The sequence below is a fragment of the Xenopus laevis genome, chromosome 9_10S (assembly GCF_017654675.1).
Source record: "Xenopus laevis strain J_2021 chromosome 9_10S, Xenopus_laevis_v10.1, whole genome shotgun sequence".
Taxonomy (NCBI): domain Eukaryota; kingdom Metazoa; phylum Chordata; class Amphibia; order Anura; family Pipidae; genus Xenopus; species Xenopus laevis.
The window spans coordinates 115628646-115700456 of NC_054388.1; the positions used below are offsets into that span (position 1 = coordinate 115628646).

At 41.9% G+C, this 71811-nt stretch overlaps 5 protein-coding genes and 1 long non-coding RNA gene across 13 annotated transcripts in view; 2 read left to right on the plus strand and 4 right to left on the minus strand.

Annotated features, from left to right (window-relative positions):
• Positions 1-10918: 10918 nt before the first annotated feature.
• On the plus strand, positions 10919-21486 carry LOC108704206. 6 transcript variants are annotated; one of them, XM_041579152.1, is made up of 14 exons: positions 10919-11142; positions 11546-11582; positions 11885-11937; positions 12621-12681; positions 13784-13845; positions 14133-14174; positions 18004-18043; positions 18350-18438; positions 18541-18588; positions 18711-18761; positions 18946-18993; positions 19337-19396; positions 20351-20401; positions 20614-21486. In XM_041579152.1, the coding sequence occupies exons 1-14, from the start codon at positions 11040-11042 to the stop codon at positions 20616-20618; spliced, it is 750 nt and encodes a 249-aa protein (XP_041435086.1). In that variant the 5' UTR covers positions 10919-11039; the 3' UTR covers positions 20619-21486. The 6 variants fall into 6 exon arrangements, with proteins under 6 accessions (XP_041435086.1, XP_041435088.1, XP_041435090.1 ...); XM_041579154.1 differs by lacking the exon at positions 19337-19396; XM_041579156.1 differs by lacking the exon at positions 20614-21486 and having other exon boundaries at positions 19317-19396.
• Positions 21487-24960: 3474 nt separating this feature from the next.
• On the plus strand, positions 24961-33942 carry LOC121398969. Of its 3 annotated transcripts, XM_041578680.1 has the most exons (13): positions 24962-26487; positions 27398-27437; positions 28906-28943; positions 29511-29543; positions 29755-29788; positions 30025-30059; positions 30248-30280; positions 30822-30866; positions 31112-31142; positions 31532-31602; positions 31851-31880; positions 32462-32551; positions 33646-33942. In XM_041578680.1, exons 1-13 carry the CDS (start codon positions 26373-26375, stop codon positions 33678-33680), a joined length of 630 nt encoding a protein of 209 aa, XP_041434614.1. In that variant the 5' UTR covers positions 24962-26372; the 3' UTR covers positions 33681-33942. The 3 variants fall into 3 exon arrangements, with proteins under 3 accessions (XP_041434616.1, XP_041434614.1, XP_041434615.1); XM_041578682.1 differs by lacking the exon at positions 30822-30866 and having other exon boundaries at positions 24961-26487; XM_041578681.1 differs by lacking the exon at positions 31851-31880 and having other exon boundaries at positions 24970-26487.
• Positions 33943-37497: 3555 nt separating this feature from the next.
• On the minus strand, positions 37498-43366 carry LOC108704228 (E3 ubiquitin/ISG15 ligase TRIM25). The gene is made up of 2 exons (XM_018240690.2): positions 43070-43366; positions 37498-39493 (listed from the first exon to the last, which is right to left on the minus strand). The coding sequence occupies exon 2, from the start codon at positions 39489-39491 to the stop codon at positions 37914-37916; it is 1578 nt and encodes a 525-aa protein (XP_018096179.1). The 5' UTR covers positions 39492-39493; positions 43070-43366; the 3' UTR covers positions 37498-37913.
• Positions 43367-62790: 19424 nt separating this feature from the next.
• On the minus strand, positions 62791-64876 carry LOC108704189 (fibroblast growth factor receptor-like 1). Its single transcript, XM_041578595.1, has 3 exons — positions 64686-64876; positions 63726-64079; positions 62791-63358 (listed from the first exon to the last, which is right to left on the minus strand). The coding sequence occupies exons 1-3, from the start codon at positions 64732-64734 to the stop codon at positions 63222-63224; spliced, it is 540 nt and encodes a 179-aa protein (XP_041434529.1). The 5' UTR covers positions 64735-64876; the 3' UTR covers positions 62791-63221.
• An 892-nt stretch (positions 64877-65768) lies between these two features.
• LOC121398950 lies at positions 65769-67755 on the minus strand. Its single transcript, XR_005964637.1, has 3 exons — positions 67610-67755; positions 65955-66387; positions 65769-65860 (listed from the first exon to the last, which is right to left on the minus strand). It is a non-coding gene; the product is annotated as an uncharacterized LOC121398950 (long non-coding RNA).
• Positions 67756-71495: 3740 nt separating this feature from the next.
• Positions 71496-71811, minus strand: part of LOC108704227 — a 1868-nt gene continuing 1552 nt past the window's right edge. Inside the window, exon 3 of the mRNA XM_018240689.2 lies at positions 71496-71811. This exon is cut by the window's right edge and continues 237 nt beyond it. The gene's annotated coding sequence lies outside the window, so the exon portion shown is untranslated.

A 71811-nucleotide genomic window follows, 5' to 3' on the forward strand; every position in this document is an offset into this window, starting at 1 on the left:
ACCTGCCCACCTGCACTAACCCCAATAACTTCACAGGGGTCCCACAGTTTAGCAGACTGACTTGCCCACCTGCACTAAACCCCAATAACTGCACAGGGGTCCCACAGCTCAGTAGCCCCCTCAGCGCATTTTACAACAATTTTCTTGGAGCTGCAACAATATAACCTGCAGCCTCTTTGCACCCACAACCACTTCCTACTGTACGTTATAGATTTGTATCTGACTCAGCCCTCTCCCTGCACCCACACACCCCAGCTCTCTACACTCTTTTATCTCAAGGATAAACATCATATTAAACCCCCATATCCAGCCTCTCACAGGCACCCCCTGATCTATAGTTCAGCTAAGGATGCTGGGAATCCATTGAAAGCAGAGAAGACAGTAACCCTTCCAACACTTTCCTCTTGTCTCTATATATTAGGTACCTATCTAGTGTTACCAATCCCTATTTCTGTAGGGAAATGAGAGAGAGCAGACAGTAACCCTTCCAACACTTTCCTCTTGTCTCTATATATTAGGTACCTATCTAGTGTTACCAATCCCTATTTCTGTAGGGAAATGAGAGCAGACAGTAACCCTTCCAACACTTTCATCTTGTCTCTATATATTAGGTACCTATCTAGTGTTACCAATCCCTATTTCTGTAGGGAAATGAGAGAGAGCAGACAGTAACCCTTCCAACACTTTCCTCTTGTCTCTATATATTAGGTACCTATCTAGTGTTACCAATCCCTATTTCTGTAGGGAAATGAGAGAGAGCAGACAGTAACCCTTCCAACACTTTCCTCTTGTCTCTATATATTAGGTACCTATCTAGTGTTACCAATCCCTATTTCTGTAGGGAAATGAGAGAGAGCAGACAGTAACCCTTCCAACACTTTCCTCTTGTCTCTATATATTAGGTACCTATCTAGTGTTACCAATCCCTATTTCTGTAGGGAAATGAGAGAGAGCAGACAGTAACTCTTCCAACACTTTCCTCTTGTCTCTATATATTAGGTACCTATCTAGTGTTACCAATCCCTATTTCTGTAGGGAAATGAGAGAAAGCAGACAGTAACTCTTCCAACACTTTCCTCTTGTCTCTATATATTAGGTACCTATCTAGTGTTACCAATCCCTATTTCTGTAGGGAAATGAGAGCAGACAGTAACCCTTCCAACACTTTCCTCTTGTCTCTATATATTAGGTACCTATCTAGTGTTACCAATCCCTATTTCTGTAGGGAAATGAGAGAGAGCAGACAGTAACCCTTCCAACACTTTCCTCTTGTCTCTATATATTAGGTACCTATCTAGTGTTACCAATCCCTATTTCTGTAGGGAAATAAGAGAGAGCAGTCAGTAACCCTTCCAACACTTTCCTCTTGTCTGTATATATTAGGTACCTATCTAGTGCTACCAATCCCTATTTCTGTAGGGAAATAAGAGAGAGCAGACAGTAACCCTTCCAACACTTTCCTCTTGTCTCTATATATTAGGTACCTATCTAGTGTTACCAATCCCTATTTCTGTAGGGAAATGAGAGCAGACAGTAACCCTTCCAACACTTTCCTCTTGTCTCTATATATTAGGTACCTATCTAGTGTTACCAATCCCTATTTCTGTAGGGAAATGAGAGAGAGCAGACAGTAACCCTTCCAACACTTTCCTCTTGTCTCTATATATTAGGTACCTATCTAGTGTTACCAATCCCTATTTCTGTAGGGAAATGAGAGAAAGCAGACAGTAACTCTTCCAACACTTTCCTCTTGTCTCTATATATTAGGTACCTATCTAGTGTTACCAATCCCTATTTCTGTAGGGAAATGAGAGAGAGCAGACAGTAACCCTTCCAACACTTTCCTCTTGTCTCTATATATTAGGTACCTATCTAGTGTTACCAATCCCTATTTCTGTAGGGAAATGAGAGAGAGCAGACAGTAACCCTTCCAACACTTTCCTCTTGTCTCTATATATTAGGTACCTATCTAGTGTAACCAATCCCTATTTCTGTAGGGAAATGAGAGAGAGCAGACAGTAACCCTTCCAACACTTTCCTCTTGTCTCTGTATATTAGGTACCTATCTAGTGTTACCAATCTGCAGGCAGTTACTATTCCCTGCAATGTAGGGTCACACTATACAGGTGCATCACAGGCAGAGCACAGCAGCATGTGGGGGACATGGGTGCTAGAGAGACGTCTCATTACAGACAAGGTGGTTTTGCACAGTGACTGTGAAACCAGGAGAGAGGTTGGCGCTTGCATATGCCTGTGCTGTGACTTCCTGCACTCTCGCACTCTCTCGCACTCCTCTCACTCCTCTCACTCTCCTCTCTCACACTCACTCACAGTCACATTCCTGCACAGCACTGAATCCGCCACTGCACTGCTTAGGTAAGAAGCTTATTACATTATGCCGGTCACTTTCTGTCCTGGGCCATTTGTGCCAGCTTTATTCTCCTTGTGATGGGCATTATCCCACTAAAATCAGACACTACAGACTGAGAGGGTTTATCTGCTTGTTATTTGTGTGAACTGGTGTATAGAACAGACACATAGAGCTCACACACACCTGGGAGTTCTTAAGGCAGGGAAGTGGCACGGCCATGGGCTGCTGGATTATCTGTAGGAGTGTTGAAGCCCTACCTTGTCTAGATGGAGATATGTTGAGGGGTTACACTCTGTATATGCTCTGACATACCACCATCTATTTGAACGATAACTTTCAGTGCAGTCTGGGAGTTATAGTTCAAAACCAGCTGGGGGCTACAGGGTTCACAATCTTAATGCTCCCCCACATGTTTTAAGGTGTTCCAACATAGGGTGGTGTGGTAGCAAGTGGCACTATATTGTGTGCCACAATGTTGGCCTAGAAATGTTTGAGTGTAACAAGACAGTGTAGATATTTCCAGGCCAAGTGCCAAAGGCAGAGCTTGCAATATCCAAGCTTCAGGTGTCAGAGAGATGTTTAAGGTGTCACATGTTGTTCTAGAGATTTTCAAGCTCATGGTGCAACAGGTATTTTAGAGATGTCCAGGTGCCAAAGGAGGGTCTAGATATCCAGACTAAAGTTGAACAGGTTGTTCTAGAGATATCTATGTACCTCAGGTTGGTATAGTTAAGTTGTGAACGGTTGTTCTAGAGATTTCCAGGCATCTGTTGTTATATGAGAGTCTGCAGATGTCCAACCTAAAGGTGTCCAACCTAAAGGTGCCACAGGTGACCTTAGAGATATCTACACTTAATGTGTGACGACTTTATATAGAGATGTCCAGGCTTAATTTGTGATGGGTTCTTATAAAGATGTCCAGGCTTTATGTGTGTCGGGTTCTTATAGAGATGTCCAGGCTTAATGTGTGATGGGTTCTTATAGAGATGTCCAGGCGTATAGATGTGATGATTCTTATAGAGATACCCAGGCATAAGGTGTGTTGGTTCTTACAGAGCTATCCAGACTTAAGGTGTGATGGTTCTTTTAGAGATGTCCAGGCACAAGGTGTGATGGTTCTTTTAGAGATGTCCAGGGTTAAGGTGTAATGGTTCTTGTTCGTGTGACGGGTTCTTATAGAGATGTCCAGGTTTAAGGTGTGACGGGTTCTCATCGAGATGTCCAGGCTTAATGTGTGATGGGTTCTTATAGAGATGTCTAGGCTTAATGTGTGATGGGTTCTTATATATCCAGCGTATAGTGTGATGGTTCTGTTAGAGATGTCCAGGGTTAAGGTGTAACGGTTCTTGTAGAGATATCCAGGCATAAGATGTAATGGTGCTTATAGAGATGTCCAGGCTTAATGTGTGATGGTTCTTATAGAGATGTCCAGGCTTAATGTGTGACGGGTTCTTATAGAGATATCCAGGCATAAGATGTGATGGTTCTTATAGAGATGTCCAGGCGCAAAGTGTGATGGGTTCTTATAGAGATATCCAGCGTATAGTGTGATGGTTCTGTTAGAGATGTCCAGGGTTAAGGTGTAACGGTTCTTGTAGAGATATCCAGGTGTAAGTTGTGATGGTTGTTATAGAGATGTCCAGGCTTAATGTGTGATGGTTCTTATAGAGATGTCCAGGCTTAATATCCAGGTGTAAGATGTGATGGTTCTTATAGAGATACCCAGGCATAAGGTGTGATGGTTCTTATAGAGCTATCCAGACTTAAGGTGTGATGGTTCTTTTACAGATGTCCAGGTGCAAGGTGCGTTGGGTTCGTATAGAGTTATCCAGGCTTAATATGTGAAGGGTTCTTATAGAGATATCCAGGTGTAAGGTGTGATGGGTTCTTATAAAGATATCCAGGCATAAGATTTAATGGTTCGTATAGAGATACACAGACATAAAGTGTGATGGTTCTTATACAGCTATCCAGATTTAATGTGTGATGGTTCTTTTAGAGATGTCAAGGCGCAAGGTGTATTGGGTTCGTATAGAGATACCCAGCTTAAGGTGTGATTGGTTCTTATAGAGATGTCAAAGCTTAATGTGTGACGGGTTTTTATAGAGATATCCAGACATAAGATGTGATGGTTCTTATAGAGATTTCCAGACTTAAGGTGTGATGGGTTCTTATAGAGATAACTAGGCTTAATGTTTGATGGGTTCTTATAGAGATATCCAGGTGAAAGATGTGATGGTTCTTATAGAGATATCCAGGTATAAGGATGATGATTACTTTAGAGATGTCCAGGGTTAAGGTGTAATGGTTCTTATAGAGATATCCAGGTATAAGGTGTGATGTGTTCTTAAAGAAATAACCAGGTGTAAGGTGTGATGGGTTCTTATAGAGATACCCAGGCATAAGGTGTGATGGTTCCAGGCATAAGGGTTCCAGGCATAAGGTGCTATTGTTCTTACAGAGATGTCCAGGCTTATGTTGCCACAAAAGGGTGTACAGATATCCAAGAGGAAGGTGCCAACGGTGGGTCTAGATGCTCATCCTAACACATGACTGAAGTGCTTAGAAAGTGGTCCGTAGCTCTAAATATCTTGTCATCATCATTTATTAATATAGCACAGACAAGTTCCGCAGTGCTTTATATTAATATATAACAGGGTTTTATAATAACCCAGGGTTACAGAGTATAAACAGTATAAATCAGATGGCCCGACTCAAATGTGAACCTACAGGAACAATGAGTTATGATATTTCTGATCTAATTCAAAGTTTCCCTCCAGATATTTCTGTTTCTTAATCTGCTAAATATCAGTAGATGTTTCTCCTGTAATTTATTTATCAATGAACAATGTCTTTAGCATTTCATTCAGGGAAGATGCCAACAAATCATCATCCCCCTTCTTGCTTGGTCTGTATCGTACCCGTGCTGCCCATCTTCTGCCCCTCTGTAGATGGTTGGCCTAATGTGTGGTGTAACCTACCTCATATCCACTGTCAGTTTATCACTAGGTGCTTTTGCTGTCTAAAACTGATGGCGGGTATGAACATACAGAAGAGCAGCCTCCTATTTGCTATTGGTTATGAACAAACAATAAGACTGAGATTCAATAGAAGTCCAGGGTGAGGGGCAAGTCATAGTCTGACTAGTGAATCTGGAATTATTTTCCCAAGTCGGACTGGTAGATTGGACTGTATGAGACCTGACCAAACAGACTCACTGGTGCCAACAGCTCCATGGACTTCAATTTATTTTAAATGTATTTCTTTTTTCTCATCTTCAAAAATAAGAATTTCAGCATGATGGGCTCCTCCATCTAATATGGGGCATTGGCTGCGAGAGTGAGTGAGGCTAAATTCTATTTCCCCTCCCTCTCTGACTCTACATTTGGACTGTTTCATGTTATTTAAAATGCACTTTGATAACAAATAACTGCTGATTGGTCATTGGGGGGTACTTGTTGTCATTATTCTATATGCACTATGCCAGTAACAGCTGACTGCTGATTGGTTTCAACTGGTTTGTGCATTCAATGCATTAGGTCAATAATAACTGCTGATTGGTTCCTCTGGGATACTGGTTTGCACCAGACTTTGGGCCAGTCCTACAACGAGAGCTGATTTGGGGTGGGGTAAGATTATAAAGTGCTACAGGGTACATACATTGCACACACATACACACATATATATATATATAAATACTTACACAGTTGCCGCAGGGCAGGAAAGGGAGGTCGGATGTGTTAGTAGATGGGTTCCTGCCCGGAGATAACATCTCCCCATTTCTGTGACTTCCAACTACTTTGTACCACCATTTCTCTGCTCAGTTCATGAGTCGGAACCCAATAGCTCGCTTCTGTGTAGGACTTTTTAATATCAAAAACAAAACACACACAACAACACAAGGGGCTGGGATATAGTCCTATCTTTATTCTTCTAGGGACCTACCAATGAGAGATTGTGGCGGGGGGGCATTAATAAAGCTAAAAAATGGTTATATCCAACTTTATCTAATTCTATAACCACAAATTCTACAGAAATGGGCTCCTCTAATAGGATTCTGGCGCCAAGATGCCTTATCCTCAACTTATCTCCACCCAAATGTTTGTGATTCTTCTGCATTTAAGTTGAATTAGCTCCCCCCTTTCCCACCCCATTTCCTTCTCTTTGAGAGAGACAATCTCAATATTATGTCACTGCCCCCAATGACCTTGGCAAAGTCATGGAACTGCCATTGTGCCGACAGAATCCCACTTATATTCGGCAACATTTCCACATTCCCTTTCACTTCTGAAACTTCATTCAAACAGGCTCAAAATCAATTGTTCCTGCTAATGGCTAAAAATTCCTTTGTCCCACATATTAGCATCTACTGTAGTAAATTGTATTTCATTTAAAAAAAAAAACAAACATACTTTTAAAAAAACATATTATGCTAAATTGGTGAAATAATAACATAACCATCAGTAAAGATCATTTAATTCTCCCAACTACTATTATTTGAAAAAAGGCAGAATTTATTTTAAAATTGCACAGTTTTCCATAAAAATGATCATTGACTTTCTGCCGTGAGCTGGTACTTTAATTAAAGTGTCTAAAAGTGTCGGATGAGATGCAAGGCCGTAATGTCATGATGTGAGGGTTCAGTCCGCTCCCCAGAACTGGATATAAAATATATATATTGATTTCTAAATTCATTTTATATTCTAAATGAGCAGGAACATTTCTTAGTTTTTATCATAAAACACTTTTAAAATTTAAGAGAAATGTAATTTGTTAAAATGCAAAACATTCAATTTCTCCTTTTAAATTTTAACCTATTTTTTCTCTACAATTTATAAACTTTTTTTTACTGCCCCAATCAAAATCAAATAGATCTGAGCCTTCTGCCCCAACACCAAGATTATTTTCCCATTTTGGATTTTCTCCTCGTAGAACAAAATAACTGAACTGAAACGTTATAGTTGCTGAATTAAGAAAAATAATATGATGAAAGGATCTATTTTGTATTTTATATATATATATATATATATATATATATGAATATATAGTGAGACAAGGTTTTGGGTGGTTTCATGTACAATTTGGGTTTAAAAAACAGCTCCACCGTAAATCTACAGTCTGTATAGAAGTAAAGAAGTGAATGGGATTAACAGATTCCCACAATGCGCCAGTTGCTGAGCAGCAGATCAATCTCACCAGTAGAAATAGGGGTTTGGGTGCACAGACCCCCAGTTCTGCAGCTCAGGCAGGAACATTGTAGCAGATCCATTTCATGCACAAATATATGTAACCACGGGATTTATACGCTTCATAAATAAACTTAAACTGTGTCCCTCAACTCAAAATCAATATAAAAAATGTAAAAAAAAATATAAAAACCCCATGACTTTTTGCCTTACTCATTTTATACCTCATGGTAATTATTCATAAGCCTTCTGGTTCTGCACTCAGTCTTTCTGTAAGACAATTACCACCCACTGAAGAGTCTTTAAGTGCAATAAAATTCATGGGGTTCGTAGCTTATCATCACGAGGTGCATTTGTGCACAAAACGCGCAAGGCTGTCTGTATACCTTTTGTTTTTGTAATAAGAAATGACTATTTATGGATCTATGGGTTCCCACTACAATTAGTGTTACCCGCTAAATTCATCCCTCCATGAACGTATATCCTATATCATATGGCAGTTGCTTGGCACGGCAGCAATTTTAGCGTTAGAAACGAGTAAACACCTACATATAGTAGTCTTTGGAAAACACAAGGTGAATCCATGAGGCCAGGAATCATCTCCATTTGATTATGGGAGATGGAGACTTTGGCCATGCATGGCCAACATGTAGATCTTCTGATGACTCATGGGCTGGGTGGACACACAGAACTATAGATAAGTGTTCTCTGGTGTTCTCTGGTGAATAGGTGCAGAACAGTGTGCACCGTGGGTGTGCAACATACAGAGTTCAGGTTATTTGCAGAGGTGGCACTTTATACATGAACAAGATCACTCTGCTGAGTCTGCCCTCCCTCCTACACCTCAAGCTCTGCATCAATTCCCAGGGCATGAGAAATGCAGTTGGTCTGCTTTAGCGTTATGCCTCGTAATGGCAAGTGATACCATATTACCATGTGTCTCATTAGATACGTGATCTTTATCTACAGGTGCAGTTGTGTAGTAAATAAGGTTCTGCCTTCGGACGCAATTTGAGAAAGAAATCTGAGACTCGGCTGGTTTATAAATTGGTGAATTTATAAACTGAAAGTATGATAAATGTAGCTTTTTTAGGGATGGACCAGTACGTTCAGTATACAAAATGCAGCATGCCGTGTTTCCGTCTCCTTTAAGATCAGTTTTTCAACTGGTAGACTAGGATTTAAGGTTCTGATCTAAAAAAAATGCAACAGAGTTTGTTAGCCTTTAAAACAAAACTTTAATTAAATAAAAAAAATAATTTCATTCATTTATTTAATTCAATTAATTAAATTACAATTAAATTAAATTATTTAAATTAGAACAAAAACGTTGGGTTTTGGACAGATAACTATATGGCAGCATAATGAAGCAGATTCGAGGTGCAACAACGAAAAGCCTTGTAATGTTGCTCTGCACTGAAAATCAAGTTAGTGAGCAGAGAAGAGTCATTTGACTTATCTGTGGTCAGCAGCTGGTGCAGTTGCTTCAGATGAATTATATTAGAAACTGATGAAATCATATAAACTAGATACAAATATTAATATATTGCTCAGAAGAGCACAAGGAGTCATTTACATGAATTGGAAGGCAGGCTGGACACACACACATATCTATATGAGGAGAATAATCCATGTAGAATGCCCTTTAAAGTCTGTATGGGCTAAGAAAAATATTCTTTCCTCTCTTCTCTCTTCCTGAACATATTTTTGGTTATTTAAGATAAAGAGCAGGAAGTGATGTAAGAAGGGAAAATGGCTTCCTCCAGCATGATGAGAAATTGTGCCGATGATATCATTTATCTCAAATTCAGGTCAGGCCAGAGAAATTCCCTGCGGTGTTGGTATATGAATCATCTCTGCGTTCTTCACAGTCCTGGCAACCTGCACTGATGTTAAAGCATTTTAATTGGCTACCGTGGGACAAGTTTTTGTTTTATTAAGTATTTCTCCTTAAGTATGGACCTAGACACCTGAGTGACCTTTTTAAGGGAATCATTAATCCCGTGGCAAGTAATTTTTATAATTTGTGGTTCTTAGCAAGCAAAAAATACTCACTATGGGTTGTCCACCGTGTCTAGTCTACTACATGTGAGACGTGCTCCATTAAAAACATCGAATATAGAAAAACAATTCTAACCCTTTGAAGTTCTAATCATCTCATTGGTCTAGCCCTTTGGATGTTCAAATGCCCTGATAGTCTACAGGTTGATCTAGGTTCCTTCTCAAGCTCTGATTGGTTATTGGCTGCCCTAGGTCTGCCAACGTTTCAGTTTGCTGAAGGATTCACAGCAGGTACTCACTCCATGTAAAATATGTATCTGCCAATCATTATTGTAGTGGCAGTGAAAGGATTGTTTGATTGGGCAGATCATGTTGTCATTATAGTAAATACCAAGTATGGCTCTCTGGACAGGACTTTAGTGCCTGCTGGATGGTGCTATGGGGTGAGGCAGACAAAGAAGAGGAAGGAAAGATCTGATTGCAGTATCTTATTAGTGGGGCTCACACAGGGTGAAAGTAACATGTCCCCCAAATCTAGCACTCTGATGTTTCTGCTGAATCATTTCCAGATCTGAGGCTTTGAGTGTTTTGAGCTTAGTGAGCTCGTTGCAGACAGGAGAAGCTTGCAGGCCAGGAGAAACCATGAGCAGACTAAGCAAAAACCTGGAGGGGACAATGGTCCAATGACATGGTCTCAGGGTGATGGGAAAGAAAAAGAACCAAAGAAAAATGTGTTAGTTGCACAGAGGAAGAGTGTGGATGTGTGAGTGTGACACTTACAGGAGAAAAGATGGGGTGAGGCAGGAAGTGAGAGAGTTTAAGGGTAAGTAAGTAAGTAAGTAAGTAAGATTGAGGTGCGGAATATGAGAGGGAGGATCTTCATAACAAGGTCTCTCCAGAATTCTGTAGACTAAAACTCGCCCTTCAGATAGAAGTCTCAATAAATGAAAGGACAAGGAGTGGCAGAAGAACAAGAGACATGGTTGGGGCATTGTTGGGGAATGCTGTGGATGTGGCCAAGAACTTTCTGAATTTCAGTTCTGTAAAATGAGTAATTAATGGCAAGTATCCCCTGTCTCTCATTACACATGGCATTGCCCCAAACAGAATAATCTCACACAGCAGTGCTACCACTGAGGTCAGTTGGACCCTTTGTCACACATCGGGAAACCCTTTCTGCACCCCATTAGCTGTTTGTGGCTTCATGTAGCGTTGCCTTCTTCCTGGAAGAACCACAACCCAGTTCTGCATCTGTCTGAAATGTCACAGAAATTGGTGGCTAAGGCGGAGCACTGTGTTTGGCTGCTGCTAGAGCTTGTTGTGCTGGGGGAGGGTGACAATTCTTGTGCCGCGGGTGGGTGACACTGAAGCTTGAGATGAAAGAAGAAGGTTCACATCAAACTGTATCTCTGTGAGAATATAAAAGAACCTAAAGTAACGAATATCTGTTTCCTTCTCTTTCCCGTCATCACCAGACCCACATGGATTCTATGAGTATAACCACCGGGATGTGGGCTGTGGTGCTTTTCTTTCCTGTGGTCATCACCACCGCACTCTGTCTGGGCTGCAGGAAACGGACACTCAGTAAGTCTGACATATTATATGCATAATCACTTAGAAGTGGGTTACTCTGTCCCATGTGAGGAACCTCAAGGTTTTACTGTATCAGGGGAAACATAATACAGCCTAAAGGCTACATATTGATACCATTTAAAGATCCCGATGTTCCTAGACTTCCAAGAAGAACAAGCTTCTTATAAATGATACCATGACAAAAGGGTCAATCAGAAGAAGACAGGGTTCAGGTGACAACCACTCAGGGGGTTATGCAGAAGCAGAGAGGGGTCAGTCAGTAGTGGAGAGTAAATCACATGTCTATTCAAACCAGGGTCTCAGGACAGTTTCCAGGGCTGTAGGTGGGAGAGTGCCTCACCAATGCTCATTGTTACTCCAGTTCTCTTGCTAAATGTCCCTCTCTCTCCTGCAGCGCGTATTCCCCAGAACGTGGCTAACTATGAATCCAAGTGAGTCTGACTCTCTCTTTTTGGTTTTTACCCACTTTGCTTTGTTGAATGCCTCATTTATCCCATTTTGATCCATGTGTACCTACTCATCCCAATGCCCTTCATCACCCCTGTGCTAATGGGGACAACTGAACAACATAATAACAGAACATTAATGCCCATTCTCAAAGTCCGTTACCATTTCTGTTTACCTTTTTATTGAATCCTACATTCTCACTGCTGTCATTGGGTTAGTGCAAGAAAAATGGCATTCTCTGGGAAAATAATATGAAAACTGTTAACATATGTTTCCTCTATTACAGGAACTATTTCACCCATCCTTCTACGTCAAGCTTTATGGTGCTGGGACCTAACTGTAAGTAAATTCACTTTATGCTCACCCTTTTACTCTCTAATGTTGCTCTGGTTCCATTTATAAAGCCCACCAGGTGGTAGGGAACTCAAACATTAGTCTTGGTTTGAGGGGGTGTCAGGTGAAGTAAGAATTACTGAGGGCACTATCAACAGAAAGGGGCAACGGGGATATAAACAGAGGAGAATATGGGGAGACATTAAAAACATCTAGACTCATGAGGTTAACAACTTTGCACTTAAGGAAAACTAGATGGTACTCTAAATGGTATTATGATATCAAACTTGGCTGACCCTTCAAAAGCATTAACAGTGACTCCCCTGAATAATAAACCTGAGGAGGGACTTTCCCTAAATACAAGGCTGACCAGTTACATCATGGGATCAAAAATAATAATGTATGGTATCATTGAAGGAGGTGACAATATAATTACGGTCTACTAAGGGGTTTTTAGGTGGAAACAATGGGGTGACAGTAAGAGGTAATACTTTCATCAGTCAGTGAAGCTGGTATCTAGTGGCCCAGATAAGAAAGACCTTCTTGGATTATCATTATTCCCTTGGAATAAACACATATGCTAGGGAACTAGAAGGGCAAAAGGATGTGTTGTATAATTGTATGCCAGTCATAATTCATGAGGGTCATGTTCTCTTGATAATATTGTGTCCTCTTTGTTTACGGGACAGATATGCAGCGGACATTACCCTCCCCAACAGTGGTGTCCCCTCCATGCCATTCTCTGATGGTGTAAGTATGGAAATATCTGCTTTTCTTAGGAGGTCTTATCCTACAGACTCCCAGAAAGCCTCATCTCTGGGCTAAAAGTGGAAACTAGACTCCAGCACTGACAGGTTCATAATGGCAGCCAAGGGATAGACAACCCAAGTAATTCCCAAGCATCTTGCTTTGCTTAATCAGCTACGAATAGGATGTATTCTGTAGATCAGCCATTGGAGGACCCAAAATGACTTTCCCAAAATTATTCCTTTTATCTATGAACACTCTATGTGTCTCATCCAGATAAACATAAGGCAGCTGGGTCACAAGCAACCTAGTTCCAGATCTGGGTCATGGTTTAGTGAGGTTTTGGCACCTGTAACAAACTCTGCTTAGTTTGTCTTCATCCCTGGGAATGTTTATCGGATGAGCTTATGTTGTCCTTCAACAGAATAACTCTTCTAATTACCTAATGATATGTTATGTGTTGCATGGCCTCTCTTTACTGATGGTACTCCTTGAGGGAAGGGATAAGTAATCCCTAGCAAACATTTATACCCATGATATTCTGGTTTCATTAGTCCAACATAACAAGATCCTTAAGAGCATGTAAATCAGTGGATAGCTTGGTATAAATTGACCAGCAGGCCACATGGCTGGAGTTGTGAAGATCCTCTTCTTGCCTCATTGATATAATAAATCAAGTAATGGGGACAGTGATGGCACACAAACTCCCTATCCCTCTTTCCATATTGCCAGGAATGATGTTTATTATATATGTTTATAATATATATATATATATATATATCTGTCAATCTATGATTGACAGTGGTTGGGATACTCATAAGGACATGTACCCCTAGATCCTACCATGTTCATCTGCCATGAGTGAGTGGACTGAAGGGGACATATGGTATAATTATATCCATTATATCCAGCACCCCCCAGTCATTCCACTCCCCACTGGCTGCTGGGGGAGAGCCAGCACCCTTCCCTTATTGTAGTTCATTCTTAAATGAAAGATGAAATTGTTGAGGGAAAATGCTGGATGGGGGCACTTGGGTCAGTAGTTTCTTTACTTCTTTTCCCTTTAATCTGTGTACATGGTTTGACTCTTCTCTTTCCCCTGCAGGTCTCCTGTCCTTGCTGAAAGTCGTAGAAGCTCTGTGGGGAGGGTCACTCAGCAGGACAATGGTGAGCGTTGTACAGTAAATAGAACCATGCAGTAAAGTGGGACAGGTTCTCTAATGAAAAGGTGGAAGGCCTACCTGTAGCTTAAGAAGAATGTATAATAACCCTGGTCAGGCACAGGTTCCATAATGAGCATTATAGGACTAATGTATAGACTGACACAGAACGTATGGAAGGAAGCAAGAGATAACCTTGGTTTCCTTGCCTGTATATTTATTGTGGATTAATTTGATATTTCTTGTGGATAAATTTGATCAATCCATGGAATCTCACACAGTTTTGTTTTCCAGAGAGTGCGCCTGACTATGAAAACAACCCTTCATCATCATCATGTGAGTACAATGGGCACAGACAACTCTACCCACAACCTGTTCCATTGACCCCATACCCTCTCGCCTCCTCTATCCAATCTCTGATACACTCTCTCCTGCACTTACCCACCTATTTATCCTTTCACTCTCTACTGGTACTTTTCCATCTTTAGAGAAACAAGCACTAATCACTCCTATCCTCAAAAAACTTTCCCTTGATCCCAGCTCTCCCGCTAACTATCGTTCGGTTTGCCTTCTTCCATTCACATCCAAATCACTAGAAAGGCTTGTTTACAAATGCCTGATCCAGCATCTCACTCACAACTCCCTTCTCGACCCCCTGCAATCTGGTTTCTGCCCATCACACTCAACTGAAACTGCACTCACCAAAGTAACCAATGATCTTCTACTGTCAAAGTCTAAAGGTCACTCTCTGCAGCCTTTGACACAGTTGACCACACACTCCTCCTAGACATTCTACACTCATCTGGCATTCAGGACACTGCTCTTTCATGGTTTACATCTTATCTGTTCCTTCTCTAACTCTACTTCTACTACATTCTCTCTCTCTGTTGGAGTTCCTCAAGGCTCTGTTCTAGGCCCCCTGCTGTTCTCGGTTATTAAAGGATAAGATACTGGACTTTATAGCAAATCATAATACTATGAGTTTGTGCCAGCATGGTTTTATGTAATAGATTTTGCCAGACTAACTTATTTTCTTTTTATGAGAAGGTGAGCAGGGACCTTGACTCTGGGATGGGAGTGGATGTGATTTACTTAGACTTTGCTAAAGCATTTGATACAGTGCCACACAGGAGGTTACTGGTTAAATGAAGGAATGTTGGCCTGGAACATAGTATTTGTACCTGGATAGAGAACTGGCTAAAAGATAGACTACAAAGAGTGGTGGTAAATGGAACATTTTCTAATTGGACCAGTGTTGTTAGTGGAGTACCGCAGGGCTCTGTACTAGGTCCCTTGCTTTTCAACTTGTTTATTAATGACCTGGAGGTGGCCATTGAAAGTACTGTTTCTATTTTTGCAGATGAGACTAAATTGTGCAGAACTATAGGTTCCATGCAGGATGCTGCCACTTTGCACAGTGATTTGTCTAAACTGGAAAACTGGGCAGCAAACTGGAAAATGAGGTTCAATGTTGATAAATGCAAGTTATGCACTTTGGCAAAAATAATATAAATGCAAGTTATACACTAAATGGCAGTGTGTTGGGAGTTTCCTTAAATGAGAAGGATCTTGGGGTCTTTGTAGATATCAAGTTGTCTAATTCTGGGCAGTGTCATTCTGTGGCTACTAAAGCAAATAAAGTTCTTGTATAAAAAAGGGCATTAACTCAAGGGATGAAACATAATTGTGTCTCTTTATAGGTCCCTGGTGAGGCCTCATCTGGAGTATGGGGGCAGTTTTGGACTCCAGTCCTTAAGAGGGATATAAATGAGCTGGAGAGAGTGCAGAGACTAAGTGCAACTAAATTGGTTAGAGGGAGGGAAGAGTTAAATTATGAGGGGAGACTGACAAGGTTGGGGTTGTTTTCTCTGGAAAAAAGGCGCTTGTGAGGGGACATGATTAGACTTTACAAGTACATTAGAGGACATTATAGACAAATAGCAGGGGACCATTTTACCCATAAAGAGAATCACGTACCAGAGGCCTCCCCTTCAGACTAGAGGAAAAGAAGTTTCATTTAAAGGAACAGAGTAGGGGGTTCATCACAGTGAGGACAGTGAGGTTGGGGAATGCACTGCCGGGTGATGATTCAGTTAATGACTATAAGAGGGACTTGGATGATTTCTTGGACAGACATAATACAAAGGCTATTGTGATACTAAACTCTATAGTTAGTATAGATATGGGGATATATCATTTATGTGACAGTAGGGAGGGGTGTGTGTATGGGGCTGGGTTTCATTTGGAGGGGTTGGAATTGATGGACTTTGTCTTTTTTCAAGCCGATTTAACTATGTAACTATGTAACTTCACTAGGAAAACTCATCCAGTCATTTGGACTTCAGTATCACCTTTATGCTGATGACACCCAACTCTACTTGTCTACTCCCGATCTTTCTAATTCTGTCCTTTCCCAAGTCACAGACTGTCTCTCTGCTGTCTCCTCCTGGATGTCTCAGCGCCACCTGAAACTGAACCTCTCAAAAACAGAACTCATTATATTTCCTCCAAGATCTTCCCCTGTCCCTCAGATATCACTCACCGTAAACAACACCACCTTTCATTCCACCACACAGGCTGCCTAGGAGTTATCTTAGACTCACATCTGTCTTATTCACCACACATTCAAACACTTGCAAAATCTTGCCGTATTCAACTGCGCAACATTGCTCGAATACGACCCTATCTCAGTTCAGAATCAACTAAAACACTGATTCAGTCTCTCATCATCTCCCGCCTTGATTACTGCAACTTACTCCTCACAGGTATTCCAACAAGTCACCTTTCACAACTCCAATCTGTTCTAAACGCGGCCGCTAGACTCATTCATCTATCTCACCGCTCAACATCAGCTGCTCCCATATGTATGTCCCTTCACTGGCTCCCAATCTCTTCTAGAATCAAATTCAAATTACTTACACTCACTTTCAAGGCCCTTAATAATGAAGCCCCTCCCTATATTTCATCTCTGATCTTCAAATACTCTCCTTCACGAAACCTTCTCTCTGCTTCTGATCTTCTCCTCACTTCTCCTCTCAGCACTTCTGCCCATTCTCACCTACAAGACTTCTCTCAGGCTTCTGCTTTTCTCTGGAACTCTCTGCCACAAGCTGTCAGACTTTCTCCTTCTTTCCAAACTTTCATGCGCTCCTTAAAGACCCTTAAAGAGTAGCACTTATTGTGGAAAATGGGCACAGTTTTTACTGTCTGGTCATTTCTGAGTGCAAGGGAGCACGGTTTGGTTGGAATGAGGGCACATTTCTACTGTTTAATATTGTGATGATGGCCTCTCTCATTTTACTAGACTCAGAAACTAAACCCACCTCTCAGTCAGCAGATGGCAATGTATCTCAGATACTTTATGTATGAGGGGTATGATATGTTGGCACTATTTAAATAATAATATAGACAGATATGATTAGCAGCTGAGCATGGATTGAGGTGGGTGCCTGATCTTTCTTGGAATCATATCTTCTGGATAAGCTTCTGGATGCCGCTGATTTTTTCTTTCTTGTGCATTTTTCCCACATTGTTTTAATTGTGGTTCTATGAGTCTCTCGGAAGTAATTCAAACACACCAGCTACGTATATACAAAGGTTTATTACATACATAGTATGAAGAAGATATACATTACCGTGTGAGCACAGTATGCAAGCCCCCCTCTCTGCCTGTACGACTGGGAGATCCCTAAACAGTCCGCAGATCGAGGCTCAAACGGTTCACGGAAGGTCCTGCGCCGGCACGTGTAAACCCCACAAGCGAATCTCAACTGAACGAATGGACACCCCCAGTTTATATAGGCTTAGCAAACAATGAGCTCATATAGTAACTTAGTAAGAAGCTACAATGATTTGGTTAATAACAGATCTTGCTTCCCATGCGCTCATAGCTACAATAAAGGAAAGTCTGATAAAGGCTGCAGAAATCATAAACATAATACATATGAGAATAATGAACAAGTATTAGGTCATCGAGTTTACACTGTATTGGGCTCAACATACGACATTGGGTTCAACAGTAGAACAGTTCTTTATCAAAGTATTGCAATGAGCTATTGGGTTTAATCAGAGTATTACCATGAGCCATTATTGAAAAAACTCCTGAACTGAACATGAATTTTGTTGATTTATTACTAATTGTCCTAATTCTGTCCTTCTTCTCCAGGCAACGTTGATGATGAGGAAAACCACTCCCTTGGTTACATGTATGTATCACAGAATCACCAGATCCAAACTGATACCCAGTCCTTTATCTTATCCCACCGGATACTGATAATTTCCAGATGTTGCCACTGTCCCACATACCCATAACCCATCCTGACCGATTAGAGTCTCCCTCTACTCCAGACATCCCACCTGTTTAAAGAGACCTCTCTGCAACACCCTGCAAGTCTGCATCCCATAATAACCCCAACTCTTCTCCAGTAACTCTCTGCCCAGTGAGTGGGCATATATGTGTATTTATGGGTCTGGTGATACCAAGAGATTAATGTAATGTTGTATCTGTACAGCCAGGTGCTCCCAGATGATAATGTGCCAAGTGCTGAGCAGCCGGTGATTATGTCCTACTCCCGGGATGACGAGGATAGCATCTCCTCTGGTTCGTATACTGACCCGTGTTCCTAATTGGGTTCCGTGCCATTCGTGTCATGTGATTAGTTTTGGGAGGGGTATAAAATTATATTATTCTGTCTTTCTACAGCCACTTATGAACAGTATGTAAATGAGGGAAATCAACCAGTTTCACAAGGTACAGGACTGCTTTCTAGAGTGGTATAAGGGATATAGGGCTACCAATATAGTTGGGTGGAGTATTTTGAGAGCAATACCATGAGACACTTGTAAGTAACACTGGTCTCTTTGGGTCACCAGGGGACAGCATGGAATACGTCAACTTGGTCGAGGAGACTTGCAAACATTGTGGTGAGTTTGGTCTTTAATGCGGCACCTTAATTAAAGGCAAACTAAATTTATCATGCGTCCCCCATCCTTACTAAGTTATTATGTAAAACTGTTACTGACAGCTCAGTGATTGGAGGAGATCCTCACCTATCAGGGAGCTGCTAGTAACTATAACCAAGACCTAAACGTTCCTGTTAATCTGCAGGCACCAGTGGACAGAATGTCAAAGAAGGGAACGCACGAGACTCACAAGGTATGGGGAATATTCCTTTAATATTTCCTTTCTTATTGCCTTAGAGTCAGAGCACAGGTGATATGCCATTGGGTAGAGTCAAGATATTGGGGGGACTGTATCTAAAAATGATGTTAATAAAATGTGCAGTTGTGAGAGATGAAACAATAGAGTATTAGCCCTTTATTGTGGAGAGTTGGTCGGTGGTGGCATTGGACAATTTCCATTTGTTTTATTGTGGTGATCAAATGCCTAGGGGTGCTGGGAGTTGTAATTGAAGAAGAGATGGAGGCTGGCAGGGGGTTCAGGCGGTCTACAGTTAACTGGGTTAATAAATAATTCAGGTGCTGCTCCCCCCCCCCAGGTGAGAGTCTGGAATATGTGAATCTGATGGAGGAGGTGGTGGCTGTGGACAAACATTCCGGTGAGTAGGGATGTAGCGAACCGCCGCCGATGTGTTCGCGAACGCCGTTCGCGAACACCGGCAAAATTTGCGAACTGTTCGCGAACTGTTCGCGAACTTCGATCATCCGAAAATCGTTCGATTCGAACGATCGAAGGATTTTAATCGTTCGATCGAACGATTTTCGTTCGAATCGAACGAAAATCGTTCGATTTTAGCGATCGAATGGTCGAATGGGCGACCGATTTTGACGCGAACGCCTATTGGCGAACGTCGCGCGACGTTCGCGAACTTGCGGCGGACGCGAACAGTCGAAGTTCGCGCGAACTAGTTCGCCGGCGAACAGTTCGCTACATCCCTACCGGTGAGTTCCCTTTTATGCATATGTTCATATTTATATATATATTTATATAACACCTTTTATTGTAGCCCAACATAGCCAGGTGATCTGCAGTGTGAGTTTTGGGGTTCTGAACCCTCATTTCCTGCCTTTCTTGTTCTGTCCCCTAAGACTACATTGTCCAGAATGGAGACCTTTTCCTTTAATTGAACTGGAGAATATTATGCAAACGCATCCCAATCAGGAACCCAGGAGGATGGGCTTGCCTAATCAATCAGCTCCTCGGGGGTGTGGCACCATTTGCTTTCTTAGAATACTCTGTGCCAAACTGTTACCATTTTCATGTATACGCCACAGTGAAGCACCGAAATGTGCCAGATCCAGAGAGTCAATGATGAAACAATCCACAGGCATTTTGCACCTCCAAAGTGTGATTGGCAACAGGCACTCTATAGAGACCAGCAAGAGGGTCGACTTTCTTTTAACTGCCCCACCCACTTCTACACTTACCCCATGAATAACTGATAGACTAGAGCCGGTTACCTACAATAATAACAGACACTCTCCATATTGCTGCTCTGCCCAAATCATGCCCTGACACATTGCTCACCCCATGCTGTTTGCTCCTCATGCAGATAATGAAGAGGAGATGCCAGACTATGAGAACATAGAGAACAGCTGCAAAGGTGAGAGACATGTCCCCCTGTGACATTCCTGGGGTCCAGTTCTAACCAAGCTGGGAAGTCTATTATATATGTGGGCAGCCCTATTTGTTTTCCTCACTTCCAAATCAACAACATTTGTCTTCTTAAAACTGAATTTGCTTTCTGGTATTAAAACACAGTGTTGCCCTCTAATGGTCCTTCTCTGTCCACCTCTTTCCCACCAAATGCTGTAGGTTAGGATGTGAGTGTCAATCTGCCAGGGAGTGGATTGGGTTTTCCCACCAGATTTTCAGCCAACGACATATTTTCAGCCTGAGATAGATCACTGGGGATACCCCATGCTATGTCCCCAATACCTTCCTTCACTGGGTATGTCAGTGCCTTCAGCATCGATACACTGGCGTCAGACTTTCCCATTCAGTTTGTAGCTGAACCAACCCATTGGACTTGCTGAACACTTTGCAGTTCTCATCCGTCCAACCTATGGATCTCATTCATTGCTTCCAGCAAAGGTCACTGCCAGTCAAGGTAATGAACATGGGTTTCCTTTGACACAATATCCCTGATAACAATGTTAACAAGGGCCTAAGGCCTAAGACTGGTCCCCACAGACATTCCAAGGACAATGTGGAGTCCATCACTTGAAGCTGTAGTCAAGATACTGTCTTGGACAAAGTTGTCCTCCTCCATTTGAGCAGAACTAGTGGCCTTCAGAGAAGAACAATGATGGGATTTCCTTCTTATCTCCAATTTATTGGAACTTTTCAACATTCCTTAAAAATGTGTTTCTTTTTTATTTATTCCATTTGCATCTGTCCATGTCTTCTTCTGTTTGAGCATTGGCCTGACAAGCTCCTGAGATGTACCCAGCTTGAAGGACTTTAGAGACATTTTAGAGTTTAGATCTGTTAAGTGACCTTTTTTTAATTAAGGCATACTTTCTTTTATCTGAGATATTTTCTTGTTTTGTGTTTTTTGCCCATAGAGGGGCTGGATTTAGTTAATTTGCTTAGTAATAATTAAGGAAATGCACAATTTAGATGCCTGATAATGCAATGAAAATAAATGTTTTTGGTCACTTGTCTTTATAACGAGTGTTGCACATATATGAAATGGTCTACTTGTTTTTGTGATTTTATGGTAAGGGATTATTTAAACGAACACAATGCAATAGATTGTATCACTCTTTGTCTTAAATCCTACACAACACAAATGTTATTGGACTAGACTTGTTCCTACTCCATGGCTAATCCAGGACCCATATTGGATCTTCTCAGATGGTTACCATGTGAACCTACTGACTGCAGGAAATCACCCAAGGTGGAGAGTGAGAGAATGATGGGTAATGGACAGGGTCAACTAAGGAAGCCAAATACATGGGTTATATAATTATCTCTAGTTCCAACTCTCATCAGCCAATAAGATTTTAGTTTTCATTAATCCAACTGTTCTAGCTCAGTATTAGCTAACTGCTGATTGGTTGCTATGTGTTACAGGGTGGGACAATCACAGCATTTGAATTATGTATAACCCTATAATTCTCCCATTGTTACAGACAACCTTGCAATTAAAAGGCCACAGAGCTTGCAATCATGCTATTCACAGTAGAGATCCAGGAATTAGGAGCAAGGGCCGCTGCTCTATATCTTTGGAGACCCCATTGCTGGTGCTAAACCAAGGGATTTACTGTTTATTGGACATAGGAAAGTAGAGGGGCAGAAGGACAGTAGGTGTGACCTGGGTTGGACTTCAATAACTCTCTCTCCTTTTCATATATGACAGTGTGAAGGGCTTTACTACAGAATATACCTGGGGCATTGTGGGAATATAACCCTTCTCTTTAAAATAAGGTCTCTCGTTCTCCCCATCAAGGTAAATCACTTATAGGACCTCTTATAGGTGCTATACGTTCTTGCAGGCTGAGCTTGGCCAGAAGCCTCGTAGCAACCAGCAACTGTCAACCACATTGAGCTACAGACCTATTTCTTGGTTTTACTTTCTATCTGACTGTCCTCTTATATTAACTCATTGCTGGCTTCATTAGTCATCATGAATTTAACACTAAAGTTCTTACCAGATCCTCTACACTTTCAAATAACAGAGTTAAAATTGCAAAATATACACAATTTACCAGATTAAAGAGAAAGCAACCCCTCAGAATTTTTTTCCTCTTGACAATCTTTTCTGCAGTTCCTCCACTGGATCAACATATCAAGATAAAATTATAGATCAGACCCACAGGCTATGGAAGAAAAGGACAAATAACAGAACCCAGGGCAATATTGTTAACATTCAGTAAGTCTTACTCACCAAGTATAGGAAGAGATCCAGGTGCACCTCTCTGAAACTTCAGCTATGGGGGTGGATCAAAACTGCTCTTATAAGCTCTTTTGCTCAGGGCCTTCCTCACCTTTTGTACCGGTATTGGTTGTGATGTATGTAACTCCATATGTTCTCTGTATGTAATTCATGTTATTTAGTTGTATAATCACTTTTACTTTACAGCACTGCAAAACATGTTTGCTATATAAATAAATGTTAATAATTAATAATAATAATAATAATAAAACCATGATGTTATGGATCAGGCACTCAAAGATCAACCTTCCAGAAAGGCAAAAAACGATTTAACTCAGTACAATATCAGATATAGCAGGTTACATCAAATTTACATCATATTTATTAGTCGTGCCTAATGGAAATCTAATAGCTAATGTTAGTCCCTGAGGATCCTTATTATGGTTTTCTTTAAAATGCTTGGACACAGTATGGCTCACTACTCCTGCTTTAATATCCCCCTTAATTTATTCGCTCCCTCAACCTCCTGTTTGCTTTCCCTACGTTTTCCCTCTATTCAGCATTGTTATATTCCCCTATACCTTCAGGCCAAGACATCAAGCAAAAGAACTAGACTCACACAATAGGGTCTTTTGATGGAGCAGTAAAGCTGGACATAGTTGGACATAGTTGGACATAGTTGGACATAGTTGAACATAGTTGGACATATTTGAACATAATTGGACATAGTTGAATGTAGTTGGACATAGTTGGAAATAGTTGGACATAGTTGGACACAGTTGAATGTAGTTGGACATAGTTGGACATAGTTGGACATACAGTAGTTGGACATAGTTGAACATAGTTGGACATATTTGAACATAATTGGACATAATTGGACATAGTTGAATGTAGTTGAACATAGTTGGACATAGTTGAACATAGTTGGACATAGTTGAACATAATTGGACATAATTGAACAACTGCTCAAAGGAATACCACCATGTGTAGCTATGAGGAAACCCCATTGCATTATCCCTGTTACCCAACATGCACTTCTCCATTCCAAAGAAACACAGTTAAAACTTATTTATAGCAGCAGAATTAATTCCTCAGCCATTTGCACATGGATGACATTTCCGTTCTGTTGGAAAGTTGAGGTTTGATAAAGAGGCAGAATTATCTGACTTGACCCATTTATTGACGTTAGACAGCCAAGAATAAGATCATTATTTGTCATGAAGGGACAGAGGTTTCTTTGTTTCAGTTCTCATTGACATGTTGAAATAAATGATAAGAAACCAAGAGTAGAGTAACACATGGACACAATAATGGCAAATATAAAGTCACAGAATTCTCAGTCATTACATGAGATATTTTCAACTTGAAAGGGGTGGAGCTGTAATTTTTAGACGTGATTTGATCCATGTGTCATGTCATAATAACATTGGACATATTTTATATAAAGCAATCGACGGGGCAATACAAAGGTGGAAAGACCAGGACCATCAGGACCAGCATTTGAGATTGTGATCTTGTTGTGGAGGGATTGAGGTTACGGTTGGTAAATATATGTGGAGCTTATGGCTGTCAAGCTTTATATTCATAGTTAAAGTAATTCACTGTGGCTAATACAACACTACACAAGGCTGAGACAAGACCAAGTACAACACTACACAAAGCTGAAATGAGACAAAGTGAAACACTACACAAAGCTGAGACAAGACCAAGTGCAACACTACACAAAGCTGAGACAAGACTAAAGTGCAACACTACACAAAGCTGAGACAAGACCAACTACTTAACATCCAAAATGAATGTGGGCAGACTTTGCTCTGATCAGTTGAACCAGTTGTGTTTAATGGCCTATCCACTACATTGACAATACTTTGCACAGGTTCATTTTTTGATGTTCTTTTAAACTGTTTGTGATTCCTTTCATAACAAATAAAAAACAAACAAATACAAAAAGTACTGTAGAAGTGATACAAATATTGGCTAACAATAAAAATAGATTGCAAGCTTTTAGAAAACCAAGGCCCCTTCATCAGGCTCGTCTTACACGGTACCACAATTTTAGTTTTGTGATTCCTTTCAGCAACTGTGTGTGTGACAGTGTGTGTGTGGGTGTTGCACCGTGTATGAGTCTATATAGGTCACAGCCTCATCTTACTCATCATGGACTCCCATCAGGGAAATAAATCCTTTTTCCAATATTTAGTAATAGTGACAAAATGTTTGCACTAGAAAACACTGCACCCGCAGCTATTCTCCCTGACTATTCCAAAATGCCAACAAAGTAACAGACAGGTGGAGAAGTATGCAAGGCATTGTGGGAAGCGGAGTCTTACCTGAAGGAGGGTTGGTTTCTCTGTGCAGAAATAATACAATTGCAATTACCTGTAAAGGAATATTTTGATGTTATTTCATATTTTAAATGTGCTTGGGCATCCCCTTTAAATTCATTGTCCTCAGTTAGGGGGCAGCTACAGGTAAGGTGCCTAATCAGAGAACCCCAATGACCAGAAGGGGCAGGAAGTGAATTAGTGGCAGGAAGTGAATTAGGGGCAGGAAGCGAATTAGGGGCAGGAAGCGAATTAGGGGCAGGAAGTGAAATAGGTGCAGAGATACAGAACTTCCTGTGCTTGGTGGTTTAGCTGATCGGTAACCAGGGACTGAGAATGAGAACGTGGGAGGGAACGCTCACTTCTCTGGTCCAAATAGTCAGCTGACCCAGGAAACCACTGCTCATCTGGGAGGGACTGCGTGCCAGCAATGTTGCAGCAAAGCAAAAAGACTGTATCCTGCCTCTGAGAGACAGACAGACAGAGACACAGAGACAGAGAGAAGAGCACCAGCTAGAGATACACAGTTACAAGGGTGAAGGAGAAGGAACTGAATAAAGAAGGAGTCAAGATACTGAGCTGGAAGAGAAAAGGTTTCAGCAGAATTCTAGATAATGACCACATCACATTCTCAGGAAAGTGAGATAAAAAGTGGAGTGAGTGCAAAAAGGGGAAGGAAAAGAGCATAACGGGCAAGGGAAAGAAGAAGTGGAAGGGAGAGGCTCTCAACCAAGAGGGACAGATAGGCAAAGAGAGAAGAAGAAGAGGGAAGGAAGAGGGCAAAGAGAGAAAGATAAAGCTTAAGTAAGAAAGAGAAATAGGAGAGTAAAGCAAAAAGGACAAAAAGTAGCTAAACAATAGATACTAGAGATAGACAGCAGAAGTGCAAGAGGATGAGGAACAACCAAGGATAAAAGAAAGGTTAGAAATATGAGAGTAAACTTATAGAAACAGAGGTCCGGATATAAAAGTGAAGCAACAAGAAAAGGTCAAAGAGAACAAGAAGCCAGAGAAATATAATAGAGACAAAAGAGACAGAGAGAGAAGCTAAAGATAAGGACAAGAAGGTGAGAGTCACCATGAGAGTGTAGATAACAGAGGCTAGAGATCAAGAGAAGGGGAAAGTTAAAGAGGTGTAATCCGGAAGGAGATGCTTTACGTACCATAAGGAACAGAAGGGTAGGGGAGAAGGAGGCGCAAAAAGGACTAGAGATAAGAGGATAAAAAACGGTGAGGAGCATAGGGTTACGGTAGAAAGAAAGCTTAGGGTAAATAGAGGGGCAAGGACAAAGAGGAGCTGGCAAAAGTAGAGGTTACAAAAAGAACAAGACAGAGTTAGAGAAGAAAGCAAAGCTCTAGAGGGAACAGGGATGCACTTGGCTCCAGAAGAAGACCTGTCCCACTCTACAGACATTCAGTGGATTCTTGGAGGACTTGGCATTTCCATCATGGCATTTCTTTTGGGTTGTATCACCTGCTGGCAAAGTGAGTAGGAATTTCTTTTTAGATTTTTGGGGGATTTTGAACTTCCAGCATCTTCCCTACTGGGATCACAGACATAGTATGTGGGGGATGAGTAAATCTACTGCACTCCAAAAGCAAATAGTTTTGTAGTTTAGTGGAACAAAATCTACTAAAGGGTAGATTGCCTGCACATCTCTAGGTCAGTGAACTGTAACTGGTTGGTGCATCTACTGGAACCCAAGTTTTGAAAAAGTATTCAAGATCCATTTCCGAAACCCATAATGACTTAATAAATGACTGGTCGATTGGCCGAGAGACTGAAAGCCTAACATATTCATCCTTTATATGAATCCTCAGTCATTACAAAGGCCATCTACCAGTTATCAGCCTTTAGCAAAAAAGCCTAATAAAAGCAGCCCCACCTCATACATATGAAGCTTTATATTACTATGCCGTGTATAAGTATTCACCCCCTGGACTTTTCTACATTTTGTTACTGAACAACCTGGAATGTTAATGGATTTAACTGGGATTTTGTCAAAGGGCATATCTAAACACATGGCATCACAAAGGTAATCGAGCCCTGGAGAAGCTGCAGTCAGGGTTGAGTTTAAAAAAGTCTCCCAAACTTTGAACATCCCCAGATCAACATTAAAGCCATTCTGGAAAAATAGAAAGTCAAAATCCCAATGGAATCGATTTTAATTCTAGGCTGTAAGGCAACGAAACTGGAAAAGTTCAAGGGGTGAATACAGACCACTGTATGGTCAGGGCAAACCAAGTAGCGGTTAGTTCCATCTCATCCGACTGCTGCACAATGAGACTACTACTGACCATAAAACTGTCAAACTATTAAACATGGTCATGGACTTATTTAGGAGAACGTATTGGTGCTACATATGTATCTGAGCTAAATCTATTTCCTCCTTAGGGAAGGAGCGCTTTATTGCCCCGAGACGGCCGGCACCCCCGTAAGCAACACCGATTTGTCTCTTTTGCTTTTATTTGTAACCCTAGTGCATTGCCTTTCAGAGGGGTCTGCTTTCTGCTCACCTGTCCTTGGAGCCCCTGTCTGGTTGATGGGGTAAGCAGTATCTTAGCAACCAGGTAAAAAATTGTTGCAGATCATCCACACAAGACTGTTTCAGCCTTATCTTTCTCAGTTTTTAGGGGGTTATGTAATAGAAGGCACTAAATTTGCCCAGGAGCAGTAACCCATAGCAACCAATTAGCAGATATCATTTACTGGTCATCTATGTAAAAGCAAACACCTTATTGGTTGCTATGGGTTACTGCCCATGGGCAAACGTAGTGCTTTTTATGGCATATGGAGGTTAGTGTTTTGGGTGTTCAACAATGAGCTTAAACTACTGCCCTTTTCCTACAATTTAGCCATTAGGTCACACACACACATAAAGTTGATTTTTGACAGTGTAATATTCATTCTGAGAGTGAAAAAAACATTTTGTAGTAAGAAAACGTGTTTTGTCAATCACAAATAAATTCTGTGAGGAAACTGTTCAATAGTCACAAAAGTTTTGTTGTAGTAGAGCAAAGTGATTTTGGCCAGGACAAAAGAAATTTGTTCAACACTAGGATCATTTTGAAGTAACAAAATACTATGAACACAAATATTCTTTTTTGGTTTAGAAATACAATTTTCCTAACCAAATGTATCTGTTATAATGCGAAACTGTTGTGTCTCATTCTGTACTAAAAAAAAATATTTTTATTACTAGAACTGTATTTTTGTGCTAATGTTTGTGAGTCTAACTCAAGCTCAAGTTGTGTCTTGGGCAATTCATTTTGTGAAACCATTCATTTTGTATAGACAATTTAACTACATTATGTTTTGTGTTCACAGAATTTATGGGGGTTATGATGATAAAACATGATTTATTACTATTTCAAAAAAAGTCAAAAAATTTTCTAAGTCCCAAAAAACGCTGGCGTGTTTTCTACATTATGGGTGATAGGCTGAAAAAGATCGAAATTTTTTTTAGGGCTCCCCTCCTTCCCCCCCACATTTCCTGACTCATGGCAACTTACCTAGACAGTGGGCACATGTGTAGGGCAAAATAAAATTTTTATTTGATGTTTTGAAGGTTTTCTAGGCATTTGTAGTGCTGATACGTATTCCTCCATTGAAATTTGAATTTGGCGCCGTATGCAAATGAACCATCGCTAGCGAAACTTGCTAAATAAACATGCCTGACGCGTTTCGGGAGTAGCTCCCTTAGTCATAGGCTGAGTTACTAGACCCAGGAAACAATTGGATCACACGATTGGGCCTCTTCTCTGGGAGGGTATTATCTGTCAATGGTTGGAACTTATTTATCCAATGTGCAGATTCCCATCCCACAATCCTCAGCTGCCAAGGAGGTTTCTCTGTGTGGGGTCAGCCACAAAACCTTCTGTATCATGTTTTTGTCTTCACAGGACTCCAGAACCTGGATCCCTCTCACAATACCACATGGGTATGTTCCAGTTCAAATGATGGATATAAAATAGCTGGCACAAGGGTATATTGGTGCCATTATGATGTAGAGAGTCAACAAGGATTGATAATTTCAAGAAGATGATTTTAGACTTTTAGGGTCCAAGACCACCCCTTGGCCATGGACCTGTCTATCAATATATGGACCTTAGGGAATGGATGTTGGGGCAATGAAAAGGTTAAGGGGGAATTAGTTTTTGAAAGCAGGTCCACTGAGTCAGATGCTTCAACATTGGAACATACATATTAGTCCCGTATAATATATATCAATAGTGAGGTTTCACCTTACAACTTCTGTCATGCTAATGAAACTAATTATAATGATAATAACCCTTGGGTTTTTTACCAGGTCCTTCCTCTGCCAGCTTCATTGTCAATCAGATTGCAGAAAGTAAGAGCCTAGCATAAAGGAAATCTACCCCTACTTGCCCCCTGTACAACCTGTCTATTGGCTCATATAAAACCCCTCTAGCACCCTGTGTATGAGAAGCCAGGGAGTGAAAGCTCTCTAACACATGGCACTAACACGATATTCCAAATTCTCCAGCAGATGCAGATGACTATGAAGAAGATTTTGAAGGCAAGTTTGTTGGAGTACTTTTTCCATGTCTTGAATGACATTATATTACCCACTAAATGGGGTGTTACATGGGCTTAGAGAACTACTAAATCTACATAATCAGGTAGGAACAGTGTGTACGGTATTTATGTAGCCTGGGTACATTGAGAGACCCTCCTATCAAACATTCTGTTCGCCTGTGTAATGTGACGTATCTCTCTCTCCCCCCCAGTCCCCGCTCCAAGGAAAGAGCCTCCTAAAACCAAGTAAGTTGTGCTCTCCCCACCCCAGATTCATACTCAATAACATTGCTGCACTTTATTAGCCGCCATATCTGCAGGACAACCTGATCCCACCGCTGTCACCAACTGCAACTGTTCACCAGCTCATTAATCATTATTGAGATCATCTTGAAGCTTCCAGAAGGACATGCTGGTTGCAAATAAATACACAATAATCAAATGCACATTTCCCTGTCTCAATCTTGTGTTTCTCCCTTCAGACAATATTCTCCATCTCCAAGGAAATTCACAACCGGTCAGTGTTCTCATATTATGGTACAAAGTGATTGATGAAAGACACAATATATTGATCTTGTGTATCCCACTATGCCGCTCCCAACATTCTCAGCTAGCCCATGGGTGCCCCAGGGGATGATGGGAGATGGTGCAACCACAAGGGTTCCTGCTCTTTTATTCATGTCCCTCTCTTTTCTTGTTTCCCAGAAACCAACAGTCACAGCAGCTACGCAAACGTAGGTAAGTGTACAAGGGTCAGACTTTCCTCACTGTGTCAGGGTAAGTGAATGTGCCCTACTGTGTTCTGGTGAAAATAACAGACATATTATTGCCTTGGGGATAACAGTGCCTAACCCTAATCCTAACTCTTCTTATATAGAGTAGAAGATGTGTCCTTGGCATTGCCCCACCAGTAGTAAGTTCCCTTGGACATTTCTGCTAATGAACTTAACGTCTCCTTCCCTTGATTCTTATTTGACTTTTAGTCGATCCAAAGAGGCAAGAACCAAACAACTGGTTTGCCATAGACTGGGAACAAAATAATGATTGACCAACATGCAGAATATTATTGGCCAACGATCTAATGCACGACTTTGCCAGCCACTGCCTGATACTGAGCACAACCTGGAAGCCAGCTTGGGGTGGCATTTAGAGGGTATATGTTAGACAATCAGCAGGCAGCATGATATATATATATATATATATATATATATATATATATATATATATATATATATATATATATATATATATATATTATTATATTGTTCTGCATGTTTAGATCCTGAGCCCAGTTATGAAAACGTTGATAACAGTGCATCTAACAGTAAGTACATCCGGTATGGATTCCTTATTATCACACAGTAGAGATCCAGGCTTCTCAGCCCTTTCTCTATAAAAGTCACACTTTTCCAAAACTCTCACTCTCATTGGCATTAAGTAACATGGAACTCTTATCATATTGATGTTCCCAAAGCAGAAAGGGTGACCAGGGAACATGCTGAGAGTATTCCTCTATGAGATATATACTGTATATATAATGGCCTTAGTAATTCCTTTTGTTTCCCACAGATCTTCGCCCAGTAAATGATCACACGTACCTGTAAGTACCTGTTCATTTCTCTGGGATCATCCCTCAGATATTGTTTCCTTTAAGCAACCAGAGTTAGGGTCAGCACATTTCAGCTTGAAGCCCCCAAAACTGTCATTGAACATCACAGAACTCTAGACGAAAAAGGAAAAGACAATCTTTTGTTAAAGTGCATTTGGGAAGACTAAATACGTGCGAATCTTGAAGTTTCACAACAGTACCAATGTGGTTATGGTCTGGAACCCAGAGTAACCATTCGAATCTTTTGTTTCATTATTATATCTGCATTAGCTCTTTCTAAGCCAACTTCTGATTGGCTGCATTTGGTTGCCACCCTGTTATTAGCAAACACACTATTTGAGGCAGGTCTGGGGATTAATTGGAGGTCTCTCTTGTCACAGGAAACTCATTGCCGAGGATGAGACCACCAAAGAGACACATTTGACTGCTACACAGGCAACAATGCACACCAGTAAGTTTATATATGTGTATATATATAAAATATGGCATGAAGTAGAGAATAAACTAGGCATTATATAATAGGATATACCTATGACATCATCATTTTGATATAATTGCGCTCACAATCAAGTCCTGTGTCAGCGAATCAGTCGACTACATGCAAAAAGGGTTGGGCATCTCTAATGGAGATTAGTGCATATACTATGGGAGGGTTCCTATACAGTGTCTCTCACATGAGATCTCCTCTTGGCTCAACAGCGCCCCCCTGTGATGGACTAACTACACAAGGTAACCACTTGCTTCTAATTGTACAAAACTTTATGGGGAACATGATCTTCAATGGGGTCCTAGTGGGGTGAGATAATAAGTTGCACCATTAATAATGCCACCGCCGGCTCACAAAACTGCAACACTTCTGTAAGTAGTAGACTGGCCTACCGGGATACCAGGAAAACTCCCGGGGGGCCCAGGTGTCAGTGGCCCCTCATGCTGCTAAACATTTGGCCTATTTCATGGCCATTCCCTATTTCTATAAGAACAAAGAGGCTAAATAGATGAAATAATAGATAATAGGATGTAAAGAAAAGAGACTAGGAGAATAGAGGCTAAGTGAGGAGAGGAGGAATAATAGTACTGAGAGTGGGCCCCTGGTCTAAGGTTTTTGGGTGGGCTCCTGGAGTCCCAGCCCAACACTGTCTGTAAGTACAGCACAAATCTATTATTTTATTATTTTTTATTATTAACATGTATTTATATAGCGCCAACATATTGCTTAGCACTGTAAAGTAAATATATTTGATTATTAGGAATTATAAATCAAAGCATTGTCAACTCCCCTGACCACTAACCCTCCTTCCTTCCAATTCCAGATCCCTTGAAGGGCAGCAGGAAATCCATGTCCATCCCAGAAAGCCTGAGCAATTCCTATGAGAATGTGATGCAGCAAAGCTCCCCCACAAGTAATAATAATTCCCTCAGTTCATTGCACCTCTTATATCACATTGTACCTCTTACATCACATTGTACCAATTACACCACATTGTACCTCTTACACCACATTGTACCTCTTACAAAACATTGTACCTTTTACATTACATCGTACCCTGTTACATCACATTGTACTTCTTACATCACATTGTACCAATTACACCACATTGTACCTCTTACACCACATTGTACCAATTACACCCCATTGTATCTCTTACATCACATTGTACCAATTACACCACATTGTATCTCTTACATCACATTGTACCAATTACACCACATTGTATCTCTTACATCACATTGTACCAATTACACCACATTGTATCTCTTACATCACATTGTACAAATTACACCACATTGTACCTCTTACACCATATTGTACCAATTACACCACATTGTACTTCTTACACCACATTGTACCAATTACACCACATTGTATCTCTTACATCACATTGTACCAATTACACCACATTGTATCTCTTACACCACATTGTACCAATTACACCACATTGTACCTCTTACACCATATTGTACCAATTACACCACATTGTACCTCTTACACCACATTGTACCAATTACACCACATTGTATCTCTTAGATCACATTGTACCTCTTACACCACATTGTACCTCTTATATCACATTGTACCTCTTACATCACATTGTACCAATTACACCACATTTTACCTCTTACATTACATTGTACCTCTTACAAAACATTGTACTTTTTATATTACATCGTACCCTGTTACATCACATTGTACCTCTTACACCATATTGTACCAATTACACCACATTGTACCTCTTACACCATATTGTACCAATTACACCACATTGTACCTCTTACATTACATTGTACCTCTTACACCACATTGTACCTCTTACACCATATTGTACCAATTACACCACATTGTACCTCTTACATCACATTGTACCTCTTACATCACATTGTACCTCTTACATCACATTGTACCTCTTACATCACATTGTATGGCAGCTCCCAACATATAACTGTATATCTGTGCAGTAACTGTGCCAATAACAATATGTTATTACATCTCTTCTAGGCTTGGAGCTGAACCCAGATTATGTAAACGTGTAACAGGAGCCCCAACCTCTGGCTGGAGAACAGGAAGGGTGGGCATCGGGGCACGGGGAAGCTTTTCTATGACTTTCCAGGAGCTCTTCATCTGCTCCATAGACTCATTGGAACTTTTAGTGGCTTCCATCTGAAACCCAATCAAAATTGTAGAACTCTGCACAAGTAGGGCTTCATAGTCCCCATGCCTTAATGCAGTGATCCCCAACCAGTAGCTCGTGAGCAACATGTTGCTCCCCAACCCATTGGATGTTGCTCCCAGTGGCCTCAAAGCAGGAGCTTATTTTTGAATTCCAGGCTTGGGGGCAAGTTTAAGTTGTGTAAAAACCTGGTGTACTGCCAAACAGAACCTCAATCCAGGTTGACAATCCACATAGAGGCTACCAAGTGGCCAATCACAGCACTTATTTGGCACCCCAAGAAAATTTTCATGATAGTGTTGCTCCCCAACTCCTTTTTCTTCTGAATGTTGCTCATGGGTTCGAAAGGTTGGGGATCCCTGCCTTAATGGATAATCCGAAACCTTCCTCTTGTCAATCCCAAGTATGATGGGAACTGTTGGACTGTAGCTGAGAGGCTGGAAAGGTGGAAAGGTTCTAGAAACAATTCTACATCATAACTGAAAAATGTATTTCACTAGGTGGGACCGTCGTGGGATATGGAGCCCCAAATACATGGAAACTGGCCTCTGGCTATAATTTCTATATGATGAGCTGTATATATGAAATGTAACGTGTATGTGTGAGATTGCTGGGAAAGTCGCTGGGAAAGTCGCTGGGAATGTCGCTGGGAATGTCGCTGGGAATGTCGCTGGGAATGTCACTGGGAATGTCACTGGGAATGTCACTGGGAATGTCGCTGGGAATGTCACTGGGAATGTCACTGGGAATGTCAATGGGAATGTCACTGGGAATGTCAATGGGAATGTCACTGGGAATGTCAATGGGAATGTCACTGGGAATGTCAATGGGAATGTCACTGGGAATGTCACTGGGAATGTCACTAGGAATGTCGCTGGGAATGTCGCTGGGAATGTCAATGGGAATGTCACTGGGAATGTCAATGGGAATGTCACTGGGAATGTCAATGGAAATGTCAATGGGAATGTCACTGGGAATGTCGCTGGCAATGTTGCTGGGAGTCAGTTTCTTTGGATCATGCCAATAAGACATATATTAAGGTGAATGTACCAATAATTTATATTACTAAATGACTGTCCTAATTACAGTATAGGAGTGTTCAGCTTAGTCTTGTATGTACTTAGGGCTGGTTCACTAAGTTAACTCTTAATAAGTTAAAGTATGGCCAATTCTTAGCAACTTTGCAATTAGTCTTCATTTTATAGTTTTATAATTATTTGCCTTCTTCTTTCTGCATTCAGATTGGGGTCACTGACCCCAGCAACCAAAAATGATTGCTCTGGGAGGCTACAATTGTATGTTTTTTTTTTACTTTTTATTCCTTATCAGTACCTTTCCTATTCATATCCCAGTCTCTCATTCACACCACTGCCTGGGGGAGGGTGAGTGTTTATTTGTGCCCTGGGCACCCCTGGAACTATAGCAGGGTGACACCCCAATGTTTCTATATATCTGTAACCTTGTTATGAGCTAAGGGGTCCCAATCTGAAGGCCAGTTAGGGGGAGATTTGGGGTGAGTGTTTATTTGTACCCTGGGTACCTCTGGAACTATAGCAGAGTGACACCCCAATGTTTCTATATATCTGTAACCTTGTTATGAGCTAAGGGGGCCCAGCCTGAAGGCCAGTTAGGGGGAGATTTGGGGTGAGTGCTTATTTGTACCCTGGGTACCCCTGGAACTATATCAGGGTGACACCCCAATGTTTCTATATATCTGTAACCTTGTTATGAGCTAAGGGGGCCCAGCCTGAAGGTCAGTTAGGGGGAGATTTGGGGTGAGTGATTATTTGTACCCTGGGTACCCCTGGAACTATAGCAGGGTGACACCCCAATGTTTCTATATATCTGTAACCTTGTTATGAGCTAAGGGGGCCCAGCCTGAAGGTCAGTTAGGGGGAGATTTGGGGTGAGTGTTTATTTGTACCCTGGGTACCCCTGGAACTATAGCAGGGTGACTGTTACCCCAATGTTTCTATATATCTGTAACCTTGTTATGAGCTAAGGGGACCCAGTCTGAAGGTCAGTTAGTGGGAGATTTGGGGTGAGTGTTTATTTGTGCCCTGGGTACCCCTGGAACTATAGCAGGGTGACACCCCAATGTTTCTATATATCTGTAACCTTGTTATGAGCTAAGGGGGCCCAGTCTGAAGGTCAGTTAGGGGGAGATTTGGGGTGAGTGCTTATTTGTACCCTGGGTACCCCTGGAACTATAGCAGGGTGACACCCCAATGTTTCTATATATCTGTAACCTTGTTATGAGCTAAGGGGGCCCAGCCTGAAGGTCAGTTAGGGGGAACTAGGGGGAGTTAGGAGTTCTGAGCATACAATTACTCCAGCACTCCTACTGTAAGGGCAGAGACACACTGCTATTTTGGGAGATTAGTTGCCCAGCGACAACTCACTTCTTCTTTGGGTGACTAATCTCCTGAACTGCCTTCCCACCAGCTAGAATCGAAATCGCCAGCAGGATGGCACACGGAACACTTTGTTTTCTGAAGTCACCCGAAGTTGACTCACGAGCAAACTTTGGGCGACTTCGGAAAGCCGAAAAGATCTGAGTGCCACCCTGCCGGTGATTTATATTCTAGCTGGTGGGAAGGCAGTTCGGGGAGATTAGTCGCCCGAAGAGGCAGCAATTTGTTGCTAGGTGACTAATCTCATGAAATAGCAGCGTGTCTCTGCTCTAAGACTACTCAGAGAGATCATATAGTTACTCAGGCATTCCTACAGTATAGCTTCAGTAACACTATTACTAGGAGAGTTTAAACGGTTTGCGGCATTGAATAAAATTTAGGTTTGGTGTTAATTAAATAAGAAAAGAGATTACATAGAAAGGCAAAAGATAAATTGGAAAAGGAGAAGGGGAAGTTTGTAGCCCCAAATTGAATACTTAACCAACAGAAAGTTAAGTGGCTTATTTAAGAATCTAAGCAAACTGGAATATATATATATATTTAAATAAATATTGTCCTTTTACATCTCTTGCCTTGAGCCACCATTTCATGATGGTCTGTGTTCTGCCTCAGAGATCACCTGACCAGAAATACTGCAGTTCTAACTGTAACAGGAAGAGATCACCTGACCAGACATACTGCAGCTCTAACTGTAACAGGAAGAGATCACCTGACCAGAAATACTGCAGCTCTAACTGTAACAGGAAGAGATCACCTGACCAGAAATACTGCAGCTCTAACTGTAACAGGAAGAGATCACCTGACCAGAAATACTGCAGCTCTAACTGTAACAGGAAGAGATCACCTGACCAGAAATACTGCAACTCTAACTGTAACAGGAAGAGATCACCTGACCAGAAATACTGCAGTTCTAACTGTAACAGGAAGAGATCACCTGACCAGAAATACTGCAGCTCTAACTGTAACAGGAAGAGATCAGCTGACCAGAAATACTGCAGCTCTCACTGTAACAGGAAGAGATCACCTGACCAGACATACTGCAGCTCTAACTGTAACAGGAAGAAGTGTGGAAGCAAAAGACACACCTCTGTCTGTTGATTGGCTCATGTGACCTAACATATTTGGTTTGTTTGTGTGCACCGTGAATCCTAGGATGCCAGGCCCTTATTTTTAAAATGGCAAGTTTCTATTTATGATTACCCAATGGCACATAGTATTAAAAAGTATATTATTATGAAAATGGTTTATTTATATGAAACAGGGTTTTACACATGAGCTGTTTTATGCAATATCTTTTTATAGAGACCTACATTGTTCGGGAGTATAGTTTTCCTTTAACTTGAATGTTGCACCCACTGGTACATGGAAGTGGGTAAGGCATGATTTAATTGCAAAATGTAAGGCTCCCCCACCCCAAAAACTAGTAACTGTTCCGTAACTCTATATTTTGTGTTTCTAGCTGAGAGATTAAGGTGAAAGGGCATGCTCATGCCTTCAAGAAGAAGGTGAAAGATGTTCTCCAACCTTCCCAACATCTATGCATGGTTTTCAGTTATCTGATATCTGGTTCTCACACTTTATTATGGCCTTTTCTATGTTACAGAGACAAGTGGCTGGTGCCAGAGCTATGACGTGTATATAAAATTCTTGTATAACTAGTTATACCCTCTACTGAGCAGTGATCAGATAATGATTCTCACCCAATCATAATCCCACCATACATAGAAAGCAGCATGGAGGGGTTCAGTGAAGGAGGCAGTGAAGGTGTGTAAGTGTCTGATTGGATCACTCAGCTCATAAAAGGACAAAGATCCAGCCTTATAGTCCAAAGAGATTCTGATTTTCCTGCAGGAACACTTGTGGGGTAATGGGGTATCTACATTATCATGTTTAACTGAATAATCACCATGAGATAAATATAAAGCCCAGGACTTGTTATTATTTCCAATATAATATTGAGCCCCTGCCCTCTCCATACTGGGATAGGCCACCCCTACCCCCCAAAGTCCCGATTCACTGACTTCCATATCCCAGTAATGTCGTCCCGAGGGGAAACTTTTGGTGCTTAACACTTGCCTAAACTCAAATCTCTCTGGTGCTTGTGGGCGACCCTGATCCCTTTCTGTGCCAGAAGCCATTTTCCTGTCGTGGGACACAGACAGATCATTGGCCGCTGTGTTTATATCCAGTAACATGTCCGTAGCCTCCTGCCCATAGGAGGCCCTGGTCACAATCCCAGCTAAACCTTTGAGTAATGTCTCTGAGATCAGTAACTTGTCCAAATCGCAGACATCAGGGACATTTATATGATCTGTTTTTCTGCGCTTCTTCTCTCCCTCCTCAGCCCCACAACAGTCAGCTCCATGTGATTCCTGATCCTGTAGGACAGTGAGTGGATCTGCTAAGTTACACAGTACGTCAATGTGACGGATCTTACTGGTCAGCTCGTTCTTATTTGTTTCTATCTGTTGGAGTAGGTCACACAGTTGGAGGTATATCTTCCTTTTCTGCCTGGAGATCTCATCCAGGACTTGCTTCTCCAGGGCTTCCAGCTGTTCCCTGATGCCCCTAAACAGGTCAGTGACTCTCTTTGTCTCACCGGCTGCTTTTTCCTGTATCTCTTTTCTGCGCTCATGTAGCCTCTGGGCTTCTCTCTTTACCTTCTCTCTGTCTGGGCTCAGTTTCTCCAGAACATTCCTCAGTTTCTCTTTTTTCTTCTCGAAGGCCTCATCCAGCAGTTCCACCTTGTGGCCCCTGTGTTCTCCGGCCAGGCAGCAGGACGCACAGATAGGGGCCCCATCCTTACAGCAGTAATACTCCAGGATCCGTCTGTGCACAGAACACTTTTTCTCCAAAAACGAAGTGGTGGGTTCAGTCAGTACATGTTCTGCGGAATTGTTGTGAACCTTTAAGTGGGTATCACACAGGGAAGCCTCACACAAGAGACAGGATTTAGCAGCAGGTACAGGAGAGAGGACACAGTAGGTGCAGAAGATCCCAGTCTCCCCCATTTCTTGGTGACAAGGAAGGAACCGCTCTGCTATGTTACCCAGAGTTCTGTTCCTCTGCAGGGCAGGGCGCTTGTGAAACTTTGCTCTGCAGTCGGGGCAGGTATAACCTCGTGATCTTCTTTGTGTGTCCAGCACCTTCTCAATGCAGCTCTGGCAGAAGTTATGGCCACACGGCAGGGTTATGGGATGTGTATAAATACTCAGGCAGATGGAGCAGTTCAGCTCCTCTCTCAGATCAGTAGATGCCATTCCTGAAAGGAAGAACAGGACATTAAAGTTATAGTTGTAGAAATTCAGAATATGGGGGAGCAAGCTAGGCTTCAGGCTATGGCCAAATTAAGCTCCATATACTGAGTTTGATCAGCAATTCATTTATTATTTAGAGTGAGCAAAAATGATACCCTCCCTATGTGAGTTCAGCTAAACAATATGATTGGAAGAAGGTAAGAGGACTTCAAGAGGGACTTTATAAAACAAGGGCAAAGGTGTTCTAGAGTGTTAGCTCTATGGGTTAAACTCACTGAGCCAGAACATTCCCACAGCACTTCATACACATAACAGTACAGATGGTAGAAAAGCCACAGAACTTGCAGAAAAACAGATCATATAGATTGCAAGCCCTTTGTGCAGGAACAAAAAATAAAAGAGTTCCATTTAAAGTAAAAATGGTGGATCTGGGGTGTAAGACGAAGGTATTGGGACCCTATAAAATAATTATGCTCAAATACATGCCAACCACCATTCTGTATTCATCTAATAAATGTTTATACAGAGAGAACTATTGGTTTATAAACAGGACTGACCACCATTCTGTATTCATCTAATAAATGTTTATACTGAGAGAATTATTGGTTTATAAACAGGACTGGCAATCAATGAGATATACACACAATAACCCCTCCCATCTCCTAACAGAATAAGTAAAGAGGTACTCTGGGTTCTACATTATTAAATCTACAGTCAACTCTGTTCTTAGTCGCTTTGTGTATTGATATTTTAAGTGAACAGGGGAATAGGGTAAAGTCTGCATTACACACAATGTGAGAGGCTGTCCCTGTTTCCAAAGGGGAGGATTTTACACAGGGACGTTGTTAGACTGAAATCATAGAAAGATCAGTTGATGGAAAGGCTACCACTACATTATTATTATTATCAGATCCAGGACTATACCCTTTATGTTATCACTACTGTCACGTTCAGCACCCTATATCCAGAACCCAAGCTAAACTCCCTGGTCTCGGCTCTCACTTCTGCCTCTAACAGTCGCCTTTCACCTCGGGAGGAGCCCCCGGCTAATCGGATGACGCCAGGTCTTAATTGAGAGAGGTGCAAAGGTAACGGTTCTGGACGAGCAAAGGGGAATAATCATCTCACCAGGATACTGGAAGGAAGAAAACCACCAGGAACAGGCAGGCCGGGCAGCACAAACAGAGAATCGTCAGACAAGTCGGAATCAGGATATAGAGCGTAGAATAGTCAGTGGACAGGCAAATGGTCAGGATTGGAGAGTTAACAGGCAGACAAGAATCAGGAATGGAGAAATCAGAGAGGTCACAGGCAGGCAAGGGTCCATACACAGTAGATCAGTCAGAAATTCACTAAGAATATACACCCAGGAACTTACTAATAGAACATAACAAAGGGCAGTGAGAAATTTTAAACGGTCCCTTTAAATAGTTTGAATTTTGGCCACTGCACTAGATTATTATTATTATAAACTCCAGGATTATACCCTATATGTTACCACTACATTATTATTATTATCAGCTCCAGGATTATACCCTATATGTTACCACTACATTATTATTTTCAACTCCAGGATTATACCGTAAATGTTATCACTATATTATTATTAGGGATGTAGCGAACGTCGGAAAAAAAGTTCGCGAACATATTCGCGAACTTGCGCAAAAACGCGAGCGGTTCGCGAACGGTTCGCGAACCCCATAGACTTCAATGGGAAGGCGAACTTTAACATCTAGAAAAGACATTTCTGGCCAGAAAAATGATTTTAAAGTTGTTTAAAGGGTGCAACGACCTGGACAGTGGCATGCCAGAGGGGGATCAAGGGCAAAAATGTATCTGAAAAATCTGCCTGTGTGTGCTTGGAAGAGATAGTGTAGGGGGAGAGCTGTTAGTGATTTCAGGGACAGATGATAGTAAGTTTGCTGGCTAGTAATCTGCTTGATACTGCTCTGTATTGGAGGGACAGAAGTCTGCAGGGATTTGAGGGACATTTTAGCTTAGGTAGCTTTGCTGGCTAGTAATCTACTGTTCTCTTTAAACAACTGCCATACGTTGACCTTGTAGGCATTGTTTGCCCAGTTTTTTTGGTCGCAGCCACTGAAGCACAGTTGCCAGAAAAAATATGCCATATAAATGCTGAAAATAGTAATTTTTTGCCATATACGTTGAGTCAACGTATGGCAAAAAATGACTATTTTCAGCATTTATATGGCATATTTTTTCTGGCCTCTGTGCTTCAGTGGCTGCGGCCAAAAAAACTGGGCAAACAATGCCTACAAGGTCAACTTATACACTACTACAGCGATGGATACGGATTACGTAAAATATATTATGGCTGCTTGAAAAAAGTCACTCCGGTGTTTTTTCTGGAGACGGTAATATTATGGATATTTAGACAGAATGTGAACAAGGTCACACAGCTAGATGGCAGTTGGTTGAATAACACACTGGGCAAAAAATGCCTACAGGGCAAATAATGCCTAAAAGGTCAACTTATACACTACTACAGCGGTAGTAAAATAAAAAAAGTAAAATAAAAAAAAAATGAATATTAAAAAAAAAAATTAAAGTTGGTGCTGCTGAACTACTAGGAGCAGCAGATTAGCACACCAGTCCCACTCCCCAACACTGCTAGACTAATAGCACTGGGCTCTTATAGTAGTAGTAGTAGTAGTAGTAAAACAACAAAAAAATAAATAAAAGCAGTCCTTACAAGGACTACTGTTATTGCAGCAGTCAGCAGATGAGATCAGAAGCAGGACAGCTGCCCACTGCAGCTACATACAGAGCACTGCAGTAGAAGGTAGATTACTAGCCAGCAAAGCTACCTAAGCTTAAATGTCCCTCAAACCCCTGCAGACTTCTGTCCCTCCAATAACAGAGCAGTATCAAAACGATTACTAGCCAGCAAACTTTCAACTGTCCCTGAAATCACTAACAGGCAGCAGCTCTCTCCCTACACTATCTCTTCAGCACACACAGGCAGAGTGAAAAAACGCTGCAGGGCTTCGGTTTTTATAGGGAAGGGGAGTGGTCCAGGGGAGAGCTTCCTGATTGGCTGCCATGTACCTGCTGGTCTGGGGTGAGAGGGCAAAAAAAAGCGCCAACAATGGCGAACCCAAATGGCGAACGTCGCGCGAACTTCCGGCGAGCGCGAACACCCGATGTTCGCGCGAACAAGTTCGCCGGCGAACAGTTCGCGCCATCTCTAATTATTATTATCCGCTCCAGGATTATACCCTATATGTTACAACTACATTATCACTATCAGATCCAGGATTATACCCTATATGTTACCACTACATTAGGATTATATGATAAATCAGATCCAGGATTATACCCAACCAATACAACAATTATTTTATGGTAACGGTTTCTCATTAAACAAGAATAAAGTAAAATGAGTAATGGAGGGGAGGACAGGCTCAGACACATATGTATACTCTGTAAGCAAAGTGTAAATCATTAATCACGATTAGAATCAATAACTGTAGCAAAGTAAAACCATGGATACCATAGTATAACCTATCACTTTTCAGAGCAGCTAAGCCGCACTCATAGAGAAAGGAGCAATATGTTACCTGAGGGGCCCCCTTGTATCTGTGGGAGTCACTGACAAAAGATTTCCCTGTTGAAATAAATAAATCCAGTAAAACGCGTGATCCGGGGCTGCGGCAGCGTTACAGTTGGTCTCTTATACAGCATATACTCAAGCTGGAAGGTTTAATGCATGCAGTAATCCAGTCGAAACAACGCTGATCAGCGCTGGGAAATTGAGTTTTCTATTGCAAGTGAGTTAAAGTCCATATATGGTGCTGGGGTGGGTTGTGACATTCCTATATTGCTGTACAGAAACATGAGCCAGAGCAGCTCCAGGGGTTAAACTGTTACACATGTCACTGACCAGAGTAACGTTCTCCTGAATATATTAACCCTTACACTGCCAGAGACCAGAGCTTTACCTGTAACTTCTGAACAGTCACATGTGCTGCTTATGTGTAAGGGAATCCCTTCATATCAGATGAATTAACATTTCAGCTGCTTCTGACTTTGTTTTCTACCTGCATAGAGCCAGTCAGTGGGTTATTATGTTACCAAGTTACTAAGTTACTATGTTACCAAGTTACCAAGTTACTATGTTACTGTGTTACTGTGTTATTGTGTTACTATGTTACTAAGTTACCATGTTACTAAGTTACCATGTTACTAAGTTACTATGTTACTGTGTTACTGTGTTATTGTGTTACTATGTTACTAAGTTACCATGTTACTAAGTTACCATGTTACTATGTTACTACGTTACCATGTTACTAAGTTACCATGTTACTAAGTTACTATGTTACTGTGTTACTGTGTTACTATGTTACTAAGTTACTATGTGGGGCTGCTGAGTGTGCGTCTGCCACTTTATGTTATTTATAAAAATGATATATATCTAATGAATACGTATTTGAATGTATTATAATACTGACGATACACAAAGAAGCTGTAGAAAATATAGAAGATAAAAGTAGGGGAATGATTGGTTTGTACAATATCCCCCTGTGTTGCCAATGGCAACCACATACAATTCTAATACAACTGTTATTGTGTCGGTATAAATCAGGCCAATCACTACAGATCATTGTTTATAGACAGGGCCCAAAATGAAAGACAAATGAAAGTCTTGGTCCAGTGCTCAAAATCACAACTATCCTTCCTAAATCAGAACACCCCAATATATGTCCCACCCCCACATACACAGCTCCGCCCACTGCAGTCTGGGGGTTCAACAGCTTGTGCCCTAGAGTACAAAACACATGAGTCTGGGACTTTGTTTCACCAGAAGTGCTCAGGGAACACCCTTTATATAATTCCCACATTAATACTCAGTCCCACTGCTGCTGCAATTTATACTGAGTGTCCTGTGAGGTAACCAGGAAGTACTTACAGCTAATGAGAGAGTGAGGGGGAGTGTCCTGTGAGGTAACCAGGAAGTACTTACAGCTAATGAGAGAGCGAGGGGAGTGTCCTGCGAGGTAACCAGGAAGTACTTACAGCTAATGAGAGAGCGAGGGGGAGTGTCCTGTGAGGTAACCAGGAAGTACTTACAGCTAATGTGAGAGTGAGGGGGAGTGTCCTGTGAGGGGAAAGTTAACTGAATGGCTCTTCTAGCTCACATTGCATGTCAGTGAGAAAGTTTCCACACCTCCCAACATTTTGGAAATAAAGAGAGGTGATTTTTTTTGACCACGCCCATTTTGTGACCACACTAATTAACATGTTCATTTTACAAAATTTGGCAGGTTATGAAAGTTTATACATTAGGGTTGCCACCTGGTTTTGATCCAAACAGCCCAGTATTATGAAGGGCTGCCCGGGTCAAAACGTCCTGCCCGGTTTTCCAAATAAGGAAAACCGGCAAGATTCCCTTGATTGACACAGCGATTGGCCAATCGCCACATCATAGCCCTGCCCCATGACATCACAGACACTCCCATCTATGTCACAGCCCATCCTGCTGATGTCACGGCCCTGTCCCCTTGCCCGGTCTCCACCATTTCAAGAGGTGGCTACCCTATTGAACATATTTATGAGGTTCTTTTTCAGGTATTACAGTTTTGCTCATAAAGGTGAATTGCCCTTTAAGGGTCAGGGCACTCAGGCAGATTCGGGAATATTAGTCGCCCAGCGACAAACCTCCTCTTCTTCAGGCGACTAATCTCCCCAAACTGCCTCCCCTGCCATCCTGCTGGCTAAAATGAAAACCGCCGACGGGATGGCACTCGGGTTGCCTCGCGAGGAAACTTCAGGCGACATCAGAAAATGAACCACTCCGAGTGCCATCTCGCCGGCAGGGGAGGCAGTTTGGGGAGATTAGTCGTCTGAAGAAGAGGAGATTTGTCACCCAGAGACTTGGTTTCTTTTTTTAGCTGTTCAGTGCAGAGAAAATCTGGACTTTCCAGTACAAACAAGGGACTGTCCCACTAAAAACAGGACAGTTGGGAGGTCTGAGTTTCCACAAGAATCTCTTTGTCTGAGAAAAAAATGACTCTTGTCTCAGAGTCTTGTTCTATAATAAGGTTCTGGTTAGCAAATTACCAACATCCCCTATTCTGCCTGGTTGTGGGGCATTTCCATAGGTGCCTGTGTCTGTCCTTCCTTCTCACTATAATATCATTATACTGTATGTTCCTTCTCATGCAGATCAGAGACATCAGGCACAGAGACATCAGGCGCAGAGACATCAGGCGCAGAGACATCAGGCACCACTTACCGCTGTTGCACTGGAGGAGACGGGAGAGAGAGTAAGGCAAAACACAGGCAGTTGGGAGAGGGAGATAAAGGGGAGCAGTGTTGGACTGGGATGCCAGGAGCCCAGCAGAAAACCTTAGGCTGAGGGCCCAGTTTCCAAACTATTATTCCTCCTCCCTGTACTCATCCTATTTATTCTCCTATTCTCTTGTCTCTACCTACTATACTCTATTCATCCATTATTAAACCTCTTTGTTCCCATAAAGAAATAGGGAATGACCATGAAATAGGCTAAATGGTTAGAGGCCACTGACACCAGGGCCCACCGGGAGTTTTCCTGGTATCTGGTGGGCCAGTCCCACACTGAAGGGGAGAGAAGACATGGGAAGTTTTGTTTTTGTACTGCCGGAATACCATACTGTTTAACCCCTTAATGACCTGACTCTTCAGTCACACAGAGCACAACACTGGGCGTGTATATATATATATATATATATACTGTATGTACTGATGCAAAATCAGAAGTAAGATGACACACACTTCATCAAATGTGCTAATTCTTGATGTATTGAGATCTCCACAAAATGTTTCGGAGGTACAGCCTCCTTTATCAAGTGCTCTCATACGTGTAATTCCAAACACAGGTATAAAAAGGTGCAGAGGTGGAATTCTCCTCCCCTCTAATTACGTGACATCACTAGGTGCATTTAAGCATTAGTCTATATGCAAAGTGATACATATTATTATTATATGAAAAGTGATACATATTATTATTATTTGCAAAGTGATACATATTATTATTATTATTATTATATGCAAAGTGATACATATTATTATTATATGCAAAGTGATACATATTATTATTATTTGCAAAGTGATACATATTATTATTATTATTATTATATGCAAAGTGATACATATTATTATTATAATATGCAAAGTGATACATATTATTATTATATGCAAAGTGATACATATTATTATTATATGCAAAGTGATACATATTATTATTATATGCAAAGTGATGCATATTATTATTATATACAAAGTGATACATCTTATTATTATATGCAAATGATACATATTATTATTATATGCAAAGTGATACATATTATTATTATTATTATTATTATTATTATTATTATTATTATATGCAAAGCGATACATATTATTATTATATGCAAAGCGATACATATTATTATTATATGCAAAGCGATACATATTATTATTATATGCAAAGTGATACATATTATTATTATTATATGCAAAGTGATACATATTATTATTATATGCAAAGTGATACATATTATTATTATATGCAAAGTGATACATATTATTATTATATGCAAAGTGATACATATTATTATTATATGCAAAGTGATACATTGTATATTGACATTATTTCGTGACATCATTATATAACAATACTTGAATAGTGACAACATGTGCATAAAATTGTCCACAAGTGACTTTACTGAAGAATATGTCCAGAAACCATGATTTTGATGTGGCTGTGAAAATAAACACTGTTGGGGAAACAAACCGACTGCCACTGGAACCTTGGATTCTGGCTGCCCAACAAGGTCTCGTATTCTGGATCGGGGGAACTTGCACAAAGAAACACCAACGAGTGGATCAGAATAACAAGTTCCGTTTATTGAAGCCCAAACATAGGCTTATATAGGGTATAAGTAAAGACATCCGAATATAGTGACGTATTAGCATAGTTATTAGCATAGTATATGTCTGTAATAGGTACAGCATTCAGGATGGAAAAAAGAGAGAGAAGAAGAGACAAATATGTGCATGCACATTAGCTAAGACATTTCGGCTGAGACAAGCTGATAACATTGTTTATGGTACATGATGATACTTATGCCAGGTTGTCTAAGAAGAGACAGTACAGGGTCGTACAGAAAAACAAGTACAGAGGCCTACAAGGGTCGGCACGTAGGCATGTTAACCCTTCAACCCCCCCCTTTGATCATACCATGATCATCTAATGTGAAAAAGACATATGAGAATGTATTTTCTTCAACTGAGAATTTTCTGAAGTACATATCATAGAGCGGATACGCTTGCTGAAAAAGCTGGAAAGATACAAATTGAAAATAAGAAGGAGAACAAGAGTGATAGTAACAATAACAAGGGGATAAAAAGATAGAATGCATGATAGCAGAGCCAGTAGGTGACCAACCAGTGAAGACATCACACCAATGATGCTGGAGATCAGGTTGAAGTTGTGAACTTAAAGAAATAAGTTCACCTTTAGTAGCAACGGTCTTCACAGCAGTATCACGTAATTGGTGTAAATGTTTACGAAAAGTAGCGATAGTTTTGGTGTTTGTTTGAAGAAGAGAGCGAACAACAGTGGTTGGTAACTGATAGGCAGATAGAGGTAGAGGTTGAATATTGAACTGCATAGAATGATAAATAGTTGGTGCAGGAGAGAAATAATAAGATAAATCACCATTGAAGAATGGTTAAATTAGAAAGACAACCAGCAAAAGGTAAGGAGTCATCAAGTTTCCCCAACAAACACAATAGGAATAAACTGAAGTTTCCCAATTTGGGATCATTGCACATCACTATGCAAAAAGAAGGCACATCACTACTTCAATAATAACAGCAAAAATGTAGGTCTTCATTTAATCCTGTTGGGGCCGTGGTGTTCAATTTATCTATCCACATAATTTCTTTCTGTAGTAATACAGTGCTACGCAATATGTTGGCGCTATATATATACATGTTAATAATAATAATAATATACGATTATAATCCCCTCCTCTTGGAGTTACATTCACCACTTGTAAGACCAGCCATCTCAACTGGTTACTGTTATGTCCCTGTCTCCAAAAATGCCTACTTATTGGGGTCTTTTTCTAGATCACAATTACTAATTGTTCTTTTATGTTCCCCAATTCTGATTCTTATCTCTCTCGTGGTTTTACCAACGTATGTCTTTCCACATTTTAACATGTGAATTACACCTGTGGTGGTGCAGGCGGTGCAATGCTGTAACCTGATGGTCCCTTAGAGGGGAGATTAAAACGTTCCCCTTTGATGATGCTATTACAACACCCACGGGACAAGCAGGGGAATGTCCCTACTCTTGGATTGCCCAAAAATGTGGTTTGTCTTACTTTTGGTTGTAACAAATCTGCCTTTGTCAGTATATCTCCTAGGTTAGCATGATTTTGCATGGAATATTGGAACCGATTGATACCGCGTGACAATTGCAGCCCTCTTGTACTATTACATGTATGTACTGTGCTCCTTTTGTCTCTCCTCTTTCTTTGGGTAGGTTCCTGTGTCAGTGCAAGAGTTAATAGAGCAGAATTATTGTAAGAATTGTATCTTAAGTCCATGTTCTAATATAACATCCATTTTGTGTAACATTGAGTGCAAGGCGATACATCCCATAATAGTTGTTTGTCCTTGGCAAGTTCTTATCTCTGTCGTCCTGGTGTCTAACTGACATCCTTGTCCTGTCCAACAGGAGGCTACTTATCTAAATGAACAATAATACATTCAACAAGTTTCCATTGTATTTGTTTCCTCCTTCTTCCTGAGCTCGTATTCTCCCAGCTGGAGGCCCCCCTTTCAGATTTCCATTCATACACAGTCAGGAACCCTAGCTCCCAACTGTCCCGTCTTTAGAGGGACAGTCCGTCTCTTGACGGCTCAACCCGCAGTCCCTTGTTTGTACTGGAAAGTCCCATTTTTCTCTGCACTGAACAGCCAGAAAAATAAACAGTTTCTAACTTAATTGGCTTTTGGCAGAGAGCCCAGAACAGCCACAGCAGCAGATAAGATACTTTTGTAACAATTTGAGATAAGCAAATAAGTAATTGTAACAATATAAGATAACAGGTCCCTTGGGAAAAGTTACACTCACAGCATAAAGGGCAATTCACCTTCATTAGCAAAACTGTAATAGCTGGAAAAAAAACGCACAGAAATATATAATATATATATGGTCAAAGAATTTTTTCCGCACTAGTCGCGCAACTTTTTTATTTCCAAAATGTTGGCAGGTATGATTATATTCCCCTTGGTCTAATTTCCAGACTCACACACTCTCTTAAAGAAACAAACACTCGCTCTGCTTATTGAAACGTGTTGAATACAAAACTGACAGTTACAAACTGAAGGGGGCAAATTCACTAACAATCGTAGTTTCGCCAGGCGCAACTTCGCCGTGCTTCGCCGCACTTCGCCAGGCGTAGTTTCGCCAGCGCTCCGCAAATTCACTAAAATCCGAAGTTGCGCACAGGTGTAGCGTAACATTGCGAAGTTGCACTAGCGTTGATTCGCTAAGTAAAGCGAAGTTACGCTAGCGAAGGCTAATTTGCATACGGCGCCAAATTCAAATTTCAATGGAGGAATACGTATCAGCACTACAACCGCCTGGGAAACCTTCAAAACATCAAATAAAAATGTTATTTTGCCCTACACATGTGCCCACTGTCTAGGTAAGTTGCCATGAGTCAGGAAATGTAGGGGGGAAGGAGGGGAGCCCCAAAAAAAAATTCGATCTTTTTCAGGCTATCACCCATAATTTAGAAAACACGCCAGCGTTTTTTGGGACTTAGAAAAAATGTTGACTTTTTTTGAAGCAATCCCTATCTACTCTATTGCGCTTCGCCAGGTCTGAGGTGGCGAAGGAAGTCTAGCGTAAAAGGTAGCGTTCGCTACACTGCGCGTGTCAGTGAATTTGCGTAGTTACGTCACTAGCAAAAATTCACCAGGCGTAAGGGTGCGAAGTAACACTAGCGAAACTACGCCAGCGTTTGTTAGTGAATTTGCGCAGTAACGAAAATGCCAAACGCTACCGAATTAACGCTAGTGTTCGGCGCTTCGGCGCTTAGTGAATTTGCCCCACGGTGAGAGGCTGGCAATTTTTTTCTTCCTCTACAAATATTGGCTTTTTATCGGTCATCTCCAAATTGTGGGTGAGAGCGAGCGCTGGTGATTTTTTAGTTGTGAAGTTGCAGCACAAAGTGACATTAGTACCAACCTGGGTCTCTTCATTGTGAGACTTGTGCAAGTGCCCCTGTAAGTGGCTGATTAATCTTTAATTATTTGTGTGTTATTTGTGAGCACGCAGAAATATTTCATTTTGGGAGTGAAAAACAACTGTTCATGGTTTAGTCTATACCCTGAGTATAGGGGCCGTCACCAGTATTAAAGAGACAGAGAAACTGGAAAAGGTGCAGAGAAAGGCAACCAAATGAGTTAAGGGAATAGATTGTATTGCTGGACGTTAGTGTTATTAAACAAATAATATTGAGGTTCCTTCTCTGGGACACACAATACTATATGTAATGTATAGTTTGGGGCAGAAAGTGGCACAAGGTCAGTGTAGTTCTGTTGGAGGAGACGGGAGAGAGAGTGAGGCAAAACACAGGCAGATGTGACAGGGAGATAAAGGGGAGACGAGACATGAGATATTTCTTGTACTGCCAGAATGTTATACTGTTTAACCCATTAATGATCTTACTCATCTGTCATGCAGAGCATTGCTCCGTGTGTGTGTGTGTGTGTGTATATATATATTTATTGGTGCACCTTCTTCTGCCTCCTATCATGTGACCTCTGTCTCCCTGGGATTGCCTCTGTGTCAGTTTAATGGTTAATAGAGCAAAATGCCCAAATATTTCCCTTGTTCAACACTCAGTTAACACTCACACACCCACAGACTCGTAAAGAAACGCTCACTCACGTTGCTCATTGGATTGGGTTTAATAGCAGCAGGGAGTGAAGGTATTACCCAGACCTCATTAATATAAAGCAAAACTCTATAAATTCAAATAATTGAGGTCATTTATTAGACAAAGACAAACAAGACAAGAGCTTTGCTTAGGAAGTACTAAAGTGTGACAGGAGAACTTCCCAAAGACTCTCCTCTTACAATAACCTTTTATAGTATTTACCATAAGAGCAAAGGGTACACGCAGGGTCGCCACTAGTGGGGAACAGGGGGGACAAGAGTCCCGGGCCCAGGCATGAAGGGGGGCCGGCAGTGCTGCAGTTTTGAATGAGCCGGGCCCCCCTTACGAGTGCCGAAGCCTGCTGCCATTTTCGAAGTCCCGAACAGCCGAAATGAGAAAGTGCTGAAAAGCTGAACAGCCGAAAGACCCGAAGTCACGAAAACAGCCGAAATTTAAGTCCTGAAGTGGCGAAAAGACCCAAAGTCATGAAAACAGCCGCAGCCAAGAAGCGGCAAAAAGACCCAAAGTCATGAAAACAGCCGAACGCAAAGTCCCGAAGATGTGAAAAGGCCTGAAGTCACGAAAACAGCTAAAAAATTAAGTCCCGAAGCGGTGAAAAGTCTACTGAACACCATTTTTTTTTGTTTTTTTTTAATCCCCTGGCCACCAATGTATTATTTTAATATTCTATAGGCCCCTGCCACCAATGTTTTTTTAAAAAAATATTCTTTGGGGCCCCAATTTTTTTTACTTTTAAGGGGGGCCCTGGCACCAATTTTTTTTTTTTAACTTATAAGTTGCCCCTGACCATCAATAGCTTTTTATAACTTGTGTGTGTGGGGGGGGGATTAAGTTTTTAGCGCTGATGTCTGTGTGGTCTTTTAACTGTGATATGGAGTGGGTGGGATCATGGGGCCCCAAAAACTTTGTTGTACGGGGCCCAGTGATTTTTAATGGCGGCCCTGGGTACACGGATATACCATACCTGTTGTTTGACTTCTGTCTACAGAGTCTTGATGCCATTGGATGATTACCTGAGACCGCTACCATCAGCCTTCCCTTCCCCCTATCTGCCTTTGGTTCAGGCCTCTGTAAGTACTTGGGGGTGCCAAATTTAGGCAGCAAAGAAGATGATCGCTCTGCGGTGCTCGCAGGCAGAACCCCAGGCCGGTGAAGTTTTCTGCTGATAGGAGCACTGGGGTATCAGGTAATTCATACCTCCCAACTGTCCCACTTTGAGCAGAACTGTCCCTCTTTTGACAGCTCAACCTGCAGTCCATCATTTGAACTGGAAAGTCCCAATTTCTCAGCACTGAACAGCCAGAAAAAGATACAATGTTTCTAACTTAATTGGCTCTTGGCAGAGAGCCCAGAATAGATACTTAAGATCCATTTGTAACAGTTTTGTCTCTTGGGAGACGTTAGACTCACAGTTTAAAGGGCAATTCACCTTAAAGAAGAATAGAGAAAGTGAATGGATTTAAGTGGGTGAGTGAAAGGAACAGGAGAAATTCCGGGCTTTCACTGTGTTATCTTAGTACTAACATCTCCGAACCGGTTGGTCTTGGCACGGCAGAAACCATCTAATTACCCCCTCCAGATACACTACGTCTTACAAAGAACGACACAGTAGGCTTGTGTGTTACAAAGCAAGTTCCGATTTATTAGGGTTACAGCAGTTGCTTATATAGCCAATATGACGTGTTACAAAGGTATGCCTTAGCCTAAGGGAAAATGAGAAGTAAGTTGTGAGAGTGGGGTGTGCTGGTATGTGTGATAAGAAGAGATAAGAAGAGATAAGAAACATATTGGCCCGAGGGCATTGGGGGCTGCTCAGACCAGCTGGGGAGTACGTGCCATATAAGCAGGTTTTGCACAAAGAAGTTTGAGCAAGGACAGAAGTTTCAAGGATAGAAGTTAACCCTTTCAGTCCCCCCCTTTCAGTGAGGAGTGTTTTACGCAGCATGATTACATAGTAACATACTAACATAGTAAGTAAGGTTAATAAAAGACACACGTCCATCAAGTTCAACTTTTCTTTTTTTTGTTTTATCTGCCTAACTGCCAGTTGATCCAGAGGAAGGCAAAAAACCCATCTGAAGCCTCTCCAATTTGCCTCAGAGGGGGAAAAATTCCTTCCTGACTCCAAAATGCAATGGGACCAGTCCCTGGATCAACTTGTACTATGAGCTCTCTCCCATATCCCTGTATTCCCTCACTTGCTAAACACCATCCAACCCCTTCTTATACCTATCTAATGTATCAGCCTGTACCCCTGATTCACTTCCCAGCTCTCCCTGTAACACCCCTTTCCCTCCTCTAATCTCATTGGCTCCCTCCTGTCTGCTGGGAGGAGCTACTGGTGAATAAAGCATCCGACCCTTCCTTGTACCTATCTAATGTATCAGCCTGTACCCCTGATTCACTTCCCAGCTCTCCTTGTAACACCCCTTTCCCTCTTCTAATCTCATTGGCTCCCTCCTGTCTGCTGGGAGGAGCTACTGGTGAATAAAGCATCCGACCCTTCCTTGTACCTATCTAATGTATCAGCCTGTACCCCTGATTCACTTCCCAGCTCTCCCTGTAACACCCCTTTCCCTCCTCTAATCTCATTGGCTCCCTCCTGTCTGCTGGGAGGAGCTACTGGTGAATAAAGCATCCGACCCTTCCTTGTACCTATCTAATGTATCAGCCTGTACCACTGATTCAGGGAGACAATTCCACATCTTCACAGCTCTCGCTGTAACAAACCCCTTCCCAATATTTAGGCGGAACCTCTTTTCTTCTAATCGGAATGGGTGACCTTGTGTCAGCTGGAAAGACCTACTGGTAAATAAATCATTAGAGAGATTATTATATGATCCCCTTATATATTTATCCATAGTTATCATATCACCCCTTAAGCGCCTCTTCTCCAGAGTGAACATCCCCAATTTGGCCAGTCTTTCCTCATAGCTAAGATTTTCCCTTTACCAGCTTAGTTGCCCTTCTCTGTCCCCTCTCTAATACAATAATGTCCTGTTTGAGTGATGGAGACCAAAACTGTAGGGCATATTCTAGATGGGGCCTTACCAGTGCTCTATACAGTGGGACCCCCTCCTCCCGTGACTCTCTGCCCCATTTAATACAAGTCAAGACCTTATTTGCCCTTGATGCTGCTGACTGGCATTACTTGCTACAGACAAGTTTATTATCTACAAGGACTCCAAGCTCCGTCTCCATTATGGATTTGCCTAGTGCAGTCCCATTAAGGGTATAAGTGGATATTGTTACATCCCAGGTGCAGGACTTTACATTTATCAACATTGAATCTCATTTGCCACTTAGCTGCCCAGATTGCCAGTTAGTCAAGATCCTGTTGCAAGTGCCACATCCTGGATGGAATTAATTGGGCTGATAGTTTTGTCTCATCTGCAAACACTGATACATTACTTACAACACCCTCCCCTAAGTCATTAATGAACAAGTTAAATAAAAGTGGCCCCAATACTGAGCCCTGGGGGACCCCACTAAGAACCTTACTCCAAGTAGAGAATGTCCCATTAACAACCACCCTCTGTACCCGATCCTGTAGCCAGTTTCCTATCCACTTGCAAACGACTTCATTAAGCCCAACAGACCTTAGTTTAGAAAGCAGTCGTTTGTGGGGCACAGTATCAAACGCTTTGGCAAAATCCAAATAGATCTACTGCCCCCCCCCCACTATCCAGAATGTTACTTACCTCATCATAAAAAGCAATCAAATTAGTCTGACATGACCTATCCTTCATAAAGCCATGCTGATTGCTGCTCATAATGACATTCACTAGGACAACATTTTGATTGTGATCCCTTAACAAGCCTTCAAATAATTTGCCCACCACAGATGTCAGACTTACTGGCCTATAATTGCCAGGCTGAGATCATAATCCCTTTTTAAATATTGGAATAACATCAGCTTTTCTCCAATCCATAGGCACCATACCAGAAAATCAGAAATAAGGGCTGGTCTAAAACTGAACTAAGCTCTCTTAGAACCCGGGGGTGTATGCCATCAGGCTCTGGAGCCTTGTTTACATTAAATTTTATTAAAGCTTTATGAATCATATCCTGAGTCAGCCACTGACTAGATTGAGCTGAGCCATTAGTGTAGCTATAAAGTGAGCCTGGGAACTCACACTCCTCTATTGTATACACTGAAGAAAAGAACTGATTTAGCACATTTGCCTTTTCTGTATCTGTTACAACCATACTGGTACCATTATTTAATGGAGCAACACTCTCAACCTGCATCTTTTTACTATTAATAGATTTAAAAAACTTTTTAGGGTTAGTTTTCACCTCCACCGCAATTAACTCTTCATTTCTTTTCTTAGCCTTCCGGATTGCTGATTTACAACATTTATTACAGTGTTTATATTCATTAAATGCAGCTTCTGTCCCTACAGATTTGTAGTTATTAAATGCCTTTCTCTTCTTTCCCATTAACTTCTTTACTTCTGTATTAAGCCACACAGGATGATTCTTAGAGCTTCTACGTTTAGTCCTTAAGGGAATAAATTGAGAACAGTAATGATTTAATATCAGTTTAAATGACAACCATTTCTGTTCTGTGTTTTTAGCTGAAAACCTAATGCCCCAATCAATACTCTGTAGGGCAGCCCTCAAGGCACTAAAATGAGCTTTTCCAAAATTCCTGGTTTTTGTTGCCCCAGTATATATTAGTTTTTTGCACCAGACATTAAATGGCTCATTAGAGATCACTAGATCCAGAATAACATTTTTTTCTGGTTGGCTCCTCAACAACCTGTGCCATAAAATTGTCATGTAACAGTTTATAAACTTGTTCCCATTAACTGATCTATCAGTACCGTTGCTCCAGTCAATATCTGGCTAATTAAAATCCCCCATTATCATTACTTTACCTAAACTAGCCGCCTTTTCTATTTGCATCAGGAGCTTATCCTCGTCACTTACATTAGGGGGTCTATAGCGACTCCTACAATTAATTTGCTGGACTCATTACAATTGGTGAAGAACTCCACCCATACGACTTCTGCCCCCTCATTTTCTAACATAACCTCCTCCTTTATATTAGATTTAAATCCTGCCTAACATACAGACATACCCCTCCTCCTTTTCTATTGCCTCTGTCCCTGGGAAACAAAGTATAGCCACTGATATTAACTGCCCAGTCATGTGACTCATTCAGCCATGTTGTCCCTGGCAGGAGCATAGCACACAGGCCCTGGCATTTTAGAGGTCCAAACAGCCCCCCCCCCCCGCAGGTGCAAGAAAGAGTTACAGTGTATAGCATCTTACAGCAACCCCTTGGCACTTGCCATAAAATACAGATTGCCAGTCCAGGGGAAATACTACGTATGCCATGAGACATGTACTGTGGCGTCAGTGCCCATTCTCTTCTTTGTAAGCCCATCATTTGGCCCTAGGGATGGGATGTATGACAGCTGAAGGCTAGGGGGGAGGGCAGGAGAGGAATATGATGACACAATGGGGATCATTTATCAACACAGGGCAAATTTGCCCATGGGCAGTAACCCATGGCAACCAATCAGATTGCTGCATTCATTGTTCTACTTGCAGATGGTTTCAAAAAGCTAATCACTGATTGGTTGCTATAGGTAATTGCCCATGGGCCAATGTGCCCAGAGTTGATAAATGAGCCCCAATGATGACACAATAGAAATTAAGAACAAAAGATGAGGATACAGAGGGGGTACCCGGGACTGAAAGAGAAACACCCTCATGTACAGTGTTATAGGACAGGCTGACACTTTATGTTGGGGGTAATGAGGGCACTTACCCAGGATTCGGAGTGTTACATTCTGTGACCCCCTGTTGGTGCCATGCTGTATGGAGCAGGTATATATCCCAGCATCCTCTCTGCTGATGTGACTCAGGGACAGAGATGCGTCCCCTTTATGTAGTTTTGCCTCACTGATTGGAGTATTGTTGGGGTGAGTGTAGGTTTTGTTCAGAAAGAATACGGTGTGTCCGTCCTTAGTCCAGTGGACAGTGAGGTGTCCCAGTTGTGCAGCAGGTTTAGTTGTGAAGTTGCACCATAAAGTGACATTAGTACCAACCCGGGCCTCTTCATGGTGACACTTGTCCAAGTGCAGTTGGGTTGGCTCTGTAGGTTTCTGGGCTGCAGTCACAACTACAGTAACACAAGGCATAGAGTCTGCTCTCACACACACACTGATACACTCACACACACTGATACACTCACACACACTGATACACTCACACACACTGATACACTCACACACACTGATACAGTCACACACAGTGATACAGTCACACACACTGATACACTCACACACACTGATACACTCACACACACTGATACACTCACACACACTGATACACTCACACACTGATACAGTCACACACACTGATACACTCACACACACTGATACACTCACACACACTGATACACTCACACACACTGATACACTCACACACACTGATACAGTCACACACAGTGATACAGTCACACACACTGATACACTCACACACACTGATACACTCACACACACTGATACACTCACACACACTGATACACTCACACACACTGATACACTCACACACTGATACACTCACACACACTGATACACTCACACACACTGATACAGTCACACACACACTGATACACTCACACACACTGATACAGTCACACACACTGATACAGTCACACACACTGATACACTCACACACTGATACAGTCACACACACTGATACACTCACACACACTGATACACTCACACACACTGATACACTCACACACACTGATACACTCACACACACTGATACACTCACACACACTGATACAGTCACACACAGTGATACAGTCACACACACTGATACAGTCACACACACTGATACAGTCACACACACTGATACACTCACACACACTGATACACTCACACACACTGATACAGTCACACACACTGATACACTCACACACTGATACAGTCACACACACTGATACACTCACACTCACACACACTGATACACTCACACACACTGATACACTCACACACACTGATACAGTCACACACACTGATACACTCACACACACTGATACACTCACACACACTGATACAGTCACACACAGTGATACACTCACACACACACTGATACAGTCACACACTGATACAGTCACACACACTGATACACTCACACTCACACACACTGATACACTCACACACACTGATACACTCACACACACTGATACAGTCACACACACTGATACACTCACACACACTGATACACTCACACACACTGATACACTCACACACACTGATACACTCACACACACACTGATACACTCACACACACTGATACACTCACACACACTGATACACTCACACACACTGATACACTCACACACACACTGATACACTCACACACACTGATACACTCACACACACTGATACAGTCACACACACTGATACAGTCACACACACTGATACACTCACACACACTGATACACTCACACACACTGATACACTCACACACACTGATACACTCACACACACACTGATACACTCACACACACTGATACACTCACACACACTGATACACTCACACACACTGATACACTCACACACAGTGATACACTCACACACACTGATACAGTCACACACACACTGATACACTCACACACACTGATACAGTCACACACACTGATACACTCACACACACTGATACAGTCACACACACTGATACACTCACACACACTGATACAGTCACACACAGTGATACACTCACACACACTGATACAGTCACACACACTGATACACTCACACACACACTGATACAGTCACACACACTGATACACTCACACACACTGATAGAGTCAAACAAGGCACAGATTCACTAAGCTGCACTAATACTGTATATTACACACATACAGCACCTGCCCACACACACTGATATAGTGATATATGACCCATTTACTTGACAAAGGGGCTTGCCCCGAAACGTTACATAGTTACATAGTTACATAGTTAAATTGGGTTGAAAAAAGACAAAGTCCATCAAGTTCAACCCCTCCAAATGAAAACCCAGCATCCATACACACACCCCTCCCTACTTTTAATTAAAATTCTATATACCCATACCTATATTAACTATAGAGTTTAGTATCACAATAGCCTTTAATATTATGTCTGTCCAAAAAATCATCCAAGCCATTCTTAAAGGCATTAACTGAATCAGCCATCACAACATCACCCGGCAGTGCATTCCACAACCTCACTGTCCTGACTGTGAAGAACCCTCTACGTTGCTTCAAATGAAAGTTCTTTTCTTCTAGTCTAAAGGGGTGGCCTCTGGTACGGTGATCCTCTTTATGGGTAAAAAGGTCCCCTGCCATTTGTCTATAATGTCCTCTAATGTACTTGTAAAGTCTAATCATGTCCCCTCACAAGCGCCTTTTTTCCAGCGAAAACAACCCCAACCTTGTCAGTCTCCCCTCATAATTTAACTCTTCCCTCCCTCTAACCAGTTTAGTTGCACTTAGTCTCTGCACTCTCTCCAGCTCATTTATATCCCTCTTAAGGACTGGAGTCCAAAACTGCCCCCATACTCCAGATGAGGCCTTACCAGGGACCTATAAAGAGGCATAATTATGTTTTCATCCCTTGAGTTAATGCCCTTTTTTATGCAAGACAGAACTTTATTTGCTTTAGTAGCCACAGAATGACACTGCCCAGAATTAGACAACGTGTTATCTACAAAGACCCCAAGATCCTTCTCATTTAAGGAAACTCCCAACACACTGCCATTTAGTGTATAACTTGCATTTATATTATTTTTGCCAAAGTGCATAACCTGCATTTATCAACATTGAACCTCATTTTCCAGTTTGCTGCCCAGTTTTCCAGTTTAGACAAATCACTTTGCAAAGTGGCAGCATCCTGCATGGAACCTATAGTTCTGCACAATTTAGTCTCATCTGCAAAAATAGAAACAGTACTTTCAATGCCCACCTCCAGTTTCAATGCCCACGTTGCACTTCCGGTAATAAATCTTTGCAAGGTGTTCACCTGCATTCACAGCTTGTGTGCCAGTGTGCCTTTTCTTACCATTTACTGACTGGGCAGGACTATATGGGAACAATTACTGCCCCCCCTCACTGGCAAAGGACTATTTGAGGTGCTGCCCTGTAAATAACATGTATAAGAGGGAGTCATTTGTCTTAGTCTTAATACCATGGCCCTAATTGTCTGACCCTGGACACAGTGAGACATAGCAGAGAAATGCTCTTTATTGTAAGTGCAGTAGACTGAGCCAGTGTCATTGCTGAGCCAGGTTCCTCTGGGTTACTGTACTGCTCAGTTTAGGGCTTGAGCCTCCCCCACACCACCCAGCAGTGTCATTGCTGAGCCAGGTTCCTCTGGGTTACTGTACTGCTCAGTTTAGGGCTTGAGCCTCCCCCACACCACCCAGCAGTGTCAATTGAACATTGGAATAGTCAATATTGTCCCTTATTGGCAGCTAATGTTCCCTCATATCTTTCCTGGTTCTGCCTGGGCATTTCCATATACACAGTTTAATCACTGGTCAATGTGGAGGACTCAGTGTCAATAAAAATACAAAGACAGATAGAATTTAATCTCTATAGAACCTCACTAAGGTTGCGTTTTGGCCAGGGATTGAGCCATTGCCACAACTGGTAAGTTTGTTTCAATTGGAGGATGTTCTTTACAGTTCTACTAGAACCATTGGCACAACTGGTAAGTTTGTTTCAATTGCATCATGATATTTACAGATCTACTAGATTACTTCATGTGAAATTTTCTTGTTAACCAACAAAACAGCAATCATTGAGAAGAGTGATGAAGAAGAGACTAATGTGAGCAGCCAATTACATCTCACACCTACCTGTGTGTCTACAATGAGGAAGGAATGAGTGAGTACTAACTACAGAGATATAGCTGGGCGCCCAACATACACACACCCTAGAGACATAATAGAGGTGGGTTGTTTCTGGCTGAGATACTCTAAACCAGGTGTCTGTAGACAAAAAAGCAGAACATTTAGTTATGGAGCCTCCATGGAGGCCATGTGTGAATTAGTCATATATGCCAACATTTGTCACAGAATTAGGATTATGTTCTGAGATAATGGTTAGATCAGTGTCCCTTATACACAATATACTGGTCCATAAACCACCAGCCAAGCTCTTAGATAAGTTACTGGACTTGTACTGAGCAGGACTGTGTGGAACCAAATAGGACTGATTCTAACAGACAGAATGCTGGAAGAAGTCATTAACAATATACTGGTCTAAAAACCTGCGGGTAATTCACCAGTTAAATTCTTAGATGGGTTACTGGACTTGTACTGGGCAGACATTCAATTTCAGGACAAATTCTACAGACCGGGTGTAACATTTGGCAGCAGTGTGTCCCCTTTACATGGCACTTTAGGTAAAGAAATATTCAGTATGAGACATATTCTGGACCTTTCATTAAATACATTGTTATACCTTTAGCAGGGATTAAGAAATCTTGTTACAGACAAGAACTGGAACTGTAGAGGCACGTCACCTCAGACACAATTGTGGGGTACACAACTAGACCAATCAGACCAGCCCACGGTTCAACTGGTAGTAAGAGCTGTTTTCATTGGTCCTCCATTTGCTCATGTGATAAATTCCATCCAAGGTATTGTAGATATATTCCCTTGGTGAGAGTCTGTATTCCACAAGACAAAGCAGGATCTCATACCTTGTATGTCAATAGCTCATATATATTTACTGCTGCTTGGCATGCCTGGAACTTTTAGATTGTAAGCTCTAATGCTGTCATTATGTCTGATGTACTTGCTCTTGTATTGAACATTGCTATGGAATATGGTGGGGCTTTATAAATACATGTTACTAATAATAATGATTGTGAATGTGACAGTGAGAGAGATAAGGAGGCTTAGCTGGGGCAGTGCAAACAGTTGCAATGAATCTATAATAATATAACACAATAATGTTTTTCTGCATTCTTTCTGTCCTCCAGGGAATGAGACTCTGGACAATGTCAGCCTGTAGATATCAGCTCAGGTAGGTACACTCAGGTAGGTACACTCACGTAGGTACACTCAGGTAGATATCAGCTCAGGTAGGTACACTCAGGTAGGTACACTCAGGTAGGTACACTCAGGTAGGTACACTCAGGTAGGTACACTCAGGTAGATATCAGCTCAGGTAGGTACACTCAGGTAGGTACATTTTATTAAGCATGGACAGGGGAAGCAGTTAGTGTGTTTTTTGCATCTAATCCTTCCTTGAATCTACATTGTTCTGCTTCCCAGGTACGTGCAGTCACTTAAAGACACAAACACTCACTTACTTTACTTATTGGAAAGTGTTTAATACAAGTGAGGGTTATAAAACTGCTGCTGCTGCTGCAACTCCTCCTGCTCCTTTTGAAAGGACTGTGCCAGCCGCTGGGGGGGTCAGTCAGAGAGGGGAAAGTGAGAGGGTATAGGAAGAACAGGGGCTCGTGGGTAATTTGAGTGCCAGGATTCTCTCTGGTAGGACCATCACAGTAAAAACATTACTTATGCCCTCAGCCCAAGACTTTGTACTAAATTCATTGCCAACAAAGACAAGAAATGATAAACAAAAAGTAAACATTTTCATTCTGCTCAATATGGTAACCAAAATGGAAACCAACGTTGTAAGGTCTTCTAGTCCTGGTCCTGTTGCACTCTTTTCTTTTATATTATATTCCTCTGCCGGTGGCTTTGGCTCTCCAGGGATTCCCTGTTGGCAGGTACTTTATGGCTTGTAGCAAAAGAAGATGAGGAAGGCCACACACCAGGCACCCACAAGAACTCCAGTCACCATCCCAATCTTCAGTGTCCTGTGCTTGGTACTGGGCCCATCACCCTTCTGCCCCATTGGGTCTCCATCACCTGTACAGAGAAATAAGAGAATTAGTTCAACTAGAGAATTCTCCTTGTGTTTGATACCGGTACCAATGCTCTGCACCCAGTGCTCCTTGTCAGGCACAATGTGAGTAGCACAGGGACAGGGATGGTTGGGGTGCAGAGATGGGGGTTCCAAACCTACACAGACAGCTCTGTAACTGATGGGAAGCACTGAGCAAACTGTACAGGCAGCAGCACTAATAAGCACAATATAAGGAATGGGGAGATCACAGGGCAAAGGGAAGATCTGGAGAGAACTGGTGTGAAAGGCTGGAGGAGAAGCTGAAGGTCGGGAGAGCAGGAGCAGTGGGAGAATTAGGGATCTGACACTTAAGACAATGAGGGCACTTACCCAGGATTCGGAGTGTTACATTCTGTGACCCCCTGTTGGTGCCATGCTGTATGGAGCAGGTATATATCCCAGCATCCTCTCTGCTGATGTTACTCAGGGACAGGGATGCGTCCCCTTTTTGTAGTTTTGCCTCACTGATTGAAGTATTGTTGGGGTAAGTGTAGGTTTTGTTCAGAAAGAATACGGTGTGTCCGTCCTTAGTCCAGTGGACAGTGAGGGGTCCCAGTTGTGCAGCAGATTTAGTTGTGAAGTTGCACCATAAAGTGACATTAGTACCAACCCGGGCCTCTTCATGGTGAGACTTGTCCAAGTGCAGTTGGGTTGGGTCTGTAGGTTTCTGGGCTGCAGTCACAACTACAGTAACACAAGGCATAGAGTCTGTATATTAGACACATGCAGCTCTCACACACACACACACTGATACAGTTACACAACATCAAGTAAGACTCATAGTAAAGATACAAGGGCACCCAAAGTGCCCATCTAAACGTGTGCATGTCCTGGCCTGGAGCATTTCCATAGGTTCCTGTGTATCGCCTTCCCTCTCACATTCAACTACCTTACAGCAATCAAGTAGTATCCCCTCTAGAAATTATTTGGGGGTTCATCTGTAACCCATAGCAACCACTTATCAAGGTGCCATTTCAGCCAGGGGTGATCAGTGTAATTTTGCTCCATAGCCCACCCCTTTCCCATGTTAATCCTTCTGTTCCATCCAGACAAGAGTTTAAACTGAAATACTGAGTAATAAACGCACAATTTTAAACTGGTGTCTCAGTCTCAGTCCATCGCTTCTGAGATTTCATTGTTGACTCATGTTCCCCTAGTTCTGCCTAGGACTTTTCTATAGGTGTCCGTGTCTCCCCTCTCACATAGCAGCCACTCACTGTAATATTATATTGTATGTTCCTTCCCATTCAGCCATTATTCTATATAGAGACATGGGGTACAGGAACTTACCCACAAACACCACTAAGATGAGGAGGGGGGATCTCAGCAAGTGCCGCATGTTCAGCCTGAAATGTGTCTGGCTCCCTGGCACATGGGGTGGCTAATTGGCTCCTCCCATATAGAGGAGGGGAATTATCTAGGGTGACACCTTTTTTTCGGAAAAAATACTGGCCTTTCTATACTTTTATCGTTCTTCCCTATTAATAACATTGGCACTGAGGATTATTTTCACAGGCCAGTAAAATACCAGTGAGATGGCAAGCCAAGAATTATCAGATGAAACACATGTAGGGGGTGAGGCTGTGCCAATCTCAGTGAAACAGGCAATGCCACCCTCCATAACAAGCACAACCAGATGTGTGTGAGCCCTGATAATGGCAACCGTCTCACAGCCGCTCCCTCTTTGTGCAACTACCGTCTACTCCTAGTCACTTGCCTTTTATATTAGGGATCTTTGAGAGTAAAGCTCCTATTCAGGGAGGGGCAGAAGAGTAAAGCACAAGAGTATTAATGGATATTAATGGGTATTAATGGGTATTAATAAGTTTGGGCTGGAGTGGAAATGACTATTGGCTAAACCAACAGAAAATGCAACACTCCATTCATTCAAGGTCAGTTTGGAGAATGCAACATGTAACTGTACCCTTGTATACATCTACCCTTAGTATAGGGGGAGCAGATATGGGTCACCATTAGTAAAAAGATAGACCAAGTGGACACATTGCAAAGTAAGACATGTTAGTGAGTTATGGGAATAGATGGTATTGGTGGATATGTCAGCGTGAGAGAGAGGTGCCATAGGGAATAATGTAAGTTGACAATGTGGCACGGCAGAAATGTGCACTTCCACTAATAAATGTGCACGGGTTTGCCCTGTTGTATCTTGTTCTGCTTCACTCATTAAGTTGCTGATCCCTCCTTCTCTGACCACTCACTGGGTTCCTTGTAGAGTTTGGGAGGGTAAAGGTGTTTAAGCTGCTCTCCTTTTGGTAATAGAGAATACTGTGTTGTACATTGAATGTTCCTTCTGCAGCTGGTTACTCAGTGAGTCCTGTAGTGATGGAGTCTCCAGTCTCCAGCTCAGTCCTTTCCACTGATGGACTTCTTCAGGTTGTGCTGAGTGACTTTCCAACATGATCCATAGCGCAGTACAAAGACATTAGAGGGAGTCACTGAATATCCTGCTGTGTACAAGACATTTCACCACAATTTGTCAATGAAAAAAAATATCACACACACTCACAGTACTGTAGGTAGTATATGATTTAGAGTCCTTACCAGCATGCTCTGGGGCAGAATGTCACTCAAGGTCCATCTGGTTCAATTGTGCTGGAGGAAGAGAGGAGGGAGAGAATAATGCTGATATTGTTGTGTGTACCCAACTTGCACAATCAGTCTGTACCCACAGTGCCCTTGGCTGACATCATACTGAATTACACCAGTGTATTTGCCACCGTCAGTCAGAGTCACATTGGTCAGGGTTAGAGGAACATTTCCCTTCTCAAGTTCTGCTGGGGACAACATCACCTGGGTCTCATGAACCACAAGTTCTCCATGGTGGAACTCCACGAATGACTTGCCATTGTGTTCCCAACATACGCTCAGACCCCCCAGCTTAATGGGCATGGTGTTTCCTTCAAACAGGCACTTGAGGAACACATTCTTGGAAAGAAGCTGGTCTGGCCCAGAAGAACCTGCTGGAGTCTTCAGTCTGCAAATTAAATAACGAGAGAAAGAACATGAAAAGTTAATACACAAAATATATCGGGGAGCTAACCTGATAACCTTCCCCCAGTGTATCTTACACCTACTCTGCTGTCTATTACTCATTGAGTAATTGGATCAAGTCCAACTCTGCCACTTTGTGGACATCTACTATGGACCTATTACTTATCAACTCCTCCTTTAGTGTTTTTAAAACAAAACGCAAAGACTCCGTCTGGGAGCACCTGGATAACAGCTGAACTGGCACTTATATAACAGTGTAACAAACTGTAACTCACAGCACCTTAATACTCCTCTGAATTGTGTCTGTATGTTACCCTCCCATTTAGACTGTAAGCCCTACGGGGTAGGGTCCTACCCAGACAGCAGGGTAAGTAGAAGTGCAGATAATGTTGCTAAGTGCAGTTGTGTGGGAGAGGTTACAGAGGAGTTAGTGTTCTATGGGGTAACATTCCCTATGCTGGGGGTCTCCAAACTTTTTTTTTTGTCTGTGAGCCACATTGAGATGAGTTGGGAGCAATACAAGAATAAATAAATATGCCTGGAGCAAAATAAGGGCCACTTGTAGCCTCTATGTGGAGTGGCAGCTAGAAGAGACTCTGTTTGGCAGTTCATCTGGTTTTATGCAGCCAAAACTTGCCTCCAAACCAGAGCTTGAGTGACCAGTAGAAGTTGGGTGACAGACACTTACCTTATGGGAGGTTGTAACAAGATGAGCAGAAAGGGAAGGTTGAGATATATGGAGGCACAGCCAATGGCGAGAGGGTACTTTGAAGGTGAGAAGAACATTATAGGGAATGAGGAGATTTAGGGTGAACCTAGGGAGGTAAATGATAAAGTATATGTGTAGTGTAGGGGCTTCCAGTATCAGTTGGGACCCTCACAACTGGTCAATGGACCCTCTGTGCCATTACCTTCCCCCCCACAATTCTATTACAGATGAAGGAGGAATTCCCCAGGCCCTCGGCACTTACCTGTTGCTGTTAAGTCTCTATCTGTACAGAAATTGAAAACAAGTCAACCATTTAGTAAGAAGCAACGTGTTGGGAGAAGCATCCTGAGAGTGACACCCTCTTTGTTCTGTAACATGGACCAGGTTGTATTTAATAATCCTAAACTCTGTGTATTGTATATAGGGGTACCCCAGACTGGAGAGTGATAGATACCCCCTCTGATACATTGGGTTATTATGGTTTGGAGGGACCTACCCAAGATTTTCAGGGTGACTGTTTTGGTTGCAGGGAGGGCGCCATGTTGCACTTAGATTTCCCAGCATCCTCCAGTTTGACCTTTCTCAGCCGTAAGGAGACCATCCCTCAGGTGCTCCTCTCTTGTCCCAGAGTGTGAGGAGTGGATGTAGGTGGTTCTGGAAGAATCTCAGGAGACCGTCATTGGACCAGGAGACAGTCAATTGCCTGGTATCTATAGAGATATATGTCACTGCCGACTGTGGCCTCCTGAGAGAAGAGGACCATCAGGATGAAGAAAGGTGTCTGGTCTCTGGGGTCACAGCTGTGGGGGCAATGCAGGGAGTTAATAAGGAGCACCCTAGCATGAAGAAATGGGGGACAACACTCAGTCATATAATATTCCTGGGGAAATTCTGATAAATCAACATACTCTGTATATAGGCCCTGTTATTGGGACAGAACCATAGTAATATACTCTCAGTCTTGGAATGTCAGCAGCTATTTGGTTGCTAGGGTACACTCCACCCTAGCAACCAGTCAGTGGTGTGAATGAGGGGCTGGAAGCTGAACAGGAGAGGGGCAGAATAGAAAGAGAGGGAATTCAAAGTAACAATAAAACTATAACCTCATATGGCAAAAAGTTAAATGATTGCCAGGGTCAGTGACCCCCACTTGAGAGCTGGAAAGAGACAGAAGAGAAAGGGAAATCATTTAACCAAATAAAATTTGCTTCTCATGTGCCCCAGGTCTGGGAGAAGCTTCATTCAAAGGATATATCCAGGAAACATCCAGGGTGCAGGGAGTAGATCTGTCGGGGCTCAGATACCAGTCACCCTCTCATGTCACTCACTGGGAATCCTCTGTATCATCTGCCTGATACTCACATGCAGGAAAAGATGTATTATAAGGGACAGTACCCCCCCAACTAGGGGTAGGAGTCTGCCTAGGGCACAATCATTGGGGGGCGCATGTAGGAGAAAAAAATAATTGTATGTATAATGTTTTTTTCGTTTTTGTTTTTTTTACTGTGTGTGTTTTACTTTGGCCATTATTAACGCATGTGTTTTAACCACCCGCCCCAAACGCCTTAGCGACAGTTTTACATTTCTGTGCTCCCTCTTCACCCCTCCGGCCGGACTGGACCTTTATTTCATCCCACGCATGCGCAGTGGCTGCACGTGACCTCACTGTAACGCTTGCGCTGGTTGGCTCTGGTTGGCTCTGGTTGGCTCTGGTTGGCTCTTGTTGGCTCTGGTTGGCTCTGGTTGGCTCTGGTTGGCTTTGGTTGGCTCTGGTTGGCTCTGGTTGGCTCTGGTTGGCTCTGGTTGGCTCTTGTTGGCTCTGGTTGGGTCTTGTTGGCTCTGGTTGGCTCTTGTTGGCTCTGGTTGGCTCTGGTTGGCTCTGGTTGGCTTTGGTTGGCTCTTGTTGGCTCTGGTTGGCTCTGGTTGGCTCTTGTTGGCTCTGGTTGGCTCTTGTTGGCTCTGGTTGGCTCTGGTTGGCTCTGGTTGGCTTTGGTTGGCTCTGGTTGGCTTTGGTTGGCTCTGGTTGGCTCTGGTTGGCTCTGGTTGGCTCTTGTTGGCTCTGGTTGGCTCTTGTTGGCTCTGGTTGGCTCTTGTTGGCTCTGGTTGGCTCTGGTTGGCTTTGGTTGGCTCTTGTTGGCTCTGGTTGGCTCTGGTTGGCTCTTGTTGGCTCTGGTTGGCTCTTGTTGGCTCTGGTTGGCTCTGGTTGGCTCTGGTTGGCTTTGGTTGGCTCTGGTTGGCTTTGGTTGGCTCTGGTTGGCTCTGGTTGGCTTTGGTTGGCTCTGGTTGGCTCTGGTTGGCTCACCTCACAAGACAAGAAACTTTGGATATTGGAGAAATTTTTGGCAATTTTATTCTTGTGTCATGTATGTTATGGTTTTTTGTTTTTTTGGATAAAGGGTCAGGCGGATCATTAAACCATGATTCAAATTCTTTCCCCGAAAAATTGGGATTTCTGGATTTTCATTTGTATTTTTCACATTTCGTTTTCCGATCATAAGTTTCTCATTCAAAGTTGTTCATAAATGACTTTTTTTTTCTGAAGTGAGTTTTTTCTTGTTTTTCAAAACCATAAAAATCACTAAATATGATCGTTACTAAATGGGCCTCTGTGACACTGTCTGATTGGCTACACTGCTGCCTGTATTTTGTATAATTTATATAGTCGATTTCTTTATTAAAAACCAAAATGGTAAAATGGCAACGTGAAAATGATAATGGGACACTACTGGTTGGGGGGGGGCACCAAATGAAGCACTTGCCTAGAGTGCCTGGCCCTGCCCCTACTGTAAATGATAAGGATATTAGAAGTCACTGAGGGGTTGTTCTGTGACCATATAAAGGCACAAGGCTGCAGGCTGAGTTATACAGGGAACTCTGAGTATCACTCATGTATTATAAGGGATAATGTACCCCCTACTGTAAATGATAAGGATATTAGAAGTCACTGAGGGGTTGTTCTGTGACCATATAAAGACACAAGGCTGCAGGCTGAGTTATACAGGGAACTCTGAGTATCACTCATGTATTATAAGGGATAATGTACCCCCTACTGTAAATGATAAGGATATTAGAAGTCACTGAGGGGTTGTTCTGTGACCATATAAAGACACAAGGCTGCAGGCTGAGTTATATAGGGAACTCTGAGTATCACTCATGTATTATAAGGGATAATGTACCCCCTACTGTAAATGATAAGGATATTAGAAGTCACTGAAGGGTTGTTCTCTGACCATATAAAGGCACAAGGCTGCAGGCTGAGTTATACAGGGAACTCTGAGTATCACTCATGTATTATAAGGGATAATGTACCCCCTACTGTAAATGATAAGGATATTAGAAGTCACTGAGGGGTTGTTCTGTGACCATATAAAGGCACAAGGCTGCAGGCTGAGTTATACAGGGAACTCTGAGTATCACTCATGTATTATAAGGGATAATGTACCCCCTACTGTAAATGATAAGGATATTAGAAGTCACTGAGGGGTTGTTCTGTGACCATATAAAGGCACAAGGCTGCAGGCTGAGTTATACAGTGAACTCTGAGTATCACTCATGTATTATAAGGGATAATGTACCCCCTACTGTAAATGATAAGGATATTAGATGTCACTGAGGGGTTGTTCTGTGACCATATAAAGGCACAAGGCTGCAGGCTGAGTTATACAGGGAACTCTGAGTATCACTCATGTATTATAAGGGATAATGTACCCCCTACTGTAAATGATAAGGATATTAGAAGTCACTGAGGGGTTGTTCTGTGACCATATAAAGACACAAGGCTGCAGGCTGAGTTATACAGGGAACTCTGAGTATCACTCATGTATTATAAGGGATAATGTACCCCCTACTGTAAATGATAAGGATATTAGAAGTCACTGAGGGGTTGTTCTGTGACCATATAAAGGCACAAGGCTGCAGGCTGAGTTATACAGGGAACTCTGAGTATCACTCATGTATTATAAGGGATAATCTACCCCCTACTGTAAATGATAAGGATATTAGAAGTCACTGAGGGGTTGTTCTGTGACCATATAAAGGCACAAGGCTGCAGGCTGAGTTATACAGGGAACTCTGAGTATCACTCATGTATTATAAGGGATAATCTACCCCCTACTGTAAATGATAAGGATATTAGAAGTCACTGAGGGGTTGTTCTGTGACCATATAAAGGCACAAGGCTGCAGGCTGAGTTATACAGGGAACTCTGAGTATCACTCATGTATTATAAGGGATAATCTACCCCCTACTGTAAATGATAAGGATATTAGAAGTCACTGAGGGGTTGTTCTGTGACCATATAAAGACACAAGGCTGCAGGCTGAGGTCAATTCTAATACAAACACATGACATTTGCAAGAACCAATCAGGACAGACAAGACATAAGCCATTTAGACGTATTTATTTGAATCAGAAATACCAATTGGAGTCACAGTACCAACGAGAGAAAGTATTTGCAAAGAAGAAAAACTTTATATCATTTTATAAGTGGAAACAAGTTTACAAAAGGGAATGAATTAAAGGAGAAGTCCAAGTGCAAAGGTTAGTGATGGGTCGTGTTCTAAGAAGAGATGGTGTGCAATGTGTTGCTAAGGGAATTATTCCCTAGATACCAATATTCCCAGTTGGGAGGTGCAGAGTAATTAACATGACTCATTAGACAGGAGCTATAATTGACTATTATGTTAGGAGACAAATAAA

Bases quoted from the DNA above. Each gene is read 5' to 3' on its own strand.
- LOC108704189 (XM_041578595.1), bottom strand. From the start codon at position 64,734: ATGCGGCACTTGCTGAGATCCCCCCTCCTCATCTTAGTGGTGTTTGTG. The intron at 64,080-64,685 runs GTAAGTTCCTGT...GTGTTACTGTAG, and splicing joins CATCTTAGTGGTGTTTGTGG to TTGTGACTGCAGCCCAGAAA. The intron at 63,359-63,725 runs GTAAGTGCCCTC...TTCTCTGTACAG, and splicing joins TGTAACACTCCGAATCCTGG to GTGATGGAGACCCAATGGGG.
- LOC121398969 (XM_041578680.1), top strand. From the start codon at position 26,373: ATGCACTTGGCTCCAGAAGAAGACCTGTCCCACTCTACAGACATTCAG. The intron at 30,060-30,247 runs GTCAGTGTTCTC...CTTGTTTCCCAG, and splicing joins TCCAAGGAAATTCACAACCG to AAACCAACAGTCACAGCAGC. The intron at 30,281-30,821 runs GTAAGTGTACAA...CTGCATGTTTAG, and splicing joins CAGCAGCTACGCAAACGTAG to ATCCTGAGCCCAGTTATGAA.
- LOC108704206 (XM_041579152.1), top strand. From the start codon at position 11,040: ATGGATTCTATGAGTATAACCACCGGGATGTGGGCTGTGGTGCTTTTC. The intron at 11,143-11,545 runs GTAAGTCTGACA...TCTCTCCTGCAG, and splicing joins CTGCAGGAAACGGACACTCA to CGCGTATTCCCCAGAACGTG. The intron at 12,682-13,783 runs GTAAGTATGGAA...TTTCCCCTGCAG, and splicing joins CCATGCCATTCTCTGATGGT to GTCTCCTGTCCTTGCTGAAA.
- LOC108704228 (XM_018240690.2), bottom strand. From the start codon at position 39,491: ATGGCATCTACTGATCTGAGAGAGGAGCTGAACTGCTCCATCTGCCTG.